The sequence below is a fragment of the Hirundo rustica genome, chromosome Z, assembly GCF_015227805.2.
Source record: "Hirundo rustica isolate bHirRus1 chromosome Z, bHirRus1.pri.v3, whole genome shotgun sequence".
NCBI lineage: Eukaryota > Metazoa > Chordata > Aves > Passeriformes > Hirundinidae > Hirundo > Hirundo rustica.
The window spans coordinates 86083419-86153977 of NC_053488.1; the positions used below are offsets into that span (position 1 = coordinate 86083419).

At 46.2% G+C, this 70559-nt stretch overlaps 2 protein-coding genes across 2 annotated transcripts; both read left to right on the forward strand.

The window, feature by feature from the left end:
- Positions 1-1669: 1669 nt before the first annotated feature.
- On the forward strand, positions 1670-28680 carry LOC120765331 (sodium/hydrogen exchanger 2-like). Its single transcript, XM_058424076.1, has 12 exons — positions 1670-1763; positions 3172-3635; positions 4350-4600; positions 7777-7994; positions 11593-11789; positions 15055-15144; positions 17286-17356; positions 18407-18571; positions 19005-19119; positions 20543-20677; positions 25610-25682; positions 26609-28680. The coding sequence occupies exons 1-12, from the start codon at positions 1739-1741 to the stop codon at positions 26761-26763; spliced, it is 1959 nt and encodes a 652-aa protein (XP_058280059.1). The 5' UTR covers positions 1670-1738; the 3' UTR covers positions 26764-28680.
- A 5510-nt stretch (positions 28681-34190) lies between these two features.
- LOC120765978 (transmembrane protein 182-like) lies at positions 34191-49919 on the forward strand. The gene is made up of 5 exons (XM_040091287.2): positions 34191-34419; positions 37006-37123; positions 39052-39150; positions 41694-41831; positions 48691-49919. The coding sequence occupies exons 1-5, from the start codon at positions 34267-34269 to the stop codon at positions 48918-48920; spliced, it is 738 nt and encodes a 245-aa protein (XP_039947221.1). The 5' UTR covers positions 34191-34266; the 3' UTR covers positions 48921-49919.
- The last annotated feature ends 20640 nt before the right edge of the window (positions 49920-70559 follow it).

The window sequence follows — 70559 nt, forward strand, 5'->3', positions numbered from 1 at the left end:
AACCCCATAACTTTAAGACCCAATATTTCAACAGAAAGAGGAAAATATGATGGCTTGGGATGTGAGCCCAGGCTCAAAGCTGCTTCCATTGCTCTTCCTCTGGCTAAATAATTTCTTAATTACTTCTTAATTGCTGTTAAGAGCACTGTTCTCGCTTCTTCAGAGTAATGAGTGATTTCTTGTTAGATGTTAGGAAGAGATTCCTCCCTGAGAGGGTGGTGTGGCCCTGGCACAGGTTTTCCAGAGAAGCTGTGGCTGCCCCGGCAGTGTCCAAGGGATGGAGCTTGGAGCAACCTGGGATAGTGGGAGGTGTCTCATTGGTGGGGGGTTGGAATGAGAAGAGCTTTAAGGTCCCTTCCAACCCAAGCCGTTGTCTGATTCTATGAAATTCAAATGAACCCTGGTAAAGCAGAAAGAAATCTCTCCTTGAGGGTATCACTGCATCCCTCCTGTCTTCCAAAATGTATCCTCCTCTTGCTTTACAAATGGGATGAGGAACAGGGAGCTCACGTGGTGCTGGGGCCCAGGGTCTGTGTCCTGGGCCCCCACAGCTCAGAAGTGGGTCACCAGCCTGCCACTGGCACTCGATTTTGGTGTCACTTAGGCTGCTGAAGGGAACAAATAGGCCATCGATCGGTCTGGCAACAGCCCCAGGCCCCAGATTTTAATTACCAGTGTTCTTTGGGCTAAATTTGTGCCTCTTGAAACATCAGCAACCTAAATTCAGCCTCACAATGGAGGAATTTGACCCAACGCATTTTTTTCTCCACTGTTTTATTAAAATCTGTTAAACACTGCTGCAAACTACCTTTATTTTTCCATTTTTCCAACTATTCTGAGCAACTCAGTTTTTGATGCTGTTTCCAAGAGAGGTGAGGAGAACCTTTCCTGTTAATCTTCTTTATAGGAAGCTTTAAGCAATTGTAGAGCCTTATTTGTCCCACACAGGCGCCCTCCATTCCTGCAGCTCTGTATTTAGCCCAGCAAACTGGGTGATTTGCTTGTTTTACCAAATGAAAACTGACTTCCAGTAATGTTCGTGTTGTGTTCTTCCTGTGGGCACTGCAGAAATCGAGGGAAGCCCCCCGTGTGATGGAGCTGTTTAGGGATGGGGTTTTTTATGGGACCTGTTCTGTCAAGTCTGTCTGTTCCAACAGCAGTGAAGGTTATTTTTTTCCCCCAAGAGACATTTATGAGGGACTGGGAGCCGAACCACATCAAGGTTGGGACTAAAATGTGAGTTGTACCATTGTTCTGAGGGCACATGAGGCATTTCCTTAAGGAAGCGTCCCCAGGAGGACCCCCTATTTGGGCACCAAAAGGCACCACTCTGATGCTGATCTTTACAGCATCTCCCAGCTGGAAACTGATGGGCCAGGGAGGGAAACCAGCCTGAGGTGGAGCGTTTGCTCCTCCCTTTGCAGCCGCCCCTACAAGCGCCGGTGTCTCCAGCAGCGCTTCCAACCACTCACCCTCCGCAGCGGGAGCAGCTGCGGCTTCCAGGGGCATGGAGAGCCAGGGACACAGAGCTGCAGCTGCCCTGGCTGGGTCCTGGCTCTCCTGCATCCTCCAGGCCCCCTGGGTGGGAGCCCTGCAGGAGCCGCTGCTGGAGGATGCGATCCTGGAGAACATCAGCTGGGCTGCCGAGGAAGCCCAGGGCAACGACTCCTCGGAGCACGCCTTCTTCTCTCTGGATTACCAGCACGTCCAGGTCCCCTTTGAAATCACGCTCTGGATCATGCTGGCATCCTTGGCCAAGATAGGTGAGGCCTCCTGAGAGGATGAGGAGGGATGGGGAATTTCTGTGGAGGTGGTGTGGGCAGGGGTCGCCTTTGCTCCATCTCCTCTCTGGTTTGGAGCCTGAGGTAACATGCCAAACCCTTGGAATTTGCAGTGTGTGCCAGAGACACTGCACTTGTGGAAAACAAGCTGCATTTCTGGCTGGTTTTCCATCTAGAAATTCATGCCTGGGAGTGCGGTTGCTGCTGGGAGGAAAAATGCCGGGTTTCCAGGAGGAGGAATTTGATTTAACTACAGGACGCACTAAGGCGTGTGCTCATCTTGATTTTCTTGCCAGCCACACTCTGTGCAGGTGGTCCACTGGCACCTTCATCCTAAAATGAAGGTTCCTTATTTTTCTAAAAGTGCCCTGTGTCTGGCCCAGGAATAATTCCATCCATTTCCAGAGTGTTACACAGCCTAAAATAAAATTTCTGTGCATTGATTATCTGTGCAAGGTCATCTAAGAAAACTGTAAGTTGTGCAAAGTATTTGTCTCTTTGTATTTTCCTCTGAAAATCTGGGCACAGGAAAGTTAAAATTATATATAAATATTTTTATCCAGTAATTGTCTTCAATTCTGTTAAATTCTGCTATAAAAGTTATTTTATAGCAGTAAAAACATTTTTAAAAGCATGGATCATTGTATTTCTTTTTCTCGGAATGGAGAAGTCTCTAAGATTGGGTTTGATCAGAATTTTTGAGCTGGAAAAGGTCTTTTTGTCTGACTAATTTCATGCATGTAACAAGACCCTATTTCTAGTCACATGCATGAAGAAATAATGACCAGAGATTTTTAAAAACTATTATTCTTATTCTAATTAGGTTTATTTCAATGACTTTCTTTTAATAATTTACCTTGTACTTGTGGTGGTTGTTATAGTCTTGGGCATTACACAAGACCAGCTTGATTGGACATTTTTTAGCTTTTTAGCTTTAAATGCTAATGATTAAAATAAAAAAAAAAAAATCACAAAAAGCCTTCCCAATAATTATGAAAAAGGTCCACTTTTAATAGTGTTTAATGTATGGAATCTGCTTTGTGTTTAGAATTAGAAGTTGCTATTTCTGTTAGTGCTGAAGATGGGCTGCTGACTAGATTTCGTAATTAATAGTTCCAGATACTGTCTTATTTATGCAGATTATTGCTTTTTGTTTATTTACCTCAATATATCTCTCTAACCATATGCTATGGTGAAATGAGGCCTGAGCAGACAGTAATTTGAGAAATTGGTGTTTTCAGCAATTTTTAGATTTTCTAACCAATTTCTGAGCAGCTTCACCCTCACCGCGTGCGTTTATTTGTGCTGCTCCGAGGTGTAACCTGCTGACAGCGGGGACCTTCTGAGGGCTTGTGAGATAACACCAGTTTCATCTCTCCGTGCCCTCCAGGGTTCCACCTCTACAACAAGCTGCCTTCTGTCGTTCCCGAAAGCTGTTTGTTGATATTTGTGGGACTCATCATGGGGGGAATCATCTATGGGTTAAATGATAGGTCACCACCAGTGATGGACAGCGACATCTTTTTCCTCTACCTCCTGCCCCCCATCGTGCTGGACGCCGGCTACTTCATGCCCAGCCGCCCCTTTTTCGAGAACATCGGCACCATCCTGCTCTACGCGGTGGTGGGCACCATCTGGAACGTGTTTGGGATCGGCTTTTCCCTGTATGGGATCTGCCAGGTGAAAGCCTTCCGGCTGCAGGACGTGTCCCTGCTGCACAACCTCCTGTTCGGCAGCCTCATCGCCGCCGTGGACCCCGTGGCCGTGCTGGCCGTCTTCGAGGAGATCCACGTCAACGAGAAGCTGCACATCCTGGTTTTTGGGGAATCGCTCCTCAACGATGCCGTGACCGTGGTGAGGACCAGCCTGAACTGTGGTATTTAACCTGCAGAGGATGGTGCTGAGTGTTGGGATGGGAGATCTCAGCCTGCAGGGAAAGGAGGCTCAGGGAAGGCTTTATTTCCCTCTGCTGCTCCTTGAAACGAGGTCGTAGCCAGGTGGGGGTTGGTCTTTTCTCCCAGGGAACAAGTGACAGGGTGAGAGGAGATGGTTTCAAGTGTCACAGGGAAAATTTCTTCATGGAAAAGGCATTTAAGCATTGGCACAGGCTGCCCAGGGAAGTGGTGGAGTCACCACACCTGCAAGTGTTTAAAAACCATTTGGATGTGGCACTTGGGGACGTGGTTTAGTTGTGAACATGGCAGTGCTGGGTTAATGGCTGGACTTGATGATTTTGGAGGGCTTTTCTGACCTCAATGATTCTGTGATTTGTTGAGGAAAAAGTCATCAACAACCCCTTCTGGCAGAGGACTCCTGGTCCAGTTCTCTGGCCTGAGGTCCTGGGCAGCGTGCAGGGTGAACTTAGAAGTTTCCAGGTTTCTCTTTGGCTCCGTGTCTAGGGACAGAAATGTTTGCGAGGGCCACAGCAGTCCCCTGGTGGGAGCCAGACCTCCTGGGTGGGAGGTGATGCTGCACTGGCAGGAATCCCGCCAGTGTATTTGGTGTCATGACCACATCTGGTGAACATCCAGTTAACAGCTGTTTCCCTCTTTCCTTTCCCCCACCAAGGTCCTCTACAAGCTCTTTCGCTCTTTCTGTGAGATGCCCACCATCAAAAGCGTGGATGTTTTTGCTGGAGTGGGAAAATTCTTCGTGGTTGGGCTGGGAGGAGTTTTAGTGGGGCTGAGTTTTGGGTTCACCGCCGCCTTCACCACGCGCTTCACCAAGGACATCCGCGTCATCGAGCCCCTCTTCGTGTTCCTGTACAGCTACCTGTCCTACCTCACTGCAGAGATGTTCCACCTCTCCGGGATCGTGGCGTAAGTGAGGCCCGGCAGCTCCTCTCTCCCGGAAAACTTCCTGCCCGTATTCACTGAAAAATACCCCAAAACCTTTTAAAATTTGGAAATCTGTGTGTGATGAGGAGCAGGGCCCTCTCCAAGTGTCTCTCTCTTTCCCAAATTGCACATTGATGGCTGATGGCGGGTTTATGTAGGGTTATTGAGGAATGTTTGAGCTCCATGGTTTTTGTTTGGAAAGGCTGTTGCTGTTCCAACAGTGAGGTGGTGTCTGGTAGGTTTGGCAGAGCCAGAAGAAGTTTCTTAGCTTATTTTGTTATTTTCCACATGTCCCAGTCAAAACCAACATGGGAAGAGTTACAAGGAGGATTTAGTCAGCTCCTTGGAAAGTTTGGTCTTGGTTTGGCAGCACATCTGTTCTCACATCCCCTTCCCCATCTGCATGTCCTGCCTGGCAGCCTTTGGTGTGGCAGAGCAGCAAGTGATGGGATGGGAACTGGAGCCTGAAATATTCCTGCTTTTTGGGAGCAGAGGATTCTAATGGAAACCTCTGCTTTGGAGATTCTGACTTGGCTGCAGAAGCTCAGACACTGCTCACGTCTGGCCTCAGGTGTCACCAACACCTCTGTCTCCAGTAACCTTGGGAATCTGCTGGCCAATTTCAGCCAAAGCAGTCAGAAATCATTCAGTTAGATTCATTTTCTTTTAACTGGGTCAATCTTTCAATGAAATGAGTAATTTTGGGCCAGATCCTTCAGATTTAATCGACTAATTATGCTTTGTGCTTAGCTTGTCCGACATCTCACTGTCAGAGCAGATGCTGAGACACAAATAGCTAGAGAGACCCCGATGTTCGCCGAAATCCCACCTTGGAAAGCAGAGAGAGAGGAAAACCAGAGGGATCCAGCCGTCCTGGGTTCTGTGGGCTGATATCTGTTGAGTGTGGTTCTCCTGTCCAAACGGGGTCAGCTGGTGCTGAGGATCACAACCATTTATTATTCCCCCAAAGACACCAACCTGCACCTACCCTGCAGTGTAAACAACTGCTCAGCTGATGAGAATGAAGATAAAATAAAAAAAAAAAAAATGAAGTGGGCTCCCAGCTCAGCACAGAAGTATCTGGGAGATCTATTTTAAAACTAATGATGTTGCTTTGGATATAAACCATTCCTGTGTCTTGCAGATTTTGTTTCCTCAGCTGGTTAATAGGAGCAATATTTGAGTGTTACTGAAAACAATTCCAGCTCTGGGAATAGGTAGGAAAAGCCTGTTTATAGGAATTGAAGACCGAACAGTGAAATAAATATGCTGCATAATCATCATGGAGCAGAAAACACTCAATCCTAATGGTGTCTCCTTCTATCAATCGGAATCTGCTGTAGCCATTATGGAACACATTTGCTGTTCTTTTGAATAATGCATTTTTTTCTAAAGCAAAACAATGGCAAAGGCAGCTGATTCCTGCACTATGCCCTTCAAATTGCCCAATTATAAATGCCTCTCTTATAGATCTGGAGTTCAAACAATTCATTCCGTTGTGGCCAGGGAGTACTGTATTATAAGAAGCAGCTTTTGGCAGTTTGTTTCTTTGAAAAATAATTTGATTGCCAAAAAAATCAATTCTACATAGTCCAAAAAAGTATAAAAAAAATCTGAATGCAGCTCAGTCTGAAACTGTTCTGCAAATGGGTTTTAGTTTGATTTGTTTTCCTTTCTTACTCTCTTTTTTTTTTCCCCCTGCCCCTTGCCTTGGTGGCAATGTCCATCTTTAGCTAGGACAAGACAAGTTTATTCCCTTTCTGTGACCCTGCTATGATCCCATTATTCTCCAATAATCATTCCCAACCCACATTTCTGGAAGTTACTTGCCTATAAATACTCAGATTTCTTAGTTTTTAACTGTAACTATATTCCCTGCTATTTTTTGAGGCAGACACAGAAACTGAAGAATATTTTTTTTTTTTTTTCCAGCCTGTGGTTCAGTCCCTGCTGCTCTTTCTGGCAAAGCAGGTCAGACCTAAAAAGGATAAATCAAACCAGACCTGTATTAGAATATTTTTATGTACTGGTGCATTTTCTTAGGAGATGAAAGATGTGAAGTCAAACATGTGGTGGGAAAGGGACTTAAGTCTTGGTCTCCTGCTGGTGGATAACAGGATCCCACTCCTAAGCAAAAGCATTGTGACTTCCCTGGTTCTAACCTTTCCTAGACTCTGCTTTTTCCACAAATCCTCTCCCTAAAGCCCAGTTGTAAATTCAAACAGAGCCAGATGTTTGTGTCTTCAAAATAACGTGAAACGCTAGTGAAATTCTGGGGTTAAACAGGGTATTTTCAGTGCAAAGCAGTAATTGCCTGGCAGTTCTCTGAGCAGTTCTGGGTGAGCCACCACCTCTCTCAACACCTCTGTTTGGTCACTTACCTGTCCTGGTCACAGCAGGTGTCACCAGGTCCCACCCAGAGCCACGGACAAGCCAAGGATTTGCTTCCGTGTTGGCTTTTCTGTGATCCAACATCGTAATATTCCCCGTGGAAGTGGTTTTCAGAGCAATAAAAATATGGGTGGCCTTACCAAATGGCACTGGAAGTCAGATCTTGGAAATTTAAAGCCCTTTTTCTATTTCTGCTGCATTATTTAGCAGAATATTGCTAGAAATCTGCCGCAAAAAAAAGTTTTGATCCAGATTAAAATATAAAAAAAAGCTGCAGCGCTTCGAGCACTCAATTGTTTTGACCTCCTAGGATTGCTGGCCTGAAAATGTATTGATTTGAAAAGCTGATGAATTAGGCTAATGCCATGTTCCCTGGAACCTGAAGAACCAATTATCCATGAACAATTGCCAGGCAATTGCAAGGTCAGAGTTTGGCAAAGTTAAAGAACTGGAAATGGTGTGTGGGGATGAGAAGTGCTGGGTGTTAGTTGGAGGTTGTGCTTTGTGCTCTGATAAAATGCAACAGGTTCATCTGTTAAAGTCCAGATTTGGACAGTTTGGGCAACCTATAAAGTATTTTATTGTCCTAATGGTCCAGATACTCTTGGCCTGATGTAGGAAGTGAATCAGCCCTCAGTGAAATGCCCGCAAACAACTGAGTCTTGATGAAACCCACTTTTTTTTGATAACTGACGTGTTGATTTACTGTGTTAAAGTAGAAAAAAACATATTGCTTATCTTCCACTGTTTATTTTTCACTTCCTCAGCATCATTTCCTGTGCCATGGGCATGAAGCGTTACGTGGAGGCCAACATCTCTCTCAAGTCCCACACCACAGTCAAGTACTTCATGAAGATGTGGAGCAGTGTGAGCGACACCCTCATCTTCATCTTCCTCGGAGTTTCCACCATCGGGGAAAACCACGAGTGGAACTGGCCCTACATTTGCTTCACGGTTATTTTCTGCCTCATTTGGAGGGCACTTGGTAGGGGAAATTCTAGATCTTGATTTTTAATGTACGTTATTGTTTACGGGAGTGAGGAATGAGGTTCCATTAGTTGAGAGGGTCCTCTGCCCCTCCATCATCCTTTCCTGCTCGCTCTGCAGTTTGATTATTCCAGATGGGAATGCTAGGACTGGACTGGGACATTGCAGACAATGCTTCCTGCCCCTCCATCTTACCCAATTCCAAATCTTGCATTTTGCTGCGGTTCCCTGCTCTGTGCTCTGTCTGGCGCTGTATAGAACCTCTCATGAGATCTGTTTTATCAATGTCCCTTTTTTGCCACAATTTTCCTTTACCCTCCTTCATTGCCACCATCCCCTCTTCCATTTCAGTGGTTTTTAACCCCTTGGGTTTTTTTAATCCTGTTCTCCCAGCAGGAGGGAATTTGTAGGTACATACCTTGGGGTGAGAGATCCATGAAAATCCTCTGCTCCGATATTCTGAATTGTGGCAGTTTGAGGGATTTAATTAATAACAAGCTCATGCACAGCAGCATCCCTCACTTGGAAACTGGAGTAGTTTTCCAGTTGCTGCCCTAAATAGATGAGATTTGGGACATAAACTGTGAGGATGCTCCTACTCCTACTCCAGAATTTCAGGTCAGGGTTGAGGGTGGCAGAATTGGGGAATCGCTGAGGTTGGCAGGGGCCTGTGGAGTTTGTCTGGTCCAACACCCTGCCCGAGCAGGGTCCGGCAGGCAAGACTTTGTCCAGATGGTTTTTGGTTATCTCCATGCATGGAGAGTCTACAGCATCCCTGGAATACCTGTCAGGGTGTGTGACCAACCTCACAGCAATGAGGAGACCAAATCTTGGTGGTGATGGGGAGCAAGGCCGGAAAACACTCTCCTGATTATTGATCTCTGCAGTTTCTTAAACCACAGTTACCATGAAAACCCAAGTCCTGGTTCCAGAATTCCCTGGGATCCCATTTTCGTGCGTTGAAAACGTCCAGAAGAAATAGATGTGTTGTGTTTCCATTCTCTCCAGCTGTATCTTGTGTTGATTCTGTGTTGGGAGAGGCTGGACCTCCATTCCTCTTACAGTGTTTGGCACATAATGAATGCAGAGTGCCACAGTTATGGGTATTTTTATGTATTAACAACATTTGTAAAAATAACAGCACACATTTTTGGCAAGGAATCCGAGAGCTTAAAAACATTCAACAGGATTTATGTTTACAAACCAGTGAGTCAAGCAGTGAGCTCGAATTTGACAGACACTTCAAGAAATTGTTTAAATAGGTTAAGCCACGATTAGCAAGGCAGAGCAGAATGGGGTTTATTAGCTGTTAGGACATGCCAAAGTTTGTTTTAATAACTGTGCACCATACTTGGAAATGTGCTCATTAGTCAGTTTTTTGTACATTCAAGGGTTTTATTACCATTAAGTGGTTTCTCTTAAATTATTTGCTCAGATAAAAGGAGTTCTTAGTGAGTTTGGTTTTTTTTTAAGCTCGAAAGTTCTTCATTACAAGATATAAAAACGTAACAATGCTGCAAAAGCACCCCAAAAATCCTCCCTAAGCACAGCCCTTCTGAGAGCAGCTTAAATTATGCAGCACATTATTAGGGAAAGGGCTCAGGCTGCAGCCACCATTTTCCAGTCAAAATCTCCCTGGAATTAAATAGGAACACACAAACCAGGGCTGGAAATTGTTTGAGTGGTCCTGAACGGGACGTTCCTGTCCTGCAGCACCTTCCTGGGAAGCTGTCAGGGAGCTGGGAGGTGAGAACTGGGAAGGGGCTGCACCAAGCCAGACTGGGAAACTCCTGGCTTGGAGATGGTGCTTGAAATCAGACCTTGGGCTGCTCAGAGCCATCCAACAGCTCTGGATTAATTAAAAATTGGGTAGTAGGGAAAATTTCTTCATGGAAAGGGTTGCCAAACATTGGAATGGGCTGCCCAGGGCAGTGGTGGAGACAACAGCCCTGGAAGTGTTCAAAAAACACGTGGGTGTGGCACTTGAGGACATCGGTTAGTGGGGAGCTTTGCACTGCTGGAGGAATGGTTGGACTTGATGATCTTGGAAGGCTTTTCCAATCTTTACAATTACAGGATTCTAGGATTCTGGAGGTGCTTGAGGCACTGATCCAGAAAAGGCAGATGCCCCCACATTTCCTCACAGGAACTGGGGATTTTTGGGTGGGCAGGGATTGGTGTGCAAACTGTACCCCAAACCTTCACAGAACTGTCAGTGCTTTAAATATTTGAGAAATTATTCTGCTGAAATCTGGGGAATTCCTTTGGTGTGAGGAAGATAGTCTAAAAAGGAAAATAGAGCCCTTGCATGGCAACACTGGGGCTCTGCTGATATCCAAGCTGTGAGGAGATTCACTCCTGTTCTTTCCCAAGATATCTGCAGGAGAAAATAATTCTGCTCAGAATGATTAATTGTATGTCATCTCTTGGAGCAAACTGGCCTTGAATTAGTTTAGGGAATGCTAATAATAATTTATGAGGAAGGATTAAATTAAAACAAAGGCCAGGATATCAGCTCAAGTAAATTTTGTTGCTTTAAATCATCGGCACTGCCTGAGCTGTAGAGCAGCAGTGGATGTGATCTGAGGGAGGCTTTGTTTTATTTATTTTTTAAGTTGCAAAGAACCTTGACACCCAAGTGCTTCCCATCTGCTGGTCTGGGAACCAGTTCTGCAGAGCTCCAGAGATGGGGAAGGTGTCACAAGGTTCACTTAACCGAGTTCCCTATTTCCAAACATCCCTATCTTTTTGTTTTCTTCAAACTCCTCCAATGTAGAGTCAAAGTTCAGCTTTTTTTAGCTGGAGGAGTGTGGGAAGGTGTTTGATATGTCCATAATAAATGCACTGTTTTTATTTCTTTTGCAAACACCCTCTAGAAAAGCAGCAGTGCTGTGGCTCCAGCTAATTCCTAACAAAAGTCAGCGACAGGTGGTGTCATCCGTTCTCAAAATGGCTGTTAATCTTTGGGAAATAGGATGTTTATCACTTCCACTGGTATTAAAATCACGGCCTACCGATTTATGGCCTGGCTTTTTGTACCTTTCTGCATCTGTTTGTGCATTTGTAAGTGGCTGTAAATCACAGCAATTGCTGTGTCACCTCACCTGGCCTTCAATTTGTACAGTGCAAATTTCTGAGGGAAAGAAATAGCATTAACACAGGTGGAATATGGCTACTTATCCAAGCTACTGCTTGGAAACTTTGGGAAATAGGAGGGCAATTTGCAGCTTAAGTTGTTGCTGACGATTTGCCTCAAAAGCATTTGTAACCTCGGCAATTCTGTCATTTGCTGTCACCAATTAGAATAAATCAATTAATATCTCAGGACTGCAGCCAGACAATATTTGTCGGATAGAATTAGAAATATGTTGGGGATTAAGTTTTATCTGGACAAAGCAAATTTCAGCCTGTTGGACCAGACTGGAAGAAAACTTCTCCAGCGGCGTATTGGGAATGTACCCCCCTGTGCCCTGGCCAGCTCCTCGTAGTTGGTGTGTACCAGTTCCGTGATGTTTCACTGGAAAATGTGAGATCACGGGTTTTCTCCAGCTCTTCTGTTTGATTGGCGTTCCTCAATCTGCCTTCCTGCTTTTCAGGGGTCCTTGTGCTGACTTTCTTTGTGAACAGATTTCACGTGAACACCATCACCAGTAAGGACCAGTTCATCATTGCCTATGGGGGGCTCCGCGGGGCCATTTGCTTCTCTTTGGTTTTCCTGCTGCCTGATTTCCGCAGGAAAAAGCTCTTCATCGCAGCAACAACTGTTGTCATCCTCTTCACCGTGTTCATACAGGTAAAGCCGGTTTTGGGCACACATTCGGGATTAGCTCCCCTCCGGGAGTCTGATGAGGAAGGTTCCTCTCCCTCACGGCTGGGGCTGTAAATTCTGGCGCTCCAACACTGAGTTTTAAGGAATTGCGGCGCTCCCGGGCTCGGGAGGAGCAGCAGCTCTCAGCATTGCTGTGACATCTAGTGGTAAAACCATTCCTGCAGCTTTCTGTGGGATGAGGGTGTTGGATGTCCCCCTGCTCCTCTCTGACCAGCAGCAAGTATCTAAGGGCTCCTCTAAAATACAGCTTTTAGTTCGTCTGGCAAACACAGCCACATTTGAAGGAGGACGTGGTGGAAAAATTTGGGTTGTCTGCTGTTGAAATGAGCAAGGCCGATGTCCACCTGCTGTTTATCCCGGAAAGTAAAGAGCGGGTCTCCACAGGACTGAAATGAGTGGGATGTGGAGGTCTGGGAAAGATCTCACGTAGAAAAACCCCCTGCGAGCTCCTGGTCAAGGACACGAGGTCCATGTGGAGCTGCTGACCAGCAGCCACCCTCCTCCTGCCCTCGGACGGAGGGAACAGAGGAGTTTCTGGGTCTTTGGGAGATGGTGGCTCGCGGTGGCAGCTGCCGAGTGGCTCCGCGGCCGAGCGTCACCCTCAGAGCAAATTCCTTCTGCTTTTCCTGACAGAACCCCTCAGGTGGGTGTCGAGCACTTGGATGATGTGGAGGGTTGGGGCTGGTTTTTGCTTCCCCACATCCAGCTAAATCCTGAGCTGGAAAAGTGGAGGAGGAGAGATGTGAGCGTGTGGTGCCAATGGGATCAGAGCAGGGAGCCACAGGACAGTGGGGCTGGGCACAGCCTCAGCCTGAAAGGAGAGAGCAGGGCCCAGGCCGGAGGAGGGATGTGCTTAGGTAGAGTTTGACAAGTTTTAAGATGCAAATGTGGGTGAGAAATTGAAAAGCCCCGGTCCCCAGGCACCGTCCGCTCACGCAGAGCCTCACACAAAGGATGTTGTATGGCAGCAGCTCCAGGCTTCGGGAAATCCTTCCCGGGGCCGGGGAAAAGGCTTTTGTGCAACCTGAAAGCTCAGCTGGTGATGTCATTCCCGTGCAAAAGGGTAAGAGTTAAACAGGGTCCCCGTGTCGCTGGGGAGACCCCCTGACCTTCAGCCATTCACGGGGACACTGCGTCTGCAGAGGGGCTGGGCTGGGGCTCCACTGCAAGAACAGGGGGAGGGAAAAAACAGGAAAATTATTTAAAACCCGAGGCAGAAACATGTTGCTGGAGCTCAGCACAGAAAAGGTGGGTATATGTTAACAGAACCTTCAAAAACCTGGGTTTGGAAATCAAGTTTGTGGTGCTGCTGCTGCCAGGCACATCGATGGATGCGTTATTGGGGAGGGAATATTTTTACCATCCCAGCGTCTTTCATGGTCACTGTGTGTGGAGAGGACAAGAGAAATACTGGCTGTGACACAACTTCTGTGCACGGCGGACATTTTTGTTCTTGTTTTATGCAAAACCTTTTCTTTATATTCACAGTGATCTCAATATGGACTTGATGGGGAGTGTCTGTGTTTAAATAGGCCAGAAACCAAGGCAGTGGTGCTTTGGGCCCTTTTAGGCTGGTTTGGGCCAGCAAAGCATCGTGTCAGAGCTCAAACCCTCCACATCCTATGATTCCCTTGGAAATCCCGCCCCGGCTGGCTGGAAACCCTTGTGCCACAGAGGAATGACCACCCTGTGAGCAGTTAGGCTTGGCCACCCGTGGCTCTGCCGGCGCATTCCACAAGCCAGGAAAATCCTCTCTTTTGGCCTTCCTAATGTGGTTGCATAAGGCTCTTCCCACAACCAGCCTGGTTAATGATTTTGAGGAGGTTGACTGAGCGGTTGTCGAGTCCCCAGTGCTTCCAGGCAGGCTGGATGTATTCCACGTAGACCAGGAAGTTCTCCGGGGAGCTCTCTGGGCTTGTCTGGAATGTCACAACCCCCCCTCATCGTTCTGCCTCTTGGTGTGGTTTCAAAATCAAAGACGGTTGGAAGTTCACTCTCTGAACTTACTGGCCCCTGACCTCTGCCATGAAATTCTGAGCAGATGTAATAATTGTGAAGGGGGGAGGTTGTTTGATGCCCGCACTGTCCCGCTGGGTATCTGGGGGTGGAAAACGTTGTGTGAGCAGTGATGGAGCTGTCAGGCACTCCCTGGGATGAGCTGTCCCTGGTGGGTGGAGGAGAGGCACAGGGGACCTGCAGGTGTGCTGTGAAACCATGTGTGGCCTGGAATGACACATGGGATTCCCATAACAGTCCCAAATGCTGCTTTAAAGTGGAAACAACTGCGGCTGATTATCCAGGAAGGCAAGAGGCCAAATTCTACAGTCTCTACTTAATTTTTGTAATATCTGTTATTTTGGAATTTGTGAGTTCTGTGTATTTGATTCTAAATAGCGACACTTTTTTTTTTTAAATTGCTATTAGCTATTAAAATGACACATTAATTGTTTCTGCAATTAAAAATGTGTTCTGTGACTCTCCTCTGTGCCAGCATTTGTGACATTCAGAAGTCATAAACATCAACTACTCCATCATTTTTGCTGTAAACATGTCCTAGAAAAGTCATTCCATACGGAAGCCTGGACTAGGAGACACACCACAGCAGCGTTTTAGTTCTCTCACGAGGCTTAAAGGATATTAAAACTTTTCCCTTGACCCCTCCCACCAGGTGGATGCTTTGATTAAGAAACTTAGGCACTGGCTGGCCGTCAGAAATCGCTGGAGTAATGGTGCGTGACGCACAGTGCTTAAGGAGTGAGCAGACAATTGCTGGCGGGGGCTCCGTGCTGAGAAATCTCAAGGATTATCCTCATTTCAGGCATTTGAACTTGGATTGTTTCAAGCCCCTCTCCATCTGGGAGGCCACGAGCAACAGCAAACCACAGGCTTGACCTTGGAATTACTGCTTGGCTTTTTGTGGTCTCGGAGAGGCCGGAGGAGGCGAGCAGAGGTTTCCTCCCCCAATCCTGAAGCCTCTCCGTGAGTTCCCGTTGACAGATTCCTACCAGGAGCAAACAAACTGTTTGGGGTACACCTGGGAGAACAATTCCTAGTCTTGTTGAAGCTTTGCAGGTTTTTTGCTGCCAGGAAAGCAGGGCAGGTGAGAGAGGCTGCTCCAGCACCAGAACAAGGTTGCTGTGGCTCAGCCCCACGCTGACGGCTTTTGTTCCAGTGCAGGAAAATTGGGTGTGAGGAAAGGCTGATTTTTGTGTTGGTGGTCACTTTGCAGGGAATGACCATCCGTCCCCTCGTCGACCTGCTGGCTGTAAAGAGGAAAAGGGAGAGTGCTCCCACCGTGGGAGAGCAGATCCACATTCGGGTAAGTGGAGCATCCATTGACATGTGGCCAGAGCTTCCTGATGTCTTCTGGAATGCGTGTGTCTCCAGGGACCTTGCAGATCCGCAGTTTTACCTGAATCCTCTGCAGGTCAGCCCTTTTCCATGCTGGAAATCCTGTTCAGGGTCCTAACCCTGGGTTATTCTTCCACTGCCACCGATCAGGCTGATGTAACATCAGGTACTGCACAAATGTGAGAGACAAAGATGATTTCTTGCCCCAAACTTTAAGCTCTGACCTAACTCAAGTTTCTCTGGTCAGAAAGAAAGAAGATGAGGCTTGGGTGCTTTCAGGATTAGGAAATTCCATGTGTTCTCCAGTCCCATCACCACCACTGGTTTGGATACTTGGGCAAAAAAATGAAGAAAGGGAGGATAAGGTTGGTGGTATATTGGAGGGAACCTCTGAAGTGCACCGTCCTTGGAATTATTCGAGGCCAGGTTGGATGGGGATTGGAGCCACCTGGGGCAGTGGAAGGTGTCCCTGCCCATGGCAGGAGCTGGAATGAGATGAGGTGTAAGATCCCATCCAACCCAAGCCATTCTGTGATTCTACATCCATAACCCAAAGGTGGGATTTCATTCCCTGTGTTCTCACCACCCTAATGTTGGTATTTGTAGTCAATAGAGGATTTCAGGGAGAGGCTCAGCTCCGTGAGATCAGCTGCTCTCCCTCTCAGCTGAGCCTTTGCATTTGCATCTGTATCCAATGGATAATTAGTATATTCCTGAATCTAATTGTTCAATCCCAGCCACGTTTCTGTGGGTATGGCTCCTTCAGGAATATTATTGTCATTGTCTTCTTTAGCAATAAAGCCATTGGGGCTGGGGACATTTGTAAAACCTGTTTGGCATCCTCACAATGGGGTCAGACTGCGGGGCTTTGTCTGAGGTTAACACAACAGCTCAGGAGGCTGAGGAGCTTTTTCCAGTCGTGAACAGAGAAGACTTAGCTCTTTTGTTAGGGTGTGAATGGCAAATCATCTCAGAAATGTGTTTATTAGGAGGTATGAGCTGAAAACGGCCATGCACCAATTAAACTGAGAAGGTAAAAATGCAGATAGTTGGAAATCAGGGATGCAGAAGCAGCTTTCTTCCTCAGATTTATTTTGCCATCTGGATAGTTGGGATATTCTTGCTCACAGGACTGATCAGTGTAATTCCAGAGAATCACAGTGGTTTGGGTTGGAAGGGACCTTAAAACTCATCTCATTCCAACCCCTGCCATGGGCAGGGACACCTTTCCTTATCCCAGGTTGCTCCAAGCCCTGTGCAGCCTGGCTTGGGACACTCCCGGGGATGGAACACTTCAGTGCTTCCCTCCAAGGTCGTGTTTGTGGAACACACAGATGACAACAGCCATGTGAGGGTACTAAACCCCCACCAGCCTGCAAGGCTGAGCAGCTGCTCTGAAACTTTTCTGTCTCTGACCCCCCACAAAAGATAGTTTTTATATTGTAGATCTGTAGGAAGTTCCAGGGTCATCAGTACCTGAGTGTGGAGGGCAGCAGAGCAGAGCCCTCTCCCAGTTTAGAGATGCCATTCGGAGGGAAAGCAGGGAAAATTTGGGAAATTACAGGGATTTAACTTTTAGATGGAAAACCCATGCAGGCTGAGATTTTTAACATAATTTTAAACCATAATAATGTATTTATATAAAGCATGATATGCTGATTTCCTTTAGTGGGGAGTGTTTGGGAGAAGGCACTATTTACTATTCAAGTCAAAGCATCATTTATGTGTTACCTACATTTATATCCTGAAGAAACGGATTTCCTGAGACAAATTGTCCTCAAAAACCCCCAAATGAGCCTTTCCTGCAGGTCAAGGCCCAGAGGGAAGATCATGGGAGCCGTCTTCCCTCCTGTACCCATCACAGAGAGCAGATCCGTGGCCCTCAGCATTTATTCTCTGCTTGCCCACACCTGAAAGCAAACCACTCATTGAACTCCAGCACCACCGGATGAGTGGATGGAGAATTATCTCAGTGCCTTCTCTCCTTGATTCCCAGCTCCCTACCCTGAGCGGGAAGCATCCCCTGTTGTGTGTGTGGCTTTTGCTGTTTCCTGGCCGGGTTCATCACGTATGCAACCGGCGTAGAGCGAAATCCTCTCTCCCCTTTAGTTCTTGGATCATTTGCTGGCTGGCATTGAAGATATATCTGGACACTGGGGACAGTATTACTGGAAAGACAAGTAAGGATTTGCCAAAATACAACTGTGTACACGTGTAGGGAAAAAAAAAAAAGGAGGTTGTGTTCTATTCCCCAAGTTTCTGCTGTGGGCAGCTGGGCCTTGTTCATCCTCGTGGCTCAAGGGAGGTGACAGAGGGGCAGCTTTTCCTTGTCCAGGGGGATGCCAAGTTTCCAGGGCACTTCCCTGCTTGCAGACACCTCTTGTGCATCACCCTAAAAAGATCCTTTCTCCTCTCCTGTTGTGTTTGTCCCTTCTTGCCCAAAGAAACCTGCTGCCATGGCCGTGACACGCAGCCTGTCCCAGGCTGTGCACAGTTAACACTAAAGAGCTGAGTTTGCAGCACTGCTTGTTGTGGACTGGAATTGCTGAGGATCTTTACAGATTTCTGTAGCAAAGTGTTCAGTTTTCATTAAATTCTGGGGGTTTGTACATTTCAATTTTTTTTTTTTTAAGTGCATCAGGATTTAAATATATATATATCTATAAATACCATAAATTATACTAAAAAGTCTATCTACCAGGTTTAATTCCTTGGTGGTCCAGACATAGATGCAGCTGGTAGAGATTTTTTAGGAATGCCCATGCTTGGAAGTGCCACTAGAGGGTATGGGAGTCTCTGCTGCTGAGGAGCATCCTGGCTCCTTGTGAGCAGGTCTTAAAGAGATGGATGATCTCAGAGGTCTTTTCCAACCTAAATTATTCAACGGTTTGGGCAGAAAAGAAGAGGAAATGGCTCAAGAGGGAATCTGGGAGTGTTTAAATCTGTAGCTTGTTGCACTTCTAGAAGTATTTATGATGTATCTGGCACTTTTGGGGAGTTTTTATTGTTTTTAGCGAAGTTTTAATATTTTGACTCACGTACTGTAATGCAGAAATAATTAGGGACTGACCTCTTGGACCATCTGATTTCTGAGGAGGACTTAATGGATATAATGGAATTTAATGGAACGTGGGGCAGTCGTGGGCTATGACCCTGCTGCCTTGCTCCGATCTGTTGGTGCTGGGGAGTCAGGGGAGAGGCTAAACCCATCTCATTTTGTCCTCCAACAGACTGGAGTATTTCAACAGCAAGTACCTGCAGAAGATCCTGCTCAGGGAGTACGACCAGCCCAAGTCCAGCATCGTGCTGCTCTACGAGAAACTGGAGCGCAAACACGCCATCGAGCTGGCCCAGGCTGGGCAGCTGGGCCACGGCCCAGCCCACCCCTCCTTCCTGTGAGCAAACACCAGCTCCAACTCAGCAGCTGGGCGCTAAAAGTGATGGGCTGGATGAGCTTCACCCGGCACTGGTGGTGGCACGTGGAGGGTCACCTCTATCCCCACCAGTTACAGGGAAATGGTGCTCTGAGGAAGAGGCTCCTGCCCCATTTTGGATGGGTTTGCAGTGTAAAATGTTCTGAATGGCCACTTCAGACCTCACAGATGGTTCTGCTCTGCCACAGCTCCCCGTGGCTCTTTTATCCACCAGGGAGCACGTGGACAGCCCAGCTCTGACGCAAATGCCAAATTCCTGCCTTGCCGTGAGCTCCATCTGCAAGGATGAGCTGTTGGACACGTTGGCTGTGGTGGGATCCCAAGGGGGCACTGAGATTTGAGGATGCACTTCTCGTGCGTGTTCCAAAATAAGGTGTTCTGCTTTCCTTTGCAGCAGCAGCGACAGGACTGTCATGACAGGCCAGAAATTGGAGGACACTCCAAATCCTGATGTCCTGGACAACATGCAGGAAATATTGGCAAGGAACCTGTACCGGATCAGGAGGACGGTATAACTTTCCCCTCAATCCATATTTTAAGTGTCCAATAACACAAATTTCCTCGGTTATCCGAACAGCCTGAGCAGATGTTATGAATATTTCCATAATTACCCAGGATGTCTCTTTGTGAGCAGAGAATAGTTGGCTGTGTGGAGCCAGATCCAGTTTCCAAGTCAGTGGCACATTTCTGTTTGCTGCCTGACAGCTTCTGAAAGGTTCACCCAGTCAGCCTATAATTTCATGGAATATTTTCGGCGTCGGTACCCGGCAGTGAAAAGGAGAAAGGAGGAGCACGTGGAACTTCAGGCACCGGGTTAGCAGATCCAGCAGCAGCTCCTAGGGCAGAGCAGGGATGGGGTTATCCTCGTGGTACGTTTTTCCCCGTGGTAGAGAGGTGTGAGTGGGAATTAGTCTGCAGAGCTTTTAAATCCACCCAGCAGCTTTGCCATGGAACTGGTACCAGTGGTTAGAGGGCATAAACCCCACTTGCTGTTTACTGAATCATGGATTGTGTCTGGGGTTTCACACAGCACCCGAGGCTGTGCACTGGAATTGCTGTTCCTAGGGGGACTTAGCCTTAAAATCCACCTAGGCCTTCGTTTTATGGATTACACACAAAATATGGAGTCCTTAGGGGTGGGGCTGGTGTGGGCAGCTCGGCACAGAGGGATCAGCCTCCCTCTCCTGTCCCTTTGCTGAGCTGAGGGAAGCCGTGGGATAAGGCTGGGAAGAGACCTATGGACGTGGTGAAGGGATGAAGATGAAGGCACAGCTCCAGTTTGTGCCTAGTCCTGCGTTAATCCAGCCTAACCCCTTGCAGTGACAGCGTTATCCCAGCTCCCACTGGTGTCAGTGGGAGAATTCTGCTTGGCTGGGGGGTGGCTTTAGGAGGAGGGTTTACGGTTCCCATTGTCTGCATGATTTATGTGGGAAGGTGGGATAAACACAAAACACTGGGGGCTGAAGGTGTGAAGGCACCTCGAGCAGAGTCATGGCACTCGTTCAGGTGTAACACTGCCAGGTGTAATTCAGTCTTGCCATTCAGTGATTTCCTGGGTGATTTCACATTAAAAAAACAAAAACAAAAACAAAAAACAAAAAACAAACAAACAAACAAAACCCCAAAAACCACACAAAACCACCCTCAAAAAACACAACAAAACCCCACAACAAACAAACAAACAAACCAACCACTAAAAAACCCAAACAAAAAACAAAACAAAACCCAAAACAAAACAAAAAAAAACACCAAAAAAACCCCAAATACCCCCAGAGTTTGGACTCCCATCTCCCTTCCATGCCTCCTTCCCTCCCCACCTCTCCGAAATGAGTGTGTGCCCATAGCGGGGCTGGGATGCTGCAGGGGCGGGAGGATCCCGGAGGGAGGGCAGGGATGCTCCCGTGTCCTGCAGCCCCTGTGTGTCCCCTGCAGGGCCCGGCGTACAACAGGCACACCCTGCCCGGGGACAGCGAGCCCACGGAGCAGGCCAAGGAGATCCTGATCCTGCGGCACAAGAACCTGCTGGTGGAGGTGAGCGGGAGCGACACCTGCAGCTCCAGGAAGGAGGTAAGAGGGAACTTTACAGGGCCGTGCTCCGGCTGCTTTCTCCACAGCCTGGTTGCTGCTGGTGGTTTGTTTCCTTGGAAAGACAAATCTTGTTGCTTTAACATAAAATTTAAAAAAGTTTCTCTATCCCGAAGAATAGGAAAAAGGCCGAGGGAAAAATCTCCCCAACCCAGCTCCTGGCGAACCAAGAATCCATCCTGAGCACGGTGCTTTGTGAACACAGACTTCCACCCGTGCTGGAAAAGTTCTGTACTGAGAAAATATTACTGACAAATATTATTCACTCTGTAGAAGCTGAGGTCTGGTGGTGGTGGGTTTTTTTTTTTTCTTTTTTTTTTTTTTTTTTTTTTTTTTTTCCCCTGGGAGATTTCATCAAAGACAGGAATTTGTCTCCCCCCCATGTGTCAGTGGTCCAGAGGGACTGTAAATATTTGAAATTGCTCAATGATTTCCAACACCTCCCCCCCCCCCCAACTCTTTCAAAAGGACAGAAGCATTTTTGTGATCTTTCTTATTCATTCTGGAGGTGAGTTTTGTTTTTAAACACATCTACATTTCTGGGCAGGCTTGGAATAAGTAAAGTAGAGGGAGGTTTTTCTTACCTGATTCCTGCAAGAAACAAAAATTTTTCCTGTTTCTTCTGTGTTGGTTTATGTTCTGAATCAGAGGAGAAAAAAGGTTAATACAAAGTCTGTGCCTGGTGCAGACTTTTGCTCTTTGAGAATTGGTGAGAGAAGCTGGGTCAACATTTAGCTATGGAAAAAAAAAAAAATGGTTTCCAGGAATGATGCATGAGGATCAGGCTTGGCCTTTTCAGTTCCTCCCATCCTCTGTAAATCTTTAGAGGAAAAGCATTTAACCCTTGTCATATTTTGCTCCCAAATTCCCAGGTCAGCAGCAGCGCAGAATCACAGAACTGAAAGGGATCCATGAGGATCATTGAACTAGCTCCTTGCTTTGTGCAGGACAGCCCCAAGAATCCCACCCTGTGCCTGAAAGTGTTGTCCAAACTCTCTCTGAGCTCTGGCAGGGTTGGTGCTTGCAGTAATCGCTGAACTATCCCTAAATTCCACTCACTTCTCCGAATTTTAGGTTTTGATGGCTTGATCTGGAGCACTGTCCAAGTGTGAGCTGTGATCTCTAAAATGAGCAGCCAAGCTCCATCACCGAGGAGAACAAAATGACCTTTTAGAAAGAAACAATTTGCCCTTCCCTATTTAGATAGCACAAGAATTCGGGAGTGCCCTGGACTTTTTTCCACTCCGGTTTCCTTGTGGAAGTGACAGTCGTGTATGAGCCTGCCGAGAACGGCAGCCCTGCACCAAATGCTGCTGGTGCTCAGCCCTTCCTCCCCAGAAAGGTGTTCTGGCTCTTGCAAGCAACTTAAAAGATTTAATTTGATCATTTACATGCTGATTGGTACTTACAATTCAGAGTAGATAGGCAAGAACATGGCATGTTCCTGTAGTAGAACATTTGGTATAATTAAACTTCAAAAGAGCAGCATCAAACTCCGGCTGATTTTGAGCACGACATTCCCTACTTTAAGGGTATTTGATTGTTAACCCTTGTGCTCCTGCTTTCCCCTCCTCTGCTGCATTTGTTGGGAAATTCATGAGCTTTGGGAAAGCTGTTTCTGCTGTTCCTTTGAGGGCTTGCAGCTGGGCTTTGAGGGAACAGAATAGTTTTTGGGGAATTGCAAAAGCAGTAGGATTCACTCTGTGTCTGTGCTGACTCGTGGATGATGGCAAATGCCCTCTGAGGGTGGGAAATGCCCTGTGGATTATGGAAAACACCAGTTTGATGGTGAATACTGACTGTTGTGTCATTGGAGCCACTTGTTGGTGCTGCTCACACCCCTTCACCGCAGCCACCTTGGCTTTGTGCCAGGCGAAGGGAAGCAGATGTAAATCCCAGAACAGTCCGGGTGGGAAGGGATCCTAAAGATCATCCAGTTCCGACCCCCTGCCATGGGCAGAGTCACCTTCCCCTAGATCAGGATGTCCTGTCCAACCTGGGAGATGACAGTAAACACCGGGAGCTGATCCCAGTGACACCTCTAAGGATGGCTCTAACCCAAGAACCATCCCCCAGTGCCCAAAAGGACAAGCCAGGCCTGTTTTCTGTCACCAGCAGCTTTTCAGCTAATTTTTAACAATAGCTACCTCATTTACTGTCAGTAGAAATAGAATGATGCCCCAAAGTGATAGGATAATGCTCTAATAGAACGCTGAAATATCAACACCATATTAATTATATATATATATTATTATATAATATTAAGGAGGGTGGGTGAATGCTGTTACTTCATGCTGTAGGAGGACAGATTGCAGAATTTTCCAGTGGAAGGAAGGAACACTGTGCTAAAAAGTAGATTTAACCTACTATAAGCAGCTCAATACTTACCAGTTTTTGGGAAAAAAAGCAGCTACTCCTATTTCTCCCATACCAGATTGAAAAGAAACTGGTGTTTTCCTGATTAAAAAAAGCCATTAATGAAAAATGTCAGTAGTGTTGGAGGTTTTTCTGATTGTCAGATATTCCATCTTTTGTGGTCCCACAGGGAAGGGTTTGGCCTTCCAGGTTTTGAGTCAGCAAGAAAAACTTGGATGCTGTTGCTCCCCCCCGTTTTTCTATTCTACATCTCACCACGAGATGGAAGCATTACAACTGTGTTTGCAAACCCAACTGGAAATCCACGGATGGAAGCAAACTTCCAGCAAAGGGCCACTGAAACCCCGGTGGTGCTGGTGAAACTCCTGCAATTCCACTGCCAGCCTTGGAAAAAGCTTTGGTGATACTTTGAGTGTTGGGAGACGAGGGAATAATTTTAAAAATCCATTTGGTTCAGTAGCAACCCTGTTTTCTTTCTGTTTGGCCAGTGCCTATTTTTCTTTTTTAGTGAAGATGCTGAGAGCTTTGCTGTTAAATATGAAGCTGTTGCAGCTCAGTTAAACACGTATTTTATCAGTGGCTGCTCGATCTTTTCCCCCCCAATCAAAATCAGGGATGCGTGGGAGAACATCCTCGTGTTGGTGGCTTTGCCAGGCTGGGAAGGAGCCAAGTCCACCTTGGCTGCTGGACAATCCATCTCCTTTCCCCAGGAGAAAGCAGTGCCCTCGCCAGGATGGACACAGCTCTGTGGCCAACACCAGGCTTCAGCCGGGAGGGGTTGGGATTGGAGCGGGGGGTCTTTGAATCCCTTCCACCCCAAACCATTCTGTGACTCTGGGTCACCTCTCTGGGTGGCTTTAGGCGCCTTAGGGATCTCCTGCACTTCGGGTGCTTTTAAATCAAGGAGAGGGGGCTCTTGGAGCCTCCTCCAAGGGAGAGTTTGGAGAGCAAGCGGGGAAAAAGCTGAGAGAAGCAGCAACAAAAGAACAATCTTCCTCCCTCTGGAGCAGGTTAAATGATTTACACCAGGCAGAAGAACCTTGGCAGGAGAACGGGGTGACTTCAGCTCTGAGCCACAGCCCAGAGGATTAACTCCAAAACTAGCTGTTTCCAGCAGAAAGTTCGCCTTCCTCTGCCTAAGGACAAAATTCCTGCCGAAGGCTGCTGCTTCCTGGAGCTGTGCATCCCTGCTGGCTCCGAGCGCCGGCCGCATTTGGGGCTTGCCTTATTTTAGGCAGGGGTCCAGCCCAGCCTGAGCTGGCAGGGCGGGTTCTGAGACCCAGGACAGCTTTTATTTACCACCGAGCACCCAGAAAATCCTTGCACCTGTAGCCAGGCAACTTGGTCCTCTTTTCTCCTGCCAAAACACGAGTGCACTCCCCCAGAGGAGCTTATTTGGAGCTGCCTGTGAGCCATGTGCGTAAATGACACAGTGCCTTTGGTAATTATGTCGGAGCCCTTTCATGGAGCATGCTCTGAGAATCGTTAAATGCCCCTGGGAATGGCTTTCCAGGGAGCCAGGCGCTGCTGCCGGAGCTGGGAAGGCATTGTTATTAAAATGGTCAATAAAAGTGAGAACAAGGGATGGAGGGCAGCGGTCCTCGTTAGGGGAGGGAGGAGAACGAACCGAAACAAAACAGAAAACCAGGCTGGGAGGTGTCCAGAGTTATTTTGGCAGTCTGGGTTCCTGGACCGAGGTGCCAAATCGCAGCTGCGTGAGAGACTTAATTCCCAGTTTACAGAGGCACAGAACAATCCAGGCGGCATTGTGCTACCTGATTTTTATTTTTTTCCTTTTTTTTATTATTATTATTATTATTATTTGTCCTGGAGGGTAGAGATTAGCACTGGAGTGAAAGGACAGGGAGCTCGTTAGTGCCAGCTCGTTACCTGCCTCCTTGGACTGCAGCCAGCGTGGGGAACAGCCAAGGTGAGAAACATCCATATCCCGGGGACAGCTGTGCCTTCTGCACTCCCTGCCCCATTCTCCCAGCTCCAGGACTGCTCCTTCCCATCCTCTCTGCTGAACTATTCCTGGGGAGCTCAGACCTCTCCCAGAACTCAAAACATAATTGCTGCTTTGTGCAATTGTTATTATTTAAGCTTCTGACACTGGCTCAGTTTTATTTCTAAATTCTTGACAGTCCATAAAGAGCTTCCAGCATAGTTCAGAGAAGCTATGAATGCCCCATCCCTGGAAGAGTTTTAGGCCAGTTTCGAGGGAGCAACTTGGTCCTGAGAGAGGTGTTCCAGCAGAAGGATTGGAATAGGATGATCTTTAAGGTCCCTTCCGATCTCATGAGTCTGTGTTGTAGCAAATCAGTGTCTGCAAATCTGAAAATACTTCCTGCCATCTCTTCAGTCTATTTTTAGCTGTCCTTCCTATTCTTTTTTTTTTTTTTTTTTTAATTATTATTTTTATGTGGCAAAAGTTGAACGAATGGGAGTGGGATCCTTAGGTATCACAGAGGGCTGGTTTATGAGGCAGGAGTGTCATGAGCAGATTTCACAAGGCGCTGAAGTCCTTCTCTCCCTCAGTCCCAGAAGGAGGACGTCTGCTCGGTGCAGGGCGAGGCCACCACGCAGCCCAAGCTCTGCCGCTCCTTCACGGGTAAGTTGTGGTGCTGGGGATCATTCCCTGCTCACCCTCATCCCCTTGGAATGGTCCAGCAGGTGACAGGGAGGATGTAGGACATCCTTAAATGAGCCTCATGGGTGAGCAAGGTGAGCTGAAAGCATTCCCAGCCCCGGTGCTCTCTCTCAGCCCAACCTGAGGTTGGTGTGAATGGGTTGGGCCCTTTCAAAGCCATCTAATCCAACCCCTCTGCCACAAACAGGGACATCTCCAACTGGGTCAGGTTGCTTCATCCAACCTGGGATGTAGCTGTTTTAAACCACAGTTTACCAGGAATACTTCAGTTATGTTCTTCCCAAAAAAAACCCCATGACTGTAAGCAGAGAAAAGTGGTAAAACCCATTGTTTCTAGGGTGTTTTTCCACTGCAAGGAAAGCACGAGCACTGTGGCCCTTGGCACACAGTGGTGACAGAGCAGAAGGAGGTTGTAACCCCTCTGTCGTGTTTGCATGTTCATCCCCATCAAAAAATCCCACGATGTGACAACATGACATTCCAGGCGCTCCAGCAGGACACCTGTGTTTTCCAGAGCTGGTTTAAGGCAGTCACCGTGTGAATTTTTGCCCTGCAAAGTTGCAGGCGGGGACTGGCAAAAGAGTGGTGGTGTTGATCCAAATACTTTGTGCATTTCAAATTTAATTTCAATTTAAATTTCAATTTAAACGTGGGTTTAAATTTCCTTTTTTGGCTTTTTCTTGCATGGGAACACTGATCTTTGTCTGCTGTTTTATGACCGGGGAGCGATCCTTGGAGGGAACAGCTCACCCCCAAGGGGCACATGGCCACCTCGGTGTTTCTTCGTTCCTGCTGAACCACTAAGAAGGGTGTTTCTTATGGTGTTTCTCATGGTGTTTCTCATGGTGTTTCTCACGGTGTTTCTCATGGTGTTTCTCTTCCCACAGTGAGGAACGCGGAGAAGGTTCGGGAGGTGAAGGAGAGCCGATCCAATTCCGTGTGTGCCATCCCGCCGCCCCAGCCCAGCGGCTCGACCTGGGGCGGGAGGAAAGAGCTGAGTCTGGAGATGTACAAACACAAGGGACGCTCTGGCTCCCCGTGAGGGGTCTGCCTCCTTCAGGGAGGGCTGCTGCACATGTACATAATGTAAATAAGGTGCACATTGGAAAGGACAGCGTGGACGGGGTGGAATATTCCGGAGTGGTTTGCATGGAAAGTCGCCCTTATTGCCCAGTGCGGGGTTTTTAGTGGGAACTGAGGGAAAAGATGCTCAGCAGTGCCAAGGAATGGCTGAGGGGTTATTTCTAAGGAATTTCTAGGAAAAATTAGCCTGTTCAGTCTGAGAAAATGGCTGAAACTGCCTACAGCTGCAAGGAAGGATGTTTTAATAAGGTGAGATATGGGATCTTCTTATTAGTTTTCAGGGATAGGCTAAACAGCAGGGAGCATTTGGATTATAGATTGGGAAAAACTTGATAATCTCAAAGCAAGTTTTATTGGGGGGTGGAGGAAAGAGCAGAGACAGCAACAGATTTCCTCTGCTCCTCAGGAACTGATGGATCATGGCTGTGAACATCAATCTCATGAAGCCCGAAGTTAAATGACGTAGTTAAGCAAGGGGTTGTGTCTTACCTGAGGGATTGTCCCACACCCAGCCACAGCTCTGCTAATGAAAAATTATTGTAGCTGAGTTAAAAGGGAGAAATATGTTCTTACCAGTTTTTAAAAATTTCTTTAAGGAATGGTTCACCTCAAAGCTGAAATGAGGAATCTCCAAACCCAGTGCTGGTAGCAGGGGATGAGGGTGACAGCCCTTAAGTAAATGGGAAAGGTTTCTGACATGGCTGGTGGGTTGCATTAATCCTGTAAAGATATTTTGGGATGACCTGTGCTGTCACAGCTGGGATCTGTGGGTTTAGAGGGGTTTGAAAGTGCCAGGAGGGTGACGCAAACCCTGGCTGCTTCTCCCAGGAAAGGTGTGAGCCCTTCGCACAGCAGATGCAGGTAAACTCCAGGGACAGGACCTGAGGAAGACAGATAGCCCCAGCTTTGGGTAATTTTCTTTGAAACTCCAGGTGAGTTCAAACCTTTGAATTCTTGTCCTTGCTGAACCTGATGGGACAAGTTTTGTGTTGACATTTTTCTTTCTCTGCTCCTTACTGTGATCCAAGAGTGTTTAATCTGAACGAAGTGGCTCTTTCTGAAGCAGCATTAAAAGAAACTGTAGGCTTTCCCAGACTCCCCTCCATGATGTTTTTGGGCTTGCAGAACCAGTCTCCTGCATGCAGAAAAACCCCCTTAGCAGAGCCCTGCATGGTACATTGGTGCTTTCATTTTAAATTAAAGGCACAAATTTGTGTGTATTTGCTTTACAATGATCCAAGGTCTCATTGTCTTCTGAAAAACCCCCTTTAAGCTGTCCTGGAATAAACTGAGGTGGTTCATGTTGACTTGAAGGTCACTCCATCACTGGAAATCCACTTCATTGCAGAGGAAAATCAGAGCTTTTAGCGATAGATGTGCGTTTTACGTGTATATATACATGTATGTACATATGTATTGATTTTAATATAGACTCATTGTCACCTTCAGTTAATTCATTACAATTTTGATTTGTTTCCTAGTTTAATCCATGTGCATGGGAGCCGTGTGGGTTTGGCTGTACTTGGTTTAGAAAACAGCCCATCTCCGAGTACGTTGTAAGATATGGTACAATCCAAGGAGTTTATGGATACGTTGGAGTGTTCTACATTTCCATTTCAATTAAACTCGCTGCGTTATGGGATCGTCTCTGAGCTGTTCTTTCCTTGCATCTTCAGCGTGCTGCTGGTGACATCATCAGGAGCTGGGGTGTCTCTGGGTGTCATTCCAGGCAGATCCTCTCGGAACAGCAGCTCCTTCAACCCTTGGCCGGTGATCCCAAGATCATGAGTGAGGAAAGAGATTGTAACGAGGAAATAAAATTGGTGTTGTTGTTCATTGGTGAAAGACATTGCATACAAGGGAGAGAAAAAAAATACTGAACCTGAAGGTCCTCAGCTCTGTGGGGCTGTCATGTCCCTGTTCCCCTGCAGTTTTACATCCTCAGTGTTTTAAATTCCTCGTTAAATTCTGTGAAATAAATCGTCATAGGAGGATTTACTAAGGTGAGTTGTTTTTATTCTATAGTGGGAGAGCAAAAAGGAAATTACATCAATTTGCTTGTCAAGGAGTTTTTAACCAAGGATAGAAACTGTGATTGGCTATTTCTTGCTTGGTTTTGTTTGGGGTTTTTTGGCTCTTTTATTCTGGGTTTACGCTTTTGCATCTGAACTGTGTTATTTTTGTCCGAAATACCTGGGTGTCTGTACCATCTTTGTCTTGCATCAATCCTTGTCATCTTTGTACAGCATCCATCATTTTTCTGGGCACCAGGCACTTAAATAAGGAGCTTTTTCCAATTGAGATTCCCATCAGTTCTCTGCAAAATCATTATGGGTTATCAAGGACCTTATTAAATGGTGGCTGTTTTAGTGGGGGTAGATTTCTTTGTAGGCAACAGAATTGGTTGGAAGGATGCCAGAAAATGGAATGGAAATTTTATCTGATGTAGGAAAAAAAAAAAAAAAGGTAAAAAAAGAAAAATAAAATAAAATTCCTTGCATTTTTTTGAAGTTGTACATTTTCATCTCAATTCAGCACAAGGGATGTTTCCATGCCAGGATCTCCCAGAGGTTGCTGGCTCCAGGTGTGCAGTGGCTGCAGAGGCTGCTCCAGCCCAGGCCCACATTCCCATGCTCAGGCATGGGATCCTTCATGGATCCCAGCCCATCATTCCCTTCCAACCCCGCTTTGAGTGCTGGGGCCATCACTACCTCTCTGCTGCATGAACAATTTTCTTGATCTGCAGAGAAGACAATATTCCCAGCAGGACATTTTTTCCCAATGAGTCACTCTGCCCTAAATTTAACCTTCTGGTCACTGTGGATTTTTTCTTAAAATGTCTTTACAAAATATAATAGCCTGGCTAAAGCTTTTGTGAAGTATTTTCCAGTCACTTAGTGGCCAAGCCCTCTGACTAGTTTGTATTTCAGCCCAGAATACCTTTGATAATCTTTGCCAGTATCCAGTGTTGGTGGTCTTAAAATTCTACAACCAAGTGGAAAACTGTTAAGTGCTCAGGCTTCAGAGCATGCCTAATTAATTCTTTCCAGGGTTTTAGTCCTTTAAAAAGTGTTAAAAACATGGATTCAGTGTATCATTGAATATTGCATGGTTCTGTGGAAATAAATTGCATCGGTTTGATTCCTTTAGGAGTTCAGAGAGTTTTTGCTCTGTGCTTCCTCGGCAAGTTTACAGGAATCTGTGGAAAGTCCAGGTTAAAATGGGCAAAAGTTTTTAATGACGGGGAGCTGCTCGATGGCAAAGCGAGAGCCCAAAAACCGCATCAGAAAACTCTTTGTAAAGACATCATTCAGCTGCATTTGAAAATTGGGCAAAATGTCCCCTGCGCTCGCAACTCCAAAAGCATTTCCTCATGTGAACTTCAGTATTTTTATTTTGAGCAGAAAACCACACTTGTGTTTATTTTATTTCATGACTGCTTAAGGAGATTATAATGACTTAATCCTGGAAAGGGCTGGTAGCGCTTGAGAAGCAGGTGAGGCAAATTTGAGCTTTTTTCTCTCCTCACATCAAGTCCTGGAGGGGATTCAGCCTCAGAAGCACCGTTAAGGATCTTTCAACATCCAGGCTTATGTGCTTCTTCCAAGAGACGTGGAGACGGGAGAGATGAAAAAGGAGCGTGTGATGGAGATGAACTGGAGATTATGACTTTAATGCAGAATTAAAGGGGCAAATGTCAACGTGGGTATCTATTGCTCTCCCTTCCAGCATAGCTCAGACTGGGGGGTTGCACTTTGTGAAACCGTGGGGGATGTTGGTGGCTTTTCCAAGGCAAAGTTGGCAGTGCTGGGGTGCTCTTGGTGTGGTTTGCTTGGCTTTGCTGTTCCGAGGTTTGGGGAGAAAAGAGAGAAATAAGAGGCTCTAGAGAGGTTCACTGCCTGAGGAAACGCCACGTGGGACATCTTTTGGAGCAGAGCAGATCATAGAACCATGGAATAATCTAGTTTGGAAAAGCCCTTTAAATCCTTGCAGCCCAGCCCTTCCCCCAGCACTGCCAGGGCCACCACTGACCCACGTTCCCAAGGGCCACATCCACAGAGATTTTAAATCCCTCCAGGGACAGGGACTCCACCCCTGCCCTGACAAACCGATTCCAGGATTTCACCACCCAGGATCATCAGGCCAAACTCTGGTGAAGAAAGGTCTGCAGACCTCCAAAGGGACTCAGTGAAATCTCCAAAGGCAGCCCTGGAAACTCATCTCCTTATCAAATTCCAAGAAGTCCTCTGCTTTCCGCATGAGAGAGTGAAAATATGTTGATCTATCTACATAAAATGTAAATTTTTCTGTGAGCATGGATCAAACTTCAGGAAATAACAACACAGACTGTGCTGATGGAGTCTCTGATCAATTCAAAGGTAAAACACCCAGTTCTGTGGAAAATCTGAGCTGACCTGCCCCAGCTCCTTTTGCTAGAATAGGTATGTTACGGAGAGTCACAATTTTGGTTTAAAAGCTTAAGGGAAAATCAACCAAACAAAAATCCTCGGGGTCAATTAGGAATTAATAAAATGCTCAGGATATGAGTTTCCTTTCCATCCACTGAAGTCCTGGAGCTGCCCATGGTGGCACTATCATTTGATCTCTGTGGATAAGAGGATGCTGAAGGCAGGTCCCTGTTGGCACCAGGAGAAGCAAGGGAAGAAAGGAAGGGCTGTTTTGCTCGGGAGTTAAATGGTGTTTGCGTCTGCCTTTGCACGGAATGTGGTGCTGGGTGGTTGATTCACCCCCTGGCTTTGGTGTGGCATTCCAGAGCCAACACGGGCTCTAAAGGACAAACGTCATCGTTACCACTTTCTGCAGGCTGTGGCAGAGACCACACAGTCTCGGTGCCCAGGAAGTTCTTGGATCCTGAAGGTGATGCTTGGGGCTGTGACAAGGAATCATAGGATCATCCTGGAATTACAGGATGGTTTGGGTTGAAAGGGACCTTAAAGATGATCCAGTTCCAAACCCTTCCACTGGACCAGGTTGCTCCAATCCCTGTCCAACCTGCCTTTGAAAAGAAACACCTGTCAGGAGTGGGATTTCAGTGCAGGGAGAGACATTTCAGCCTTGGGAACTCAATTCCTGTTCCACATGCTTGGAATTTGGAGGATGTTTGACTGGGCACAAGGCATCCTGTGAAGAGCCAAGAAGACTGGGCACCAGCAATGTTCTGCCTCAGCCATGCAGAGTTTTTCTGCCAGGAGGACCCAGAATTCTTGAGGACATTTCCAAATGGCAAACAGCACTAACTTGGGATGTGCAGTAGCACAAAAACAGAAGTGCCAAATACAGCTGGCTCAAAATGCACCCAGAAATGTGGAAGTGTGCATTAATCCCTTTTTTAAAACTAAAATACACAAGTGCCCACTTTGCATTTTAATTTTATGTAATTGCAGTGTGAGCTACCAAAAAAAAAAAGAAGAAGAAGAAAAAAAAATCCTCTCTCCTGGTGTGCAAATCCTCGTTTTCACCCGGCTCTTCTGGGCGTTCCCAAAGCTCCTTTCAGCTGTGTCCAGCTTTGAGGAGGAGATCACAAGAAGAGATGGCAACCAATTGTCATTGTCACTTCAGGCAGGTTTAGCCAGGATTGTGTGGTAGTTAGATGGCTGATTGGAATTGCACTAATTGGTTATTTAGGTGATAGATGAGTTGTACTTTTTATTTGATCAACATTTTTATGTTCACTACAAAGAGCAGCAGTGGAGCACCAGTGACTGGGTGGGTTATTGCTGTTCAAAACCATGGAAAAAGAATGAATATGCTGGGATGAGGTGGGAAGAAGTGATTTGTGTAGGAATGGGATGAGTGGAGGTTTAGGGAGGGTCGGTCACAAGAACCTACATGGAAATCCCTTGCAGCAGCTGGGAGTGTTTCCAGTGGAATTGCAGGACAACAGGATGGACAGGGTGTGTTTATTCCTGCAGAATCCCAGCTCTGTGGCTGAGTTTTGACCCTGCATGATGGAAAGTCTGCACCCTGTCCCAGCTCTCCTTTCTCCCTGTGTCAGTGAAGGGATTGCTCTCGATCCCCGATCCTGAGGAATTCCTCACATGCTCACAGTCAGGTTATACCAGGAGCAACTCTGTTCCTGGGATAGTGGGGGAGAGAGGTCTGAAGTGTTATTTAATAGCTACCCCTGCAATATTTAAGAGAGACAATGCAGAGGATAAAATAAATTATTATAATTTAAATTCTGTTGTGCTTGTAGAAGCCCAACAGAAGATTGAGAGCATTCATCACTCCGTATGCCTCAAGAAGAAGTGTAGTCAAAATTTTTCCCAACTTTCTCCAGGTTCCCTAACCAGTGTGCAGTTGCTTTGAGATACCCATATGATTCACAGGTAACTTTAAATATTAAATTGATTTGGAAATTAATTTGGCAACACAAATTCCCATAGGATAGGGAAGTCAACATCGTCACCACCCCCCCCACAGTTTAGAGCAGGTCATGACTGAGGCTAAGGTTAGAAAATCAGAACCTGGTTTTTGACTATAATTTAAATTTCTCCTCCCAGCCTCCTGGCATGTCACAGGGATACAGTTACTGCCCTACAGAAATTATCATTTCCCTAGTCTGGCATCCCATTCCTGGCAGTGATCGACAGCAGATGCTCCAGCAAAAGCCAAAAACATTAACAAGCAAATGGCAATGAAATTCCATGCAGGAATGTCCTTGCTCCCAGGAGACACTTCTCCCACAGCAGGCTGGGTGGGTGGGAGGGGTATGGATCCATATAATCTACTTTTCCATGGCAGGAGGGAGAACATCATTTACAACTGCAGGACATCCCCGGTGTGTCCGTGTTGGATGCTCCTTGCCCAGCTCCATGTGGACCTGCCTGGTGCAGAGGTGCTGATTGCAACCCTTCCAAGAGGATATTTACCATCTCCCAGTGTTTTTCTTGCATCCCTGGGGTTACTTTCTGTAAAAGCCACGTCAGAGTTCTACCCAGAGGAAGGAGGAGGCGCGAATTCCAGGAGTGCTATTTGTGGGGACGCAGTGAGAGGTGTCACCACAGTGGCTGAGGACACCACGGGCTCCACGGTGTGGGGAAGACCTTTGAGTCCACCTCTGCTCGTGTGTGCGGGGAGGGATTGGAATAACTCCCTGGTGTCCCGGGAATTCTGCACTCGTGACCCAGAGCCGTGTCCTGAGGGCTCCCGGCTCCGCTGCTCCGGCAGCAGCGGCCGTGTGTCCCCTTGGATGGCTCCCTGCTCTGCCTCTATATCTGCTTGCCATGATCCTTAATGCCACAGCTGCTTGCTCACGCCAGGTCATCCGCTTTTATTAGTCCTGCTCCACCACCCCCTGAAACCCACACCAGCCAGGAGATCATTACCCACATCCAAAAATAGCATTTCTCTGGCCCCGCTCTTCCAGAGACCGGGAAAACTCAGGGGTTTTCCTGCTGTTCCGATTCCCAGTTGTGCTGGTTTCCCCCGCTGCTGCCCCATGAAGGCCGGAGCAGCCGCCCTGGCAGCCGGGATCCTCGGAGGCACCGGGGTGTTGCTCTTCCTCGTCGCCTTTGGGACGGATTATTGGCTTCTGGCCACGGACACCTGCGGGGTCTTCGAGCATGGGAACAGCACTCTGAGCACCGGGGGGGTGAGCTCTGAAATCTTGTGCTTTGAGAGAACTTACCTAGATAATTTCCAGCCTAAAATTTTGAAATCTGTGATAGTATTTGCGCTCAGTGAAAGTGACCTGCTAATGTAAAAGGTCAGCCTGAGGTAAAATGTTAGCTCTGAGGTAAAACTTTAGATTCTTTAAAATCCAACCCAGATTTTCCCTAATAGTGAGCATTTTAGCTGGAGTAAATTGTGTCTAGAAAACATTAAGACGGCGCCTCTGTAATCTGGCAGATATGAACATTAGAGAATGAAAGGCAAAAATGTGAGAGCTTTAGTTGCTGGCAGCATTTCCTTCTAAAGACAAAAGATATCTCCTGATATTTGCCATTAAAAGATTTCTCCCTCTGTAGTTTCTTGATTTAAAATTAGTTCATGTTTAAAAGGGTGGGGCTTGGCAATCGCTTCCCTCTGAGGTGAAACAGCTGCAGCACAGACACCGAACAGAAGCGAACATCAGACACAGAGCAGAGCACACGGGTGGCTGCCCATCCAACCAGTGGCCTGGATATCCTCAAAGTGGGATTTATATAGGATTTTAGTTAGCAGGAAATGCAATTTTCAAGGGACAGGCTGATCTTTCGGTGCTGAGGGCTAGTGTCACTTGTACGTAGATCCCTCAAGTTGGATTGTCGCTGCACTTGCTGTTGTCTAACTCTTCAATGAAATAACAACCAGATCAGTTCCTCGAGCCACCCACTCCCCCAGAATGTTTTTGTGCCAATCAGTGTGTGGTTTCCATTGTGAAATGACAGGAGGATCCTTGTTGTGCGGAGACTTTTTGTTACTTCAAAGTTCAATCCAATTAGGTTTGATTTTTTTTTTTTTTTTCCTGGTGCGATGAGTCACCCTGGGTAAGCATCATGAAGCCAGCAAGAAATATTTTTCTTTCATTTCAGAATCCCATAATTAAATGTAGGGCACTGTTTTCTTGAGTCATGGTTCCAAATGACTTTCCTAACTGAAAAAAAAAGGCGGGGGTGGGGGGGGAAGATGGAAAAAATGCCTGGAGAAGGGAAACAGAAGACAGGATCTTTAGTTTCGCTCAGCTGGGTAAAGCCTGGGGATGGCAGAGACAGAGAAGAGCCACTTGTTTTTCGTGCACTTGGGAAGTGACAGTGTTAATTGTTTCACATTTTAGTTGTTTTCGAAAGAGGGGAGAGCAGAGAGGATGCACTGCACGACACCAATAAGCATCTCAAACATTTCAGAGACGCTCTTGGCCAAGTGTTGAGGAGCCTGACGCTGAGGCAGTGACTTCAAAAGCACCAGGCAGAAATAGGAACTGCTCTTACTCTTCCCTCTGAGCTATTTTATTTCTATTTCAGACACTGTTTCTATTATTTCTATTTCTGTTACTGGTTGTGGATAACAGGCTCTGTTTTTACCTTCTCTGCCCTTTCTTAAACTGTCAAATCCTGTCCCTTGCAGATAAGGATGGGCTGAGTATCTGGCAAACTCAGTGAAATGTGCTGTGGATGCACCAAGTCAGAGCCAGCAGCTGAGGAAGTTTCAGGGCTGAATGTTCCCCTTGTCATAGTCAGGATTTTATCCTGAGAGTAAAAGGAGAATCAGGTCGGAGCTCTGGAAGCTGCTCAAACCTGATGCATAAAAACGTCAAGGTGAGGGAAGCAGAAGATCTTTGTGGTCACTTCAGAGCTCCTTCCAGTGCCTAAAGGGGCTCCCGGAGAGCTGGAGAGGGACTGGGAACAAGGGATGGAGGGACAGGACAAGGGGCAACGGCCAGAGGGATACTGGGGAGAAATTCTTCCCTGTGGGGCCCTGGCTCTGGGTGCCCAGAGAAGCTTTGGCTGACCCTGGATCCCTGGAAGTGTCCAAGGCCAGGCTGGACAGGGCTTGGAACAGCCTGGGATAGTGGAAGGTGTCCCTGCCCATGGCAGGGGGTGGGACTGGATGGTCTTTTGGGTCCCTTCCCACCCAAACCTATTAACCTGTGACAGGATAAGCACCTCTGGCACCTCCCTGTTGAGTTCCATCTCCTTTCTCTTGTTCACAGGGCAGAATCCTCTGTGGACATTCCCCATCCATCACGAAACCTAATTTTGTTACAGTCCTGTCTCCTTTGCCAAACTGTGTTTGAGGAAGATAAAACTGGCTTTGAGATAATTTTAGTAAATCCTTTGGTAAATCTTCCATGATTGAACTTTGCAATATCGTCCCTTCTGGAAAGACCCAAACCCTGTGCTCTCAGGTCTGGTTTGCGTGTTGGAGGAAGTTGTTTGAGGAGTAGAGCGCACTCAGAAGGCCCAGCTCCCTGAAATTCCCATCCAGCTCTGGCCAGCAGGGCCGTAAGGACAGCAGCGAAGGCAGAAAATGGTTTGTGCAGGTCTGCAGGACATTTTGTTATCAGATCCTTCCAAAGCTCTGGCACAGCAGGAAGTCAAGGAGAGCAGCTTCTCCATGTTCCCCAATCCCTCCAAAGTTGACTCAAAAAACAAATGAAAACCCCATAAAAAATTTAATCAACATCTGTGTAAGAGAAACATGCAGTCTTTGTACCACGATCTTCCCTGTTTGAGCCTGGACTTTCATTCCTCCCCAGGCTGAAATTCCAACAGAGGTCGGGAAGGAGATCCCCATTTTCCACCACGAGGGTTTCTTCTGGCGGTGCTGGTTCTTTGGCGAGGGCCACCCTGAGACCATCTGGACCTTCTGGTACAGTGAGTACAATGCCACCACTCCTTATCCACAGCATCCCCTCACAGCTGGGTGGGAGACAAACACAGAAAGCGCTCCCAGGGGTGCGGAGACTGTTTTTATTTCATCTTTTGTCGTTCTCATCTTCTGTCAGAAGCAAACCTGTCTCACTCTTCATGTGCCCTTTCTGTGCTCATTTTCTGGCTCGGATTTTGCTCTCAGAGGGCTGTTCACAGAAATGTTGCAATCCCTTGAGGCCGTTTCGTTTGTCACCTGCAAGGTTACGTCAAGCGGTGGCTTCCCCCAGCCAGGAGAACGCTTCCTTCCTCCCCCTCCCTCCCAGCACCTCTTGGTGTTTGTGCCCAGCGGAGTTCTGTGAATGTGAGCCCGTGCCCTTCCTGGCATCGCTCTTCTGTCCCTGTTTTCTGCCTTCCAGGCGCTCAGCATTCCCAGCTCCCTCCGATTTCAGCTGTGGCGTCCCTGGGTGCTCAGGACCAGCGGTGCACCATGGAAAGCCATTTTATTTTAACACCTCGCCTGTTTTTACTCTTTAGAGAACGTTCAAACTGCACTTGAGAGTAAGCAGAGAGGGATGCAAAAGCCTTTGTATTTTTTTTTTTTTTTTGGAGAACACATTCAACTCTCCAAAAACAAATTGAAGGAAAGGGTGAAGCCCGTTCTGTGACACTGGTTGGTGCCAGCCTGGTGGCCCTCGTGCAGTGAAGGGTTGGCCCAGAGAACCAGGGGCAGGAAAGGAGTGAGACCACTCCAGGACACGCCTGGCACCAGCCCTGCTAGGGGCCACAACTCTAAGACTGCGGGATAAAACCCCCCAGATTTTAAATAAGTTCTGCCAAGGCTTTAAACACCACAAGAACCTTGGCCCTGTTCCCACCGAGGGCTCCATGGAAGATGTTCCCGTGGCTGTGGAGCAGCACAATCACCTCAGAGGGCACTTCCCTGCAAATAATGCAGGTCCCCACTCTAAATTTACTCTGCAGTGATTAAAATTTCAAATGACTTCGCCGTCCCCCAGCCCCTGACCTGCTTCCTGTAAAATCTTGCAGAAATGCTTCCCCCCACCGTTCAGCTGAGCAAAGGGAGGTTTTTTCACATGGGAAATTTGTGATAAAAAAGGACAGGCTGGAGACAGGGAGTTTGCTACTGAATTGCATTATATGGAAATACATAATATAATTTTACCTGAAGTAAAATGAGTCACTCTGATAACTGGCAAATCTTTTTGCTACTTCTTTATGTATTTATTATAATAGGATTGATCATGGCAAATTAATTTACTGCTCTTGTGGATGTAATAATTAATTCAATAGGTATTCCATAGTCAATTTAGCATGAACTAATGTCCACCTATTATAAAGTGCTCCTTTGAGCTGGGGAACATATTTAAATAAGTGGCCAACCATTAATTAATTCATTTAACATTCATTCTATTACTGTTAATCACGATAAGCCTCAGTGGTATTAATATTGATGGGGCACTTCCATTCTAATTGTGCTTTTCCTGCTCAGAAGCTGGAGGTCTTGAAGCACCTTGTTCTGGTACCCAAACATTTTGACCCTTCTAGGTGGTCGGGCACATTCTCTGGGGGAAAGCAGCAATGAGAATGTTGACACTGACCTCAGCTGTTCCATCTTTCATGATTTTTGTCCACCTCAGATTCCGGTTATGAAGAGGAGAAGAAGTGCAAGAAGCAGTCTCGGATCTTCTGATATCTCCCCTCTTTTGCAGTTCTTATTTCTGCTTTTATTTTTCTCTCTAACTGAGATTTATTGCCTTTTTTTCCTCCCCAGCCCCCTGATTTCACTGAGGGTTTTGCAGGTTTTGCACAACAACGCATCACCTGTACTCTCGGTACTGTAACTGAGTCTGGAGGAAATAAAAGCAAACAGGGAAATTGATTTAGTTCTTCTTTTCCTTCATCTTTTCCAGCCAGCCAAGCACACCCCAAGTTCTGCATGCATGGCTACCTCTTCCCCATGCCCATTGCTGTGGGACCTTTTCCCCATCCCTCCTATGACACAACTGCAGGTGAGTTTCTTTCCTTCTCCCCCAGCAGCTCCTTTTCCAAGGGATCAGGCAGAGATCTGGGATGCGTGTCAGTGCTGTGGTTCTCCTGTTGGAGATGCACACGGCCGAGCACGGCCAAGACCTTTGGAAAGCTCCTTCACAAACCAGTCCTGCGTGGTTCGCTGCCCCAGGCACATCTTGAGAGCTTCTCCCACATTTTCTCTCCTCCAGCCCGGCCGTGCTGGGATGGGCTGAGCTCCCTCCCTCCGGATGCTCAGCACCTACTCCTGTGAGCAAGGCAGGAGGATAAATCCATTCTCTCCCTTCTCCTCGCTCATTGGGAAGAGCTGGAGCCAGATGACCCAAACCCAGCCCGACCGCTGACTCTGTCCCAGAGTCTGGTTTCCCAGGATAGCTTAGGTGTTGATTTGCTGCAAGACAAAATAACCAAGCTCTGGAAAATCGGCTAAAGACCAAATTGTTAGAAAATCCACGTAAGTGGCCTGCTTATTTTTAAAGCGCTGCACACTGCGCAGTTGGAGAGCTCCCTTTCAACTGGGTCCCTTTTTATTTATGTTTCTCTGTATTTTCCAAGTTCTTTAATGAATCAGCTGCTGTTAGGAATTTTAATTTGCTAAATTGGTGGCAGCAGTTAGAATTAATTCAATGATCTTTTTTGAAATGAATTGATTTCTTTAAATAGTGTGCATCAGTCTGCCTTGCCTCCGGGGATGCAGGGCAGACGTTCTGCACAAACAAACATCTTGACCTTTTCCTTAGCCTTCAGTAGTACCTTTTTATAGTTCTGGTTTTTTTGGGTTTGTTTTTTTTTTCCTATGAGAAATTAATTAAAAAAAAAATATTGTCAGTAGGAGCATGTGAGGGAGAGCAGCTCCTTTCTTTGCCCGTGCTGTGCAGAATTCCTGCCCCGGGGAACGCTCTCTGGTGTCAAATGGATACGAGGGAACTGTGGAGGGAGGAGGAGGAGGAGCTGGTGCAGGATGTGCAGCAAACACGCAGTGAGATAAGCAGCGGGATTGTTTCTGGGAGAGACGGGCACGGCGTCCAGGTTTGGAATGATCCTGCTGATGAGCACACATGCTATTTTTATTTATTTCTTTTCCCCCCGTCCCAAATAAAGGGCGCTGGAGGCATCTGTCCCTGCCTGTCAGCCCCGGCTGTGAAACCCTCCCCAGCTGCCTCCCAGGTGTGTCCCCAGGGACGGGACAGTGCCGGGATCACCTCGATGTTCTCAGAGGTCTTTTCTGACCTCAGTGGTTCTGTGGAGGTGCCAGGGAGCGGGGGGCTCTGTGTCCCCATCGCCTCTGGGGACACATTTTGGGCAGGGGGAGCACCCAGCTCCTCCCCTGCCCCAATCCCCTGCAAAGCCCTGGCGGGGAGCAGCCACTTCTGTCTTTGACACCCTTCTCTTTCTACCCGGATTTTGTCAGGAAACGCTGACAAAACAGGAGGCTGTCCAAGGAGAGGGCTCCTCCAGCCTTTACCTGCTCCAGAGATAATTCCACCTTATCTGCATCCTCTTAGGCTCCCTGAGAGAAGCGGGTGACGGCAGGTTAAACATGAAAATGAATTCTGTGGTTTTGGAGGGTTCGAGATGCTTATCTCTCCCTAAGTGGCTCTCCTGACAAAATGGTTTCGAATGAGGAAAAGGCAACTTCTCAGTATCGTTTTTCTTTCAAGTGTGAATCATTTCAGCACTACCCACTTGCTCGTGCTCGGCTTAAATCGAGCTGGAGCTTCTGGAAAACAACTGGCAGGGCGAGATGCCAAGGTCCAAGGGATCGGATAAATCAGGGGATGGGGGAGCAGGGTATCAGAGGGCCTCTGCTGGAAGACCACTGCCTTTGGATAAGGTTTATGGCAGTGTCTGCAGGACACTTGGCTACTGGGAGACTTAAATTAGAGGGCTACATCCCATCCCGTTCCATCTGGCGGGATGTGATGGACCAAACCTGCTCAGCTCTGCCTGGGGTGGTTGTATGAAGTCACAGCCAAACCCCCAAATTCCTTGGATGGAGAGGCAGCTGCTCTCCTGCCCCGTTCTCTTTCCTGGAGTCAAACACGGCCATTAATGGGGGATCTCATGAGCTCCTGTTTTCCCTGCAGTCCCAAACGCTTCTTTTATTTTAAACCAGGAGCCTGGCACCTTCCCGAAGTGTTAATTAAAGCAGAACAAAGCTGCCGTCTGAATCCACCTCTCCAAATTTTGCTATTTTCCTTCCTTTCTTGCCAAGATTTTCCAACCTTCCCTGGCGCAGCTAAGAGCGGTGTCCTTTCCTCCCACCCCTTGTTTTGGTGTGCTCTCCCTGGCAAACCTTCCCAACCCTTTGGCCCCATTCCAGTCCCGTTCTGTAGGGCATGACATTTCCCCTGGACCCGCGGCTGTTCCAGGGCCCCGGCTGCCTGACACAGCAGCGTCACAGGGTGTTGTTTTTACTGTTGCAGAAGTAGTAATTAAATGTGGCATCAACAAGAAAAAAGATTTCTGAGGTTGAAGAAAGCCTCTTTCCCTCTCCTTTCACGGACTTTTGCTCCTGTTGCAGTGTACAGAGGTTTTTGGACGGCGTTCATCCTGCTGGCCGTGGCCGCCGGGCTCGTGGGGGGGCTCCTGCTGGTGTGTGGGGTCCCCTTCTCCAGCCCCCGCTCCTACAAAATTGGGGGAGGATTCCTGCTGCTCTCAGGTGAGGGGACACGGCTGGGGCAGGGCGGCTTGGGAGTGGGGGCAGGTGGGGATGGAGTTCCGCCGCGGGAGACGGGGCTCTGATGGGAGCAGCAAATGATTCCCCACCGGAATTAAACCCCTGGGAGCTCTGAGCAGCCTGCTCCAGTGGAATGTGTCCTTGACCACGGCCTTTATGGTCTTTAAGTTCCCTTCCAACCCAAGCCATTGTGTGACTCCATGATTCTGTGATCAGCCAGGCTTTAGCAAGATGGTCCTTAGCCCCAGCAAGGCTGAGAATTTTGAAAATCACTTTGTTTTTACTGTTCACTGTTCAACCCTTTTATTTCAGTAAAGCCTGCAGGTGTGTTAAGCCTGGGCAGCATCAGCCCCGCTCAGTTCCCCAAAGTCAGGCTTTGCATTTGGGCTGCCTCTGCCTCTGCTGTCAGCTTTGATAGAGCTGGAAACCCACAGAGCGATGAAAGGAAAACCCCATGATCCAAAATGGGAGGGCTGGCTTAAGGAGACCTGAAAAGATGAAACTGTGGCGCTGCAGGAAAATGAATTAAAAATAGACATTTATTCATTTTCCCCACTGCTGTTAGCAATGATTCCACTGAATTATCACTTGGGCTTTTTCCTTTTCTGTATTTGAGAGGGATAACTGGCTTCAATAGTAGAAATACTTGATTTATACCAGTGACTCAAACTCAGAAAAAAGCCCTTTTATGACTCAAGCAGCCACAGGCTGGAGCTCAGCTGAGCTGCGCCAAGTGAAGAACGTTGTAATGAAATCAGGCCATTCTCTGCAAAACCACTGCTTAATTGCAGATCCTTCACCTGCTTCCTCATATCTGGCATAAATCTCATGAGACACTGTCTTTGCCCTGTTTAGGGTTTAAGTGAGCCCAATTCTGGGGGGCTGAAAACATTAATGAAAATATTTAACAATAAAGGTCTTGACACTGAGCCATGTCCTCAGCTGCCACATCTACACAACTTTTAAATTCCTCTAAGGATGGTGAGTCTACCCCTACCCTGGGCAGCCTGTGACAGAGATGGACAATGCTTTCCATGAGGGAATTCCTGCTGATGAACCTGACCCTCCCCTGGCACAGCCTGAGGCCCTTCCCTCTCCTCCTGTCCCTGTTCCTTGGCAGCAGATCCTGATCCCCCCCAGCTGTCCCCTCCTGTCAGGAGTTGTGCAGAGCCAGAAGTTCCCCCTGAGCCTCCTTTTCTCCAGGCTGAGCCCCTTTCCCAGCTCCCTCAGCCTCTCCTGGTGCTCCAGCCCCTTCCCAGCCCCGTTCCCTTCCCCGGACACGCTCCAGCCCCTCGATGTCCCTCTTGTCATGAGAGTCCCAGAGCTGCCCCAGCGCTGGAGGTGTCCCAGCAGTGCCAGCACAGGGGACAGCACTGCCCTGATCCCCTGGACACCATTCCTGATCCAAGCCAGGTGTCACTGGCCTCTTGCCCACCTGGGCACCCCTGGGTTTGTGTCCTGCTGCTGGGCCTTTTCCACAAACAGATTCCCAGCCACGCTGCCCCAAGCCTGTAGTTTTCCATGGGGTTGTTGTGATCCAGTAATGGATAACGATCCAAGGGCTGTACCAGAGCGGGAAGCTTTCTCTTCCCATCTGTAGTCCAGGCTCCTAGGAGGCAGCAGATGTCTGTGAGGAGTGTGTCCAGCCTGCACATTGGGCAGAAATATCACAGAAAAGGTTGCCGAGTAATGCTCAACTGTCTTCCTTTTTTTTTTTCTTTTTTTTTTTTTTTTTTTTTTTTTTTCCCTCTTTTTCATTGTTTTCCCTCCTTATTTGACTACTCCTTGATTAAAAGGCTGGGGCTTCGAATGTGACACTTTTTAGAAGAGCTGATTATGCATCACATAAACCTCTTGGCATTAGACAAAGATGCTGCTGTTAAAATTGAAGTTTGTATTAATGCAGCTTCAATCTGAACAGCAATCATTGTTATTAACAGTCATTCAGGGGAACGAGTTCAGCTGGAAGACACTTCCTACTACATTTTTCATTCAAATAATAGCAGAAGGAGATTCAATGTGTTTTTCAGCAAAGTTTCCTTAACATTTCAACTGATCCTTTTATCTGAGGCGGGGTTATCCTGATCACAGACCTCTGGATCCTGCTTGGCCCTGGCTTCTGGATGGATTTGGGTTGCATCCCTCCACGGTTATTTTCTCATTATCCCTTCTAAAAATATTTTGCATAATTGCACTAAGCAGTGGGAACAATGGGTTTAACACAGCCTCACATCCCCAGCCACCCCTCTCCTTCGGATAGCGGCATGTGCAGGGATGATGCAGGAGAAAGCGCCTCTTGTCTTCTAATCATGGCCTGCAGGTCAGTGTTAATTAACCTCCCTTGCAGAAAGGATCTCTCCTTGAGGAAGTGTGAAAAAGCTGGCAATCTGCAGAGTGGGAATGTGGTCTGGCAGTCGGAATGGGAGACGGAGCACCGGGACTGCGGGATGTCCCGGCCTCGCGGGGAATCCTTCACCAGCAGCTTTGTTCTGCCCAGCAGCTCCCTACTTTTGGGAGCAGTCGTGGCTATTCATCGCAAAATGACCACACTTTTTCCACCAAAAGGCTCTAAAGACACTACTGGTGCAAATGCATTCCCAGACATTTACGGATGACCGGCCTGGCATGGTGCTGAGGAGGATTGTTGTGTCCCTGTCGCTGGGGGAGTCCAGCGCCGAAGGGTGAGGATTGTTATGGCCCAACTGGATCCCTTTGGATTTCCCTCGGAGGTGCCTTCTATTAACTGGACATTCCAGAGGGCAAATCTGGCTGTGCCAGCTCCCATAACCGATGGAATACTCTGGGAGGTGTTTCTGGGAGCCCTTCCAAAGCACTGGAGCCATTTCTCTGCATTTCCTCCGCTGGGTGACTCTGGAAAGAGCCGTAGCCCATCTGACATTTGCTGGGGCTGCTTTTGCACACCCACAGCCCCAGCTGAGCAGTTTTCCCTGCCAGCCTTCTCCCAAAAGCACCTGGAATACGTGAGCCAAGAGCCAGAGTGCTGCTTTCCTCCCAGCACTTGCCATCCCGGAATGAGCTTCAGCACTCCCAAGGGTGGCAGATCTGCCTGGTGCCTGATTGTCCCTTTGTGTCAGTAGTCAGAGGTTGGTGAATTGTCACTGCAATGTCACCGAGAGGGTTGGGTGAGCCCTGTGCTGCAGCTTCTGGAAGCTCTCTGAGTTGCTGACACAACTTTGCTCGAGGTCCTTCATTTTTCCTGCCTTGCGCTCCTCGGTTTTCTTTTCCTTTGGGCATTTTAGAGACCAAAGTTAGAAGTGCAGCACTGGCACAGGTTGCTCAAAGAGGCTATGGATGCCACATCCCTGGAAGTGTTCCAGGACAGGTTGGATGGGGCCGGGAGCAACTTGGGATGATCGGTCACATCCCTGCCCATAGTGGGACCGACTTCTTCTTCAGCATGACCCAACAGCATGGGAAAAAAGGTAAATTTCCCAGTTCTGTGAGATAACGTGCTGGACTTTTTGCTCAGGTTCTGCTTCCCAAGTGGAGCAGCTCCACTTTGGCAGTCTCAGGCTCCCCACGTGCAGAGAAGGCTGGCAGTTACGGAAGGGCAGCTGAAGGTCGCCCCTCCATTCCGTCGTTATTAACATCCTGAAGAGCCAACGAGTGAGAGAGGAGAACGAGTCAAAGTTCATTGTTCTCCTAATTAGCAGATTACACACAAGTTCAGCAGCTTCCCCAGAATAAGAGTTAAAGATTGAGTTCACTCACCTGTCCCCACAATTAGCAGCTATAAAGGTGTCACGAGGAAATAAAGTGAGAGAAAGGAAAAGCTCTGCTTCAATTTGCCCACACGGAAGACGCAGCTCCGCTGGGAGAGGGGGATGGAGCTCCAGGCCCCCGGATCTGCGGCGCACAAAGGAGACAGATTTAATACCCCGCTGCAATTTTCTGGCAATTAGCCCCTCCCCAGAAGATGCCGTTGACCTCATCAGCCTGGAGATGGAGTTTCGCAGTTAATTTTTCCCAGTACCATCCTAATGAACAGAGGCAAAGAGGGAGAAGGAGGCAAGGAAAGGGATCACTCGGGTGATTTTCCAGTGGAGAAAGCACAGGGATGCTGAGAGGAGCGTGGGGATGAGGTTTGATGAGGTCTTTGCTTACCCAAACCCAATATACACCCCGTGTCTCGGGTGTGAGTGCCAATGCCAGTGTCATGCTTAGGACAGAAGACTACATTTTTCCAGTTTTTCATTTTGCTGCCCAAAGCAGGAAGGAGTCTGTGTCTCTACATCCAAAGCTGGCAGGAAACAAAGATTATTTTCTGCTGTGCCCAACACTAAAATCCCCAGAGAGAAGGGAGCAAAGTGAAACCTGTTCAACAGATGAAAAACCCCAAACACAGCAGCATTTTAAAACAAGAGTGCTGAACACTTCGGTAATATGGGAGTGGAACATCCCGATTTTCTCATGATGGAGAGGCTGCTGATGGCTGTAAGTATGACAAATTTTAGGCAGGTTCAGGAACACTTCTGACTGCTCCAAACAAGCATTTCTGGCTGAGCAGATTCCGGTGAGCTGCCCTTCCTGAGCTCACACCGTCCTTTGCCTGCACCTGCCCTTCTGATTTTTCTCTTCCCACCGAGGACGTGGTGTAAATCCCAGGGATTCTTCATCACTCAGCTGTAATTATTCCGGAGAAGAAGACTGCTTGCTTTACATATTCTTGTCATTTGCCCAGAGTGTGAAAACATTCTTAATTTGGATGCCACGGCCATGCCATCGCCTCCAGTACCTGTTTAATAATAAATCCTTCCATGCCAAGACCTGGAGCTTCTCCAGAGGCCAGAGGAGAGACCAATTCCCATTCCTTATCTCCTGAATACGTTGGGGATGGTGCCACACACACGTGAGGCTTCCCACACCCTCCTCGGAAACAACTGGAAGGTTTTGATCTGATTACTTAAAAGAAAAAAAAAAAAAAAAAAAGAGTCTTAGGCCATCTAAGTTGTCCTGGGAGAAATCAGAATTCCTGGTTATTTAAAGCAAAATTCCAAAGTACTTTTCCATACCCACGTTCTCTGTCCCACTGGGGCTGCGCTTTCATTTGCGTCTCTTACGGTAGGTATTATAAGTTAATGAAATAGAAATTGATCTTTAAAGGAGCACTTTTCAAGGTTCAGTTGCTATCTAATTAATTTAATTTTAAATTACATCAGTAATAAAGACTTAATTGCCTTCTTATCAATACATTGTATTTTGTAAAGGACATGCGACTATTTGAACACGCCATCGCTTTCTTATGGTGGAATAATTGGTATTTTAAGCATACAACTATCATAGTAAGTGTAAAATATTTATTTGTGCACTTAATTTCAAGTGGTATCAAAACCTCAATGAACATGCAAATGTTCCAGCAGCTGCTGTTTAACTCCTTGCCTCCCTCTCCAGGAAAAACAAGGGCTCTTCCATGCTGTCCTCAACACATGCCAGGGAGAATGTCTGGAATATCAGTGTGGGGTGATGTAAAGAATGTTTGTGTGGCTACACCAACTTCTGATTGATAAGACTGCATCGTTTTAAGGGCATGGGAGGCAAATGTGACAGCTAAGGATGGGGAGCTGCATCTTGTGTCTCATTCCTAGTGAGGACTTTGAAGCCTCTTGCCTTCATGTGAGTCTTATTTTTGTCTCTGAGATGTTTGTATAACCATTATAAACAGAATCACAGTAAAACACAGACGTTTTTCCACTCGGTGAAGATTCAGTAACCTCCCTAAGCAGTTAAATCAACATCAAGCTTTACCCCTTTCCTTTCCTTAGCACAAGAACCGGGTTTTGGATTGTATAAACTGCCAGGAGGAGCAATTAAATACACCACAACTACCTTTGATTTAAAAATGGCAAGGGGAGAAATTAAATCCTGCAGAAGCCACAACACATCCACAGAACAGTGTGGTAACTTGTCAACCAAGTTAATTTCGAACAATTCACTTCAGCCACAGAAACAGTATAAGCTGTGATGTATTTCTTTCATATATCTCTGTGTGTGTATATCCATGTGTTATACAGCACCGTTTAAAAATAGCAGCTTCTACCTGCGAAGCAGCAAGATCAGGTATCTCTGAACTGCTTTCAGACCTGTCATCACACTGTCACTATTTAGCTTTAATAGACGTTGAGTTTAAAAAGCAGCATAGAAATGCATTTTTTTAACCATGTACAATAAATGAGATTTGGGCCACTCTAATTTTTGTCGTCTGCTTCCAGCTCCATGGCATAAGCTGCGTATTATTCTTGTTATTGTTCTGGTATTTGGTAGCCCATCTAAGATTAATATCTCATGGTTGTGTGTCTTTCCCACCCTATAAAATGTTGGCCCTGCAGGCTCTGGGGGTGGCAGTGCCAGAATTTTGCCATCAGCAGGATTTATCTCGCCCCTGGTGGGGATTGGTTATGACACGGCTTGCAGGGGTAGACACAAAAAAGAGGAAGAAGTAAAGTTTTGGCACCTCCTCATTAATATCTGAGGAATTAAAAGTGAAAAAGGTGAAACATCCCACTGTAGGGAGAGGAATGCAGGTCCCTGCTGGGAGCATCAGCCCTGCTCCAGTGGCTTCTCCACGGCCTTATCCCGCTGAAGCAGAGCCTCCGGAGGTGCTGCTGGTCGAGAGGGCAGGAACTGATCACTGTGGCATGGGGCTCTCCCATGGAGAGTGGCCTCAGCTTCCACAGGAACCTGCAGAGCAACGCCAGGAGCAGCAATCCCACAACACGAATCTTGGATGCAGAGCACGGATGAGAAGCTCCTGGGATCCTTTCACACCTTCATTCCCGTATTTCCTGCACAGGCAATAACTCAGTTTTGTCTCTCTCCCCAGGAGCTTTGTTTCTCCTGCTCGTGTTTCTCTTTGTGATGTGGAAGGAGTTTGCAGCTGACTTCCAGAAGTACATCCTCCTGGAGAGGAGCGAGGAGTGCCTGGGTGATGTCCCCGTGCACGTCTACTACGGGTGGTCCTTCATGTTCGCTGCAGCCGGGGTGCCCCTGGTGTTACTCTCTGGACTCCTCTTCTTCCTGGTGGGCAGAGAAATCATGGATTCCCTGCAGTAAGACGGCTGTGGAGAAGGCTTTGAGAAAGCTGGTGATGCTCCTTGTGAGGAATCACACCTGGGTTTTGAGGTTTGATCGTTTCTGTAGCTCTAATTGTCAGGACAGGTCACGCTCGCTCTCATGGGGAGGCAGGGATGGAGCTCTGGGCATCCACAGAATCCCAGGGTGGTTTGGGTTGGAGGGGAACTTAAAACCCATCCTGTTCCGCCCCCTGCCATGGGCAGGGACACCTTCCCTTACCCCAGGTTGCTCCAAGCCCCATCCAACCTGGCCTGGGACACTTCCACAGCTTCTCTGGGCAGCCTGTGCCAGGGCCTCACCACCCTCACAGCCAGGAATTCCTTCCCAATATCCCATCTCACCCTGCCCTCTGGCTGTGGGAAACCTCCCCCTTGTCCTGTCCCTCCATCCCTTGACCCCAGTCCCTCTCCAGCTCTCCTGGAGCCCCTTTAGGCACTGGAAGGGTCTCTGAGCTCTCCCTGGAGCCTTCTCCTCTCCAGGTGAGCACTCCCAGCTCTCCCAGCCTGGCTCCAGAGCAGAGGTGTCCGACCACTGCCCATCCCAAACCAGCCCCAGCCGAACATCCAGCTCCAGCCTTTTTCCGCTTTGGGGATATTTAGCACATTGGTGGGGTTTGCACTGGTTTTTTCCTCAGCCCAAGGGAAAAGCAGCTCCCTGCCAGCAGAGCTCCACATCCATATTCAGCAGGGCTGGAGTTTTACAGCATTCCCAGCATCCTGGTTTCTTGTAAAAGGAAATCGAATCTGGCTGCGACGGTGCAAGCAATAATGTCTATTTCTTAAAAGCAATTAAGGATGATTTTTTTTTTCTTATCTGGCTCTAATTGACGTCAAAGGACAACCATTTTAATGGGATGTCGGGAAACATGAGAAACTTTTTTTCTTCCTTAAAAGCCCTTATTCTGGAGATACAAATGTGCCTGGACCTAACCTAACTTTCAATATGGGAATAAACCAATTTCTGTGTCTTGAAACATAACATGAATTAATTAGTATTTCTTTACAGCAATGCTTTTCTCCGTGTTTAATATTTTCCCCGGATGCAGTTTTGTGGGGATTCCCAAGCCAGAAACGGAAAGGTGATCCTGGCTGAGGGAAAAGGAGCGGGGACAGTAGCATGACATTGTGACGTGGCCCTGGGTTGTGCCTGTGCCCCATCAGTTCTTCAAGTGGCAAAATCTCAGTATAAATTTATTTTGAATGCTTTTTGTCATTATTCTGAACTGAGTATTTTCCCCGGGGAAAATATTCAATTCGGAGTTTGTGGAACTCAGTTTGGGGAAGTTTCTCAACCCCAAAACTGAATGATGGTGGGAGCTGGAGGAACGGGATTGGGGAAAATAACATCGGTGCATTTTTTTGGCTTTGTTTTGGTCGGCCCTGTCAGGCAGCTCAGCTGGGACATCGCTGCATTCTACGGACACCTCACAAGAGTCGGATTCCAAAAGACAAAATTATGTAACTATTAAATACATTTAAATTCTTGGGGTCACCCAGGTGATTGGCTAAAGTGGCAGTGGCCCCACGAAGAGCAATCCCCTCCCAATGCTCCACCAAACTCTCCGAGTACTGGGGGTGAAACAATTTGTCCTGAATATGCAGAGGTCTGTGAAGGCTCTTGAGAAACGACAAAGATTTGATCTTGTTATATTTTTTGGGTGGTGCTTTGAAGTAGTTTGCTGGGTCCTTGCCTGCTGAGCTCGTTTGCATAGATTTTAAATCAAACTTCTCAAAAATGCGCCGTTCTCGTGGATGTCAGGGTTTGTGCTCAGCTCACATCTCCCGAGCTTTATGTCACACTATTGACTCAGTGCAGTTAATTAATAATGGGATGTAAATCTCTGCTAGGAAGCGCTGAAGATTGTTGGCAGTGTAAAAATGTTTGTTAATGCTCTTCCTAAAATATTATTCAAGTCTGGCATTTCTCTCCTTTCGGAGCAAGTTCTAATTATTCTTTTACAAGATTCATGGCATACACAGAGTGAGAAATTGTAATTCCCCCATGTAAAGATTAGTTCTTTCATATGAATAACAGGCTTGGGCTACAGTTCTCAAGCAATATCCACACTGTTTTCCCTTAATAGAAATTTTGTTTGAATAGAATTGGGATGTGTAGGTAAAAATCACAGGTTTTTCCCTGTGAATGGATGTTTCATGATGTTCCCAAATACACAGAGATTTTAGTGTTTTGTTTGGCCATTCTAAACTGTTGTGTGGTGTGGGGTTTTTTTTGTTGTTTGTTTGTTTGATTGTTTGTTTTTTCCCCCTGATTCTCCTTGGGTTATGCCTGTTCCCCATCAGCTCTTCAAGGGATAATTTCTCACTATAAATTCCCTTTGAATATTTTTTTTCATTTAATTATCTATTCAATGTGGAGATGAACACTTATGGTCACAAAGAATAAAAGTATATAATCCAGGAGCAGAAGAGGTCAAGATTTACAGTCACTTGCCTTTCACTGATCCCATAAAACAATCCAAGCATGCAGAAATGATGATCCCATAAGAGACACCAGGGCAGAAGAATGAGAATGCAGCAAGAAATCCATCAGACTTATTGATATCTGTGAAGCTGAGGATCCCTGAAGTTGTGAATATAGAAGTGAGTTTTATATTATAGAATGAAATATTTATTAACTTTCTCCATCTGTTCTCTAAAAAATTTAGTTTAATGTCATCAAGGCATTTATGGAATACATTTAGCTTAATCATGCATTCATGCCTTAGGGAGTAAAACACCCCTGGAGACTTGATCTTTCTGGATCAGCTCTAGAACAAGCAATAGTTTAAAATTCCATCATTCTTTGGAAAGAAACCGCATGGCTTTGAATCATTCCTGAACAGAGGGTGATTTATTTTAAATATCCGATATTGAGGACGTCCAGTTGTTGTCTGGTATTGAGCTTTTGGGTAACCTCATCAAGTCCCTGGATCTCCCACAGGTTTGGAAGATCTCTCAATATTGGGTATATATCTAATATATATGAATATATATATATTACAACAATAAGAAAGAATGAGATTGTCGGTTGCATAATTGAAGCAATTAACTCCTTCATTAAAATTCCATGTTTATCGACAGCACAAGGCCAAACGCTTCATTTCGTGGATTAAAGAGTCCAATTCCTCTGCTCTCAAGTTTCTCGTGGCAAGTATAACTCAAGCAGACAAAATTTGCTGCGAGAGTCATCATTTCTGTAGGAGAAATTTCAGAAAAAGGAACTCATGGGCTCAGTGGCAGAGCTGGAAATTGCAGAAACCACGGTCGCTTTCATCTGTTGAATGTGAAGTTTGATGAAAGGATATTATAGAGTAGTGACAAGGACCTAATTCTGATCCAAGTTTTGTCATTATAAATCATGAGTAATTCCGAAGGCTGCAGCAGACCCTTATCACTGCTAAACATCTGTAAGTCAGATCAGAACCGGGACTAATAAATACATTCAAAATGCATAATTAAAACAGTGATTTCACATCACTCTGATGAATTTTAGTCAAGGATTTCTTCAAGGATGCTTTTCTCACATTAGCATTTGATGTTAGTAAGCAATGAATAATTCCATTTTTTCTTTCCAACATCTGGGACACTTCCTGCTTTATTTGCTACTTACTGAGCACTCTGCAGGAAATATTAATGAATCCTGGGTGTTGAAACACGGGCTCTGTGGATCGTGCTCAGGAGGCAGCCTTTACGTAGGAGAGGTGCCTTGAGATTAAGAGCTTGATTTTGGTGAAAGAGATTGGGAGATCTGCCAAAACTCCTGAGGGAGATGCAGGGGTTCGAGGAGGTTACCCAAAAGTCCCTGTAGCAACTTCTTTCATGCCATGGAGCTCCTCCCAGAGCTCTTCCCTCATACCTAGGAGATAACAATTAATAATAAAAGTCCTTCCCCTTGGCCAGATCAGCTCTGTCTGCAGGGATTCCAAAAGCCAACGCCCAAGGATTCCCGAGGCTGGGAAGGTGCTGGGGTCCACCTCACCCAAGGAGGCATGGCCCAGGGGACCAGCACAGCCTGAGAGCATCACCCAGCCATGCCCTCACATCTCCAGAGGCCTGGAGGTTTTCCCCTTTCTTGGGAAATGTTGAAATTCTGCATTTGGAGAGATCTGCTGGCCCTTCAGAGCAACTTGTGGAGGAAACCTGAGCTGAGCATCAGGAGAGGTCCCAAAGGAGGAATTAATTGTGCTTCTCTCTTAGTTTGAAGGGACTTTGACAGCTCAATGTCTGACCAGCAGGGTGAAAACACCCTCTGCCATGGAAAACAGGTAAATTGGAACTTGCCCAGCTTCATTCCATCTGGATGTGGAACAGCCCCTCCAGGATTTACTACAAACCTTTCCACTTTCTCTTTTCTGGTTCAGAAAAATTCACCTTATCCGTCCAGGTCGTGTTTCGACCTCAGTCAGACACATTCCTTGTGTGGTTCCCTTGACGAAACGTGAGCGTGCAGAGCCAGGATCCCCACTGGAGCTGCTCCCCTAAGGTCCCTGCACGATCCAGGCACTGCTGGCAAAGCCTTGTCCCCGCAGTGGCCCCAAAACCCGATGGAAAAGGGAAGCGCTGGGACATTCCATCCCTGCGGAAGACGCCCACAGCCCCTTTCCCGCAGCAGCCCCCATCCTGCACCTCCTGAAGTGCCCCTTGTCCCTCAGACAGTGCTGGGCGGGGGAGAGGGCACAGATGTGGTGCAGCAAATGAAGGCACAAACCAAATTAAAATAAATGGGGAGAGGGGAGCGGGCTCCACGCTCGGAGCACGGGGATGAGCGTTGCGGCGGGATTAAGCCGTATCAGGCAGAGTCCCCTCTACAAGAGTGCACAGCACCTCAATCCCAGAATCAATAAGCTGTACATGCTGCAGCACAAAGAGCTCTTATCTGCAGCACCACTTTGAATTTAGTGAATTTATTTAATCCCTGATGCCTGCAGAGCATCAGTCCTGTCTTCTGGGTTAATTTATTTATTCCGGTGATGTATTTTTAGTCTTTCAAGTCCTTGACATTTGAGAAGCAGATTATTCTCCCCCTCCTCGTTTCCTATAAAAACCATCTGAATTGGAAAAAAAATTATTTCCAGAAATGTATTATTTTCCTAATTCATTCCCCACTTTTCCTTTTGGGAGCCAAGAGAAATACAATATCAATACTAATAACCATAAACAGAATGGATTGGAAAAGGCTCCTTTTCCCCCTGCTTGGCAGAGCCTGTTTCTAAACCACTGCTGGACATTCACTGATATTCTCCCTTCCTTCTCATCTTTCTCTTTTCCCTGCAAGTATTTTCTCCTCCTCTTTAAATAAAAGCAAGCAAGCAAGCAAGCAAACAAACAAACAACAACAAATCAGCTATTTTTGAGATACAGCCAAGATTCTGTGCTGCATTTAGTTTGGGAATTGTCAGGATGCTCCTATCTCCTGGAACCTGATATTTCCAGGTGGATCAGATGAACCCTTGGCTCAACCCAAAAGAATCAGTGGGTTAGAAAGTGGGACTACTGCTGGAAAGAAATACCAAAGGAAAAAAATAGTCCTGCAGGTACTAAACACTTTGTTATGGAAAAGCAGACTGAAGCATTGTAAACTTCAGGATCTGCAAAGAAGGAAGAAGTCTCACCTGGCCCTGGCTGAGCCAAGGATGGCTCCAGGAAACCTGGAAAAATTAAAAATTAAGTACCTTGAAGGGCAATATTTTGAAAACCAGAGAGTTTATTCTATATTCCTTATTTTTTTCCCCCCCCTATCCATTATCCAATATTTCCTTGTGTTTACAGTAAGAGGAGAAACAAGCAATGAGAAGAAAGAGCCTCTCATAGAACAGGAACTCTACAAAAATATTATGTGTTCTCAAAAATAACTCTGTGAAGTCACAGAACATGATTGCTTTTCCATTTCAGATGTAATTTTTCTTTTTAATTATTATTTTCTTCCATTTAAATACAGGTCCATGGGAGAAGATGTTCAGCAAACAATCAGTGCTCAAATAGCATTGGCTGAACTGGCGGATTTAAGATTTTAATATTAATTAAACCTCGCTGGTTACAAGCTGGAATAATTGCAATGTACGGCGAATAAATGTGGATTGTTCTGAAACAGGGACATCAACTTTTGGGCATCCCTGCCCCCCAAAAAAAGAAGGGATATGTAACAATTTAAACAAATCAACCTCAGAGTTGTTCCTGCTGGGTGTTGAGGTGGAGATTTTGCATCAACGCCCCTGAAACGCAGGCAGAGGTTTTTCCTCTCAAATCACAAGCAAGATCATTACGTGAGTTAAATAATTAGCTCCAAAATCCAGCCATTAATCAAATTTACTGCAAGGCTTTTGCATCACATCCTCAAAATAAGCTCTGGGGGTTGTACCAGCTGCCCTGTGGGGATGGGCACCCTCAGCCCCTCGCTCCTGGTGTTCCCAGGCTTTTTTGGTGGCATTATTTCCTCTAAAGGGAATCCTGGTGCTGGGAGAGTGAATGAGTTCTAAAGGGAGTAAAAATACATTTTGGCCCCTCTGAAGGTCAGATCATTTCATCTGCATCTTCGGGGTGGCGCTGATGAAGGCTGGAAGCATCTTAAGAGATGCTCTCGAGGTGGCTTTTCCTTCAATTTTGCTCCGCACGTCGAGATCCCATCCCTGTTTTCCCACCTTCCCTGTGAAACCCCCGTTATCCAAACCCAAACTCAGGCACGCGCGCTTCACACATTAAATATCTGTAAAATAACTGGTGTTCTCTGAGGAGAGGCTCTTCCTGTGCCACAAACACTTCAAAGGCTTCAAAGCAGAGGTGCCTGCAGCGAGGGCTGAAGCTGAGAGCACAAGTGCCCGATTCAGCTGACACCAGAGGTTTCAGGCTCTTAGGGCATAAAGCATTTTTTCACTCTGTTTAAATTAATTTAATTGGAAAAAAGAAAAATTGAAGGAGAAATAACTCAAGACATTTTTGAACGTGGGGTTTTTTTTTTTGTGTGTGTGCATGATTTTTTTTTTTTTTTTTTTTAAGTGGAAAATGCCGTTTCGAGATTAAACCTGCCTTTAAGTAGATATTTTTAAATGAAAATATCTTCGATGTTTAAGGAGGAGGTGCGGAGACCTTTTGTTTGCTGCCATCTCGGAGGGGTGTTTTTGCTTTCTCTTGCTTTGCTGCTGCTCAAAGGAGGTTCCAGCTCCAGGGCGAGCAGCAGCTCCAGGCTTTCCTTCTGCTGTCCCTTCTCAGAGTTAATGCATTGGTTCTGCAGGCAGAAAAAGAGACGTTTTTAGTATTCCAGGAGCCAAAAGGCTGTCTGCTGGATGGAGGGATTTGCTGTACATCCCAGGCAGGAGATGCAAATCCAGTTTTATACTGGGAGTGCAGCACACTGTGCCCAGCACCTCCTGCACTCCTGCCCAGGGAAGGGTGACAGAGAGACGACAGAGAGAGGACATTCTGCTTTTATTTTTTTTATAGCTTTTTTTAAAAATAGCTTTTTTTAAAATTTTTTTTTCTTTTTTTTTTCTTTTTTTTTTTTTTCCCCCAAATGGAAATGCTGACAGAGTAGAAACACCTTAGTTTTGGTAGTCATGGCATGGGAGTCTTCTTAAATTTTTGAATTTATTTGGCTCACTTGGAGCTAACCCCTACACTCTCAATACTTCAGCTAAGAGCACACCAGATTTGGGAACATTTTCTGGTGCTTGCTGCTGTTTTCAGGTGGCTGCAAGAATGTGAGTGGGGTTTGGATGCTTTGCAGTGGGACAAAGGTTTCCTTGGGATACGTGGCTGCTCGAGGAGCTCAGGCAGGGCAGAGGATTCCCTGGACTAGCCAAAAGTAGCTCTTAAAAGATGGAGATGGTCTGTGCCATCTCATTAATTTAAAATAAATATGCATCTCATATCTATCTCTATATTTTATCTATATGTGTATATATATATAAAGATGTAGATATAGATATAAAATTAAAATATATTGATTTAAATAAAAATATAGTCATTAATACAATAAGGAGAATAATTAAGATGTTGAGTTGCAATTGCCTCCCTGACCTAGTCCAGGGCTGCATTCCACGATATCCAGCACAGGGAAACAGGGACTTCAGCCCTGAGCTTTCCTGCTTTTCCCCACCTGCCCAGCGCCACATTCCCTGTGATTCCCTACGCCCTCCTTTTAGGCCCAGCCCTTGGTTAGGGAAAATCACTGGAGCGTCACGGCCGCATTGATTTAATTGATTGAGAGCACCAGACTCTGCCCGGAACCTCAGCTCCACTCCCAGGCAATGCTAATCACAGCAAAAGATAACAGCAGAAGGGATGAAAAGATTTCTTCCCTAGGACTCCAAAGTGCCTTCGGAAAAGAGGAAATTACGACGACGCGTTTTCTCCCCGCAGCGCTGGGGTTGCCAGCGGGTGCCCAGCTCAGCCTCCGAGGGTCCCTCTGGATCAGCTGGGCTGTGAGGAGGCTGCTGGGGCTCCAGTAGGAGCAGCCAGGATGCCATGGGTTTGGGATTTTATCCACCGAATTTCATTATTTTTATCCAGCTCTGCTGTGGAAAATCACAGCTGGGTCTCCAGCCAAGGGAAGTGACTGAAATTTGCAGTGAAGGCATAAAACCTCATGGTTTAGGGGACTTTGTTCTTTACTTCAACAAAACTTGAGCGCTTCCCCAGCGTGCGATGATGACATTATCCATCACAAATGGATATCCAGGATAAATGGACCCGTAAAATTAGGGGAAAGCAGGGCTGCTGCAGCGAGCCTTGATAACGCTGCGAGTAATTCACACTCTTGCAGCAGCTCCTCAGCCCAGAGCCACCGACCTCCCCAAAGGGTCTCTGTTTCCACCCCATTAACGAGTGGGGCACAGATGGGTTTGGCCTTCTAAAATCAAATCAGAATAAAGAATCTCCTTTTCCCCCTCCTTGCTGAGGTGTCCTGAGGTGTATTCCGAGTCTGGGCCACAAATAAATCATTGTCCTGGAGCTGCCTGATGATGCTTCATCCTGGCTTGAGACAGGCGGGCACAGCCTCTGCTCGGGCTTCTGCAGTCCCTGGTTTGGGATGAGGAAATACACAAGGACTTTTCAGGGAATAGAGTTCCGTACAGACATGGAATCATTTAGGTTGGGAAAACCCTCCAGGATCATTGTGACCAACCATCCCCCAGCGCTGCCAAGGCCACCACCACCCTGTACTGTCCCCAAAAGCCACATCCACGTGGATTTTGAACCCCTCCAGGGATGGGAACTCCAGCATTCCTGCAGGTTGTTCCAAGGCTTCTCCCTACGTCTTCTAGACACAACCAAAGCTGAGGATGGCCAAGGACAATCTGGCCATCACCTCTCCACGGCTGTGGAAGGGATGGGGAGCTGCCCTTGGAATGGGGAGCTTGGGAGCAGCCTGAGTGGGAACAGATCCTGTGCCTTTCTTTGCCTGAATGTGCTCCTACCCTAAATGAAATGCAGGAGTAAAACTCTGGGCAAAAGCTGAACAACTCTCGCTTAATTTAGCGGTGAAATCACAGGCAAGGCACTACAGTACCTGCTGAAGGGTGCAGTGATTTCTAATGATGGATTATGCAGCTAATCAGTACCAATCAACATTTTATGATCTTGACTTAATATTTAATATAATGTTAATTATAATTGCTTTTGCCACAAACTGTGTCAAACCCTAGGCGTGATTTCCCCTCCCGGCGCTCCTCGCGGCGCTGGGTGGGCTCTGGGATGGGGGCTGAGCATCCCTTCCCAAAATCCCACCCAGCAGCACAGACCCACCTCCCTGCTGGCCTTCCTGCTCCCTCCGCCTTGAGTTGTGATGCTAATTAAGTGCTGGTGAGTCTCAGCGTTATTAGAATGGAGTTTTTATCTCACACAAGTACCTTCCAGCTACAAACAGGGGAAGTTCATTTAATTAAAAATAACTTTAGTGTAAGTTAATGTGAACGCAGTTCAATTACTCTGAAATAGGTTTAATTTTTTTTTTCCCCTTTTCTTCTTTCAAAGTCTACCAAGAGGATAAAAAAAAAAAAAAAACCCACAAACCAAACAAAAAAAAACCCAAAAAACCACCACCAACAAAACCCCCCCCCGCACAACAACAAAACCAAACCAAAAAACCAGAGCAACAAAAACAACAACAAAAAACAACAAAACAAAACAACAAATAAAAAAAAACCCAACAACAACCCCAAACCAACCCCCAAACCCTCAAACTAATATCAGATAATCCAGACTATGCATTCAGGCCATTTCTGTGTACTTAGACAGTGGCCAAAATGTCATTACAAACAGCAGCAGAAATGTGTAACAATGGCAAAGTCACATTCACAGCACCATTCCTGTGATTGTTTATTGAGCATCCTCAGGGTTTGTGTCCTCAAGTGCCTTTGTGTCTTTCCAAAGTGCTGTTGCCAGCTCTCACCTGACGTCTGTGCGTGACAACTCCAAAGTTCTCAGCTCTGCTGTTCCCAAACCACCCGGGACCATCTTCACAGGCCTGGTGGTTTTTTTATCTAATTTAAACTTTATTTTAAAAAAGAAACCAAAAAAAAAAAAAAAACAAACAAACCAAACCAAAAAAAAACAAAACAAAAAACAACAACAACAAAAACCACCCCAACAAACAAACAAACAAACAAACAAGCCCACCAAAAAAAAAAAAAAATATCCAGAAAGTTTCAGGATGTAATTACCATTCAAGCAATTTTTCAATATCCTAAATGCTCTGTGTGAATACCAGCAGGATGCTGCTGGCCCACACACCTCATTTAATTCACCTGCATATTCCCAAAATCCATTTCCAGCTGGGCCTGGGATCTGGTTCCCCACCTCATCTTGTCCTGGGGTTTCCCCTGAGCGTGAGCTGGGCTTTCCTCTTGCAATTAATAATTTATCAACTTCTGTTTAAATCCAGGCATGTTCAGCACTGACCAAGAAGCTCTTGGAAGTTTTTGTTGAATTTTTATGGCACAAAAGCCACTGGGAGAAAATCTGTCTTTAGAAAAATCAAATGAATTAAGGAAGACAGGTGACCTCAGGCTGGTTCCTGCAGGGACAGACATTCCTCGGGCACCACCAGCAGCTCTGATGGGCGAAATCCTTCCTCTCCATCCCTTCCAAAGCCTTTCACAGGGAGTTTGACCTCCCTCATTTGGGAAAACAAGGTGCCAGATAGGAGAGAAGGTCCTTAGAGTTAGTAACAAAGCCCATTGACTTTCAAATGCAATCTCGTTGGGGTTTTTTTTTAACACAAATCTTTTGTGCTGCATCTTGTTTCCTTTCTCTCAGCGCCCATTAACTTCAGGGAATATTACCATAAAGGAAATTAATTCCACCCTCACAAACACACGGAAACTCCTCCCCTCAGGGCACTTTAGCGTCACTTAGGTGCTGATGGGAAGTGATTATCCTACCTCGACACCTCTGGTGCCGCTACAGCGGGTGAAGTCCTTCCGTCCATTGAAGCTCCTATAACCTCTCCTTACAGGTGGAGTTACACGGGAAGTCCTATTCCCAGGAAAGGTTAATTCAAAACTATGATTCTGGTATGAGCTGAATGAGGGGGAGGTCATGCAGGAATTTCCCCCGTGCACAGCCCCTTGCTCTCTGCTTAAATAAGAATTAAGTTCCCAGAAGGACTCAGAATCCCAGCCCAAATTCTCCTTTGGCAAAGGGATATTTTATCAAAACCCAATCCCTCTGCCTGTGCAGCAGAGCCTTAAAAAGTCCTTGTAAAACCTTGCTCAAGACCTGGAGCAGAGCCTGGTGATCTGCCGGGGCAGGTCAAGGGGGTGGCATGTTTGTAATGCCGTGGGTGATAATTCCTGAGGCTGAGTGGACAATTTAGGGAGAGGGGATCTTTCCTCCCTCGAGGAGCATAACCAAAGAGTACCCAAATCCAGCCTTCCCTGCCCATTGAGGGGGGTTGGACTGGATGACCCCCAAAAGGTCCCTTCCAGCTCAAACTATTCCAGGATTCTACACTCCCAGAATGAATGTTTAAAGGCAGATGGAGTGGTTGTCCCAACACACGCCTTTCCAGCCCCAGCAAGAGAAGCCCTGCACAGAGAGAGCCGGAGGAAGGAATCCGAGCAGCTCTAAGGGGTTCATCTGCCTGCTGGAATTAGGCAATTAGCAGAGAGGGCTAACGAACCTCAGGGACAAACAGCTGAGTGTCCCTCCTAACACCTCCTCTCCCCAGCAGCTGCCGTGAGGAGGGTGGGCTCTGAGACCACCACCATGTGGGAGCAGTTTCACTGGGAAAGGTTCATGGGGGTTTTTTTTTTTGTTTATTTCTGCAGAGCGAACAATGAATGGGAAGGTTATAACCAACCCAAAAATATTTCCACACACAGCACCCTGTGCATGGATTTAATAGAAAAATAGAGGCATTGGAGGAGACCACCAAGCTCAGTTTTTGCCACCTTCCCCGTGCGCTGGTGGTGAGGGAATGTGCAGTGCCTGTGATAAAGGCAGCGGCGGGGTAGAGCCATCAGTGCTACCTAAAAGCAAATGAAACTGGCATAAATAATTGTGCTGTAGAAAGCCTTTCTGTTGCACCTTGCCTATCACTGACAATTTACATATCTTAGGAAAACCTTTGTCAGCTTCTGTCATTTCTGCACTATTATGTGCCTTTCTGGATAATTACCAGTTAATGTGAAAAAGCAGATGGAAAAAACCTTGAAATTTCTGATAGAGAATCCTCAAACCTCTCCCCTTATCTGTGCACAGCAGCTTCCTGATTTCAAAAGAAGTTTGAAAACCTTTGTTAAAAATGTCCCTGATTCCCAGTTTGAATGAACCAAATGACATTCAGCTAAAATTATTCAGCTTTTTCCACAATTAAATTCCATTATCGTGAACCGCCAAAGTAAAATGGAAGGTCTCTTAACTAATGTGTCGGTTGTTTGCTTGTATTTTTCGTGGTGTGTATTGTATAAAGCTGTGTGAAGTAGAAGGAGGATAAACAATAACTGTAATTTTGCATCAATGACTGGGGCATTTTTAGACCCTTTATTATGGGAACACACCAGGGTTGGTGAGTTTTTCTCTCCTCTTTATTTCCTGCTCCCTTTTTTTTTTTTTTATTTTCCCCCCCCCCCCCCCCTTTTCTTAATGTTATTTTATTTACTCTTTTTCCTGAAAACCCCACTGAGACTGATTGGATATTTCACCAAACTTAAGGAGCAGTGTCAGGTTGGTTTATAGCACCAGATTTTTTTATTTTTTTTTTTAATGCAGCCCCTGCATTCCCTGAGAGCTCAGCGCTGTGCAAGAACACATTTCTCCTGGCCCTCTAATGAAGAGGCAGTGTAGCAGTACACAGGGGAAATAATTTCATTAAAAAAACCACATTTCCACATGCAGGGGAATTGTCCTCATGTTGTCTCAGTTGATTTTCCCCGTGTTCTTCTGCAAGACTTAAAATTAAGCTGCCCGTGAGAAAGGCAGAGAAGTTAATCAAGAATCCTAGAGCGGGTTGGGTTGGAAGGAGCTAAAATATCATCTCACACCCTACCAGGTTGCTCCAAGCATGGTTTGCTCATGTGCAGGATGGGGTATCGCAAAAATAAAGCCAAGGAGCAGCTCAGCCTTCTGTGCTGCCCGGCTCTGAACTCCACAGGGAAGTTATTTCTGTGAGTTCCCAGTCAAAAAAAAAAAAAAAAAAAAAAGGCAGAAACTTTCTGAACACTGATGACAGGGATTTATGGCGGAATTTTCTGTACAAAATGCTTATAACAGGTTTAATTTTGCTCGGCAAAGCCAAGCCTCGTTCAAGGTCCACAGGTAACATTCCCCTGCAGATGTGCTCCGCAAGCGCAGAATCATCATTTAAGTTCGATAAGACCCTTAAAATCCTCGATTCCACTCAGCTGGATTTTTCCAAGCACTGAAGGCTTCAGGCCCTTTGGGCAAATGCCCCTTTGCTGAGGCATCCCTGCCCTGGAGCTCAGACCCAGCTGGAGGAGGAGGAGGAGGAGGCCTGGCAATGGGCAGAGTAGAGCAAGGAGAAATCAGCCTGGCGCTGGAAGGGCACTGGGCAGGGCAAGAGAAGCGGGACAGCGAGGAGCCATAAGGACAGCCGTGTTCCTCCTGGGACACCTCCTCTCCCAGGAGAACCAGGAACACCCATGAGCAGCTCCCCGCAGCACAGGCAGGTTTGCAGCCACACCGATCCCACCGCAGAGGGGTCCCTCCTTTGCTCTAATGAATAGAGAGACACCCAAATGCCCTCATGTAAACGCCATTTCCTTTCACCTGCTTCAACAAAACCAACAAATGCTGACTCCATATTGGGCAATCTGTTCTGAAAACAAAGATTTACCAGCGAATACCTCTTGGCTCCTCGCTGGAGTCTGAGATCTGCTCTGTTGAAGCTGTGAGTGTCTATGTTACAAAAAAAAAAAAAAAAAAAAAAAAAAAAAGTATTCCTTTAGATATAGAGCGAATGAAAGCAAGGTCGTGTTGGTGAGGATCACTGTGATGGGAGCTGAAGGATCTCGGTATCAGGATGTTGTATCAGAGCTCCACACACTGAAGCTGCTCTGCTTCATGGTTGCCCTGCTGGTTTGTCCTGATGGTGCTTCTCTTCCTCGCTGGCATTTAACATCCACATCCCCAGAGAATGACATTTCAGAGCCTGATTAAAATCATTGTCTTTCATGGCAGAGAAAGTTTGTTCTTCAAAGTAAAGAAGATTAAAAAAAAAATAAATAAAAAATGCTGTTGCAAGCAGTCCTGAAAACCAGATGAATAAAAACAACCAAAAAAAGGGTTCAATTCCTTTATTTTCAATTAGCTCTTTAATTTGATTTAAGTCATTTGCACTTGTTGCTTGTTTTACATCTCTTATTGTCCAGCATTTTATTTCACACATCTAACAGTATTAAATCAAACTGTTTTCTAGTCTTTGCCTTCTTTTGAAGCCTCTTGAAAGTCGAAGGCAGAATTGAAAAAAAACAGATATTAAAAGCGAACTTTCATCTCTCTGCAGGTTATTTGTAATCAGACCTTTCTCATCAAGGGCTCGTTTCATATGTGTTTGGGATCTGGGAATTATTAAAAATGCCAATCCATCTTGTGAAAAATATTGCCCAGGCTCCAGTGTTTTAAAACTTCAGCCTCATGTGTGAATTCATCATCAACAGTGGAGACTGGGTGCTCCTGGTTGTAGACACTCACACGTAGTAATGGCTCAGTAAGTCTACACAAGATCCTACTTCGTGTTGCAAACTCCTATTTATTGACCCTTGGTTCTGAATGGCCGGTGGTTTTAATAATAAATTATAAAACAATGTATTGTTAAAGGAACAATGTTGCTTTTCTGTTCCAAATTAACAAATCTCAATGTGCATTTTGGAGAAGCCCATCACAATCACATCTCAGCTTGCTGGTAACCAGCAAGTTCTGCCCAGAAGGAGCTCGGTAAATATCCAGGTCATCATCTCAGCAGCTTCTTAAAAAATAAGTAGTTAGGTCTGATGCCAGTTACCACTTAGACCTGTTATTTCCTTTAGATCCTCTTTTGCCATGAATTTTTTGCCCATCTTTCCCCATATATCCTACTCATTTTTTTTCTATTGTCTCATGTCTACATGAAAACACACGTTTGTTTCTAAAGAAGTGAATGTAGGAGAGTTAAGCCAAGCTGAGAATGTCCTCAATAAAACTTTATGAAATTCAATTATAAAGGTTCCTTTTCCAGAAACCCCCTCTTAACTTTTCTATCCATTCCATTACACCAAGAGACAGCAGACAAATCAGGTCACATGCTGATTTGCCTACACCACGCTCCAAGGCATTTCCATTAGGACTGATTTTGAAAACACCGGATAATCCGGATGGAGAGCACTGATGGAAGAGCTGCACCTGCAGAAGCTCTTCCACCTTCTATACCACCAGATTTTACTAAAATGCCCACAAAAATTAAACACATCAAGTTTTCACCACGCTGGCACATCCTAGTAGAAGGTAGAATGAGGAAAGCTGGTTATGAACTGCCCCTGGACAAACATAGCGGATCACTGGGTGGAAAATGTCAATTCCTCTTCCTTGGCAAATCAACACCGGGACTCATGTCTTGTGAATAAAGTTTCCAGAAGGGTGTTAATATTTTCCAGGTTTAAAAAATTGCATCATAGAGTCAATTCTCTATCACAAGATGGAGGCCCATCCCCGCTGGGCTCAAAGGTGAAACTGGGCCAGAGAAGGTCAGGTGTGAACTCTCTCTTTGATGGAGAGATCCAAAAATTGGAGGTGATGCTCCCTGGTAGGGGAAGCGCTTTTCTCCTCGTGTGTGTCTCTCAGGAGGAGCTGTCCCATGTGGTGGGTGGACATTCCTGAACAGAGGAGAAACCTTTCAAAGCAGAACCATCTTTATCTCAAAGGCAGCATTCCCTCTTTGATCTCCTGATGACTCAAGCCAGCTTTGTGCTCCTCAACTCCTCCTTCAATACCACCTTTCTCCAAACAGGAAAAGCCTGAACAGATGTAAGGCTTGGGTGTTTTAAGAACCACTTTTCCATTCCAAGAGCAAAATTGGGTGTTTCACATGGTGGGAATGAACCCTCACCTCGTAATTCCTGCAGATCCTGCAACTGAATTTTTGCAGGTGTTTTTTTCCCATGATGGGAGGATCTGAACCCATCAGAGGATGGGGAGACTTTGTGTGCTCTCGCAGCGGGCTTGCCAAAGTTAATTCCACCATGAGCAACACATTTTGTTCTCACACATTTTCCATTCAAATATTTTATTCATGTTCCTACAAACCTGTTCATCTTTTCATGGACAATTTTCAAGTAAGAAGATAACAAACATTATGAAAACACAGATTATGTGGGAATTTATTCTCTTGGTGATTTGTCTTAGATTATATTGAGGTATAACCAGAAGAAGCACCAGCACTGCCGCTGTGGTTTTAATAAAAACTGAACTTTGGTTAAACTCACAATTTTTCTGTAGCTGATAAGAATAACACCCTCTTGCTCGGAAGAATTTGGAAGAGTCCTCTCTAACAGCTATTTTTTAATAATAACTCTTCCTAAAAATAAAGTTATGTATTACATTGCTTAGAGAAATTAAAACTAAAATATGAAAGTTCAGTCATATTCAGGTTTTATATAATCAAGAATAGTTCTTGCTTAAGGTCACTATCTGGATATTCATATTTTCTTATGCAGAACATCAAAGGAATTCAACTGCACTTACTCATAGTTCCCAAGATAACTTTGGAACTAAGTACATTTTCTGTGGTAGAGATATTGGGGGTAGAGTGGAACTAGAGGACAAGATTCCTTGGAGGCAAACTCATGACTCCTCTCTCCTTCTCACAAAAACACATTTCAGCCACCTATCAATAGCCTAGAACAGAGATTTTTTTTGGAACAGTTTTGAAAACAAAACCTTTGATCAATCTGGAAGCTGAATATTTGGAATAACCTCTGAGCAGGAACAAGCACCAAAACACTTGCTTTTGCATAGACAAGAAATTCTGCTTTAAACCTGACTTTCTAAGCAACACAATTTGAAATAATTGAGAAAAAGTCATCTTCCTTACAGAGAAATAAGAACTGGAAAACCAGACTGGAAAGGGATTCTTTGCTTTGACTGGCACAGGACGTGGAGGGTGATCTTCAAGGCAAGAAGGGTTTTTTCACATAGCAAATTTTCCTACTTGTCCCATTGAAAAAATGCTCCTTTTCCATGGTCTGTACCGAAAACCAGACTCCAGGAAATGCATTTGTAAAAGGATAAGAGCTACAATAACTCTGTGGAGTGGGCACCTCAGCAGCCCGAAGGTGAGTTACACCATGGCATTACATTACACCATGCCATTCTAACGTGGCATGATCCATGTTTGGGAATATCAGACATCAGCAGAACAAGAGGAAACAATGAAAGGAGGCAGAAAACTTTGCATTCTTACCACATAAACTCCAAGGGGAATATTGAAAAACATAAAATGTTGAAAAACAATATTTTATATAAAATGGTTGCACGGCTCTTGAGCGAGGATTTTTCTTTGCATTCACCCTGCAAGAGCGTGGCTCAGCCTAATGCATTAGATTCATTTATTTTGCTGTGGAGCTAATGGGATGAAGATAAAGTGACTTCCAGGCCGAAAACCTTGTTAATCAAAACCAATTTGGGCCACTTGTACATGTTGTTCTGACTTCCTGAGTTGGAACACCCATTTTTTACAAGGAATGCACATGCCTGCAATGCAAAAATGACTGGAGTTTGTGTTTCATTTTTGGGCAGCTACTTAGACTATGTAAATGTTTTTATCTGAGATATCACCTATAGACAGATTTTTCTTCCTTCAAACAAAAGCCTTTTATATTTGGGAAATACCTCTTTCTGTTTTAAAGGCTATTTCCAAGATGTGTCTATGAGTGGATTCACTCCTTAATATATTTTGCAGAACTTTGAATAACTTGATGGCCTACTGGAAGCCAAATTCACATCCTGGAAAGAAGAAATACCCTAAAAGGTGTTTAAAACAGAATATGGATGTTTGTGATTTCTCAATGAATGGTAGCTTGATGATTTTAGTATGTTGTTAGTAGAGACAAGGTGCCCCCACGGAAAGAGGCACCAGACTGCAGTAAGTCACCAACAGACATTTTGACCTCTTGCCATATTTTCCACAAATTATAAAGAATGTGTGCCAAAATAAAAGGCACTGGAGGTGAGACAGTTAATATTAAAAGACAAAACAACAATCGCTAATGAAGAATTTGAATGTTTGTGGGTGAGAATGAAATGTAAATTTACCAGGGACATTTATTAGCAGTAGGAGCAGAAAGGTGTTGAAATCTGGCATTTGTGTAGAAAATGCTTGACAGTAGCTCCCAGCTCTAAATCTCACCCCCCTTCTACACAGCAGGACCTGGATTTGCCTTAATTTCTCTTTACCCTGTTTCTTGGGAAGTAGAGAGGCTGTAGGAAGGCAGACCGGTCGGCATAAAGCAACAGCAAATTTAACTCCTTTAAGCCTCCCTGTGCCCATTTTATTTTGTAAATTCAGACAAACCACTGGCCAGATTGTCCGGGTTCAGCTAGACACAAGTGAAGCTCTTTAGACCTGGGGTTTAGGCCTCCATCTATTGAGACTTCCTCAACCCCGGGTTAAATTCTCCCAAAAATACTAAAAATGTGCTTGAAGAGGGAGTAAATTAAGTCAACAGAAAGTTTTGCGCAGTTTCAGATGAGTTATTAGATCACCTTCTGCAGTGCACAGCAAGAAACCCAAAACTGCCCTTGGGATCTCCAGCTCCAGTGAGCGTGGTCAGTGCTCTGCATCCCTAACAAGCCTTGCAGACCTCAGACCAAGGGGCTTCTTTGTGGACTTTTTTTTTTCCCAAGCACCATCTGGTAAACACATCCCTTTTTATCCCACTCACTTTTGTTTGCATGGTCCATGTATTTCTTTATCTGTACTTTCAGATGCTGTTAAACTCCCCTTGGTACTTCTGAAGAAAGTCTGAAACTCAGTAACTCTGTATTCCCGAGGCAACCTGCAATAACAACCAGCTCAGGATTGCAGAGGATACTCAGTCAGGAAAGGGATTTCGTTTCTAGTGGGCAATTGCAAACAACAAGGGAAATATTATTTTTTTTTTTTTAATTAAGATAAATACCTTAATGGAGTACTATATAAAATAATGTGCCCAGTTTACACAGACCTGAAAAAAGAGGCTCCTATCAAATTTTTCCCTCTCCGGGAATACGCTCTTGTTACCAGCGCTGGAACATTAATCACGCTGAGGCTGCCTGGTGGAGCCACACTGGAAAAACTGATCCCTTTGTCCCCATCTATCCAAAGCCCCGTTTCCTCACACTCAACTTCCCTCTCTGCCGCCTCCCATCTGCTCCCCGATGGCCACTTCATTGTGGGCATGCAAGGAACAGACAACTCTTCCTTCTCTCCTGAGCTGCAGTAATTTACTGCATCATCTCCAAATCTCTGCACACATCCGTAAATGCCATGAAAGTGCTGCTCCTGGACCCACCTCTGCCAGCCCAACACGGTGCAAGAGCTTCTCTAGAGCAAGGACTACAAGGCCAGTAACCACAGACTCATGGAACTATTGAGGTTGGAAAAGACTTTTGAGATCACCGAGTCCAACCTGTGACCTGACAGCACCTTGTCACCCAGACCATGGCGCTGAGTGTCACACCCATTCTTTTCTTAAACGTGTCCAGGGATGGGGACTCCACCACCTCCCTGGGCAGCCCCTTCCCATGCCCAGTCACCCTTTCTGTGAAGAATTCATTCCTATTGTCCAACCTAAACCTCCTCTGGGACCAGGCTGGACCAGATAGAGAAAAAATCAGGAGTTTGACCCAAGAATTTCATTTCTGTGTGTGATTGCACGCTGGCCTCAAGCACGGAGCAATGTAAAGCCAGTGCTGGGGGTGATGTGCCACCAGCAGGAGCAGACCTGGGTTTGTGGGTCAACATCTTGACACAAAACTGCCATGGCAAGGCCTGTCACACACTTGTACAGCTCTCGTTCAGCAGGTGGGATAGCAAAGAATATAAATAACCATCACTGAAAGCAGCAGTCCTGTCCTCTATTCTGCAGGTCACACTGTTTCTCTACCCTACGTAAGGCAATGAGAAAATAATGACATGCAATATAGTTAAAAGTGAATGCCTTCATCCTTTTGTTGTTTATCAGTTAACAAAATGACATTATAGAGATGCTTTATGTATTTATTGAAGGGCCGGGAACATCTATCAAAGCTCATTTTAGCTATTGTTAACGCCGTCAGACTTGTTCTCTTCTGCCACGAGCTGGAGCAGGACTGTCAGCGAGAGATGACTGATATAGGCAAATGATTTTGCATCATTTGAGATACATACAGAAATATAATCATACCCAAGGTCAAACATTAGAGAAAGGTTGGGCATTTGGGGCAATGAAAGCAATGCTGTCAGATATTGAAATCTCAGCAGGAGATTCAGCTCCATTAAAACTGAATACACAATTACTTTCAGCTTGCTACTTTCCATGCATGTATAACTAGTTTGTTCATCTTGGTGCCCCCTGCATTAGGCAGAAAAGGTAAGATTTGAATATTTGGAGGAATGGGGATGGTGCTTCTTTCACAGGAGTGATAAAGTGGCTTTATAGCACCCATGCAACTAGTGCCTCACTTCATCAGTAAGTCTGCCTTGAAGAACAGACCTCAGGGTTTGAAGGAACTGGCTCTGCCCAGGTATCTTGGAATTCTCCACAAGTACTTGGCTGAATTTATGTGAGTGGCCTTCCAGAAGATGTTCCTTTGGTGGCCAGGAAAAGAACACTACGGTACCTGCCAAGGAACGCCAATGGAATAGCACGAGGAAGGAAGAAAGAACCAAAGGGGAGAAAGGAATGAAGGATCATTTGGAAAATGAATTGTAAGTAGATATTAAAAACAGCAAAGGGAAAAGATGGTGGGTAGGGCTTCACTCAGTTTGGGAATTGCACAGGGAGGACAGGGAGAGTTAGTGGTGTTTTGAAATTCAGCTGTTTCCAAAATCTTCGTGGTTATCCATAAATTGTGCAGGAAGAAGAGAAACTCCACATGCATTTGGCTGCCTGTGCTACTCTGCCACTTAATACAGCCCTGAGGAGACACTTCCAGCCTGAGAGATGCC

Bases quoted from the DNA above. Each gene is read 5' to 3' on its own strand.
- LOC120765978 (XM_040091287.2), top strand. From the start codon at position 34,267: ATGAAGGCCGGAGCAGCCGCCCTGGCAGCCGGGATCCTCGGAGGCACC. The intron at 34,420-37,005 runs GTGAGCTCTGAA...ATTCCTCCCCAG, and splicing joins GCACTCTGAGCACCGGGGGG to GCTGAAATTCCAACAGAGGT. The intron at 37,124-39,051 runs GTGAGTACAATG...CATCTTTTCCAG, and splicing joins CATCTGGACCTTCTGGTACA to CCAGCCAAGCACACCCCAAG.
- LOC120765331 (XM_058424076.1), top strand. From the start codon at position 1,739: ATGCTGGCATCCTTGGCCAAGATAG. The intron at 3,636-4,349 runs GTGAGGACCAGC...TCCCCCACCAAG, and splicing joins TCAACGATGCCGTGACCGTG to GTCCTCTACAAGCTCTTTCG. The intron at 17,357-18,406 runs GTAAGGATTTGC...GTCCTCCAACAG, and splicing joins CAGTATTACTGGAAAGACAA to ACTGGAGTATTTCAACAGCA.